The sequence below is a fragment of the Jaculus jaculus genome, chromosome 6 (assembly GCF_020740685.1).
Source record: "Jaculus jaculus isolate mJacJac1 chromosome 6, mJacJac1.mat.Y.cur, whole genome shotgun sequence".
Lineage (NCBI taxonomy): Eukaryota > Metazoa > Chordata > Mammalia > Rodentia > Dipodidae > Jaculus > Jaculus jaculus.
In genome coordinates, this window is record NC_059107.1 from 67,980,443 (window position 1) to 68,052,531 (window position 72,089).

Here is a 72,089-nt window from a genome sequence, read left to right on the forward strand (position 1 = left end):
TGAAGTCTTGTTTCTATTGAGACAGGTTCTTGTTATGTAGTCCAGGCTGAACTCCAACTTGCTATCCTCCTGTCTCAGTCTCCAAGGTACTAGAATCACAAGTGTGCAACCTCTTGTTAAACTTGAAGAATTCTATTTTCAATACACACACACACACAGACACACACACACACACACACACACACACACACACACACACACACATGCAGAGAGAGAGAGAGAGAGAGAGAGAGAGAGAGAGAGAGAGAGAGAGAGAAAGAGAAAGAGAGATCAAAGTAGGAGCACAAGTCTATGACTTCATTTAAAATTGGTTACCTCCTTAAATGGTGGAGATAATCATGTAATGTAAATATGTCTGCCTCAGACAAATATTGTATGCTTTCTTTCATTTGTGCTTCCTAGATTCTATATAGTTATATAAAAATCATGCATACATATATAGAATGAAAGTAGAGTTGAAATTGTGTAGGAGAGCAAAAGGGACAAACAGAAGGAGGAAGAAAGGAAGTGAGGGAGGATAGAAGAATGGAAAGGAGAGGGACTTATGCTCAACATATGCCTGTCTGACAATTTAAAAAGTGAATAAATTAAAATTATAAGATATATTGACTTCCTCTCTAAAATCTTAGTTTCTATAGTAACTTTGGGGTTTTGGACTTTAGCATGAGTTGAGGCCAGGTTGAGTGGATAGTATGGCTGAAATGAGCTCACCCTGTGACTTACAAAGTGTTTGCTCTAGGTCAATGACTGAGGAGGGACAGGTACTGAGAATAGGTAGTCTGAAACTCTACGTGCTATATGGCTAATGGAGCCTAAATTCACTCAAAAACTTTGGAAGTTTCCAGCAGAAGATTTGCATCCCACATTGCTGTGGCTGGGGGTGTGTCACAGAGAACTTCAGGAAGACAAACTGGCAAGAGTAGAAACTGTGGAGGGCAGGTTATGTAAACTGTGCCCCATATAGTACTTTATTTCTAGTGCTAATATCCCTGCATCACAGACTAAACAAGATTTAAGGGAGAATGGCTTATTTTCATTCATGATTCTGGAGGTGCCAGGTCAAAAAAATCACTTTTGGTGATCTTTTGTTGGCATAACCTCGAGGTGGTAAATGGCATCACATGCTAATGGACAGGGACACTGATGTGCATGCTTATTTCTTCTGGTCTCTGTCCCTCCTCTTAAGGTCTCTAAAGACCTTACCTAATCCTAGTCATGGAAAGTATCACATTTAAACATCAAGGTTGGGTTAAAAGTCCTTAAAAACTGGAACATTAAATTTCAATCCAAGGAGCCTTAGAGATGCACTCAGAGCATGTCCAAGCTATGGCACCTTTGGGAGACGGAGCTCTGCTGCTCATTGCTGTAGTTTTTTTTTGGTCATTCTCCCTTGAAAATGCAGTTGAATCTACTTCAACAATAAATAAATTAATAATAATAATAATAATAATAATAATAAAATAATGCAGCACACACATTTAATCCATGCTATCTACTCAACTCTGTGTCTCCTTGGCCTCAAGTTCATGTTAAAATCTAACCCCCAATGTGACTGCTAAGTAAAGCATACAATTTATTACAGTTTCTGGGGGCTCATGATATGAACTTGTTAACATCAATCCTTACAGGGGAGCCATAGTCAAATAGCTGGCATATTGGGTTATGATGCATGGTACTTCTACAGAGTGGTAGGGGGCTGGTGGATGGATGCCGTAGGGAAAGAGAGAGAGAGGGGAGGGAGAGAAACAGACACAGAGAGAGGAGCAATTCATCACTCTTTTGTCCAAAGAGAGCCAGAGTTGATTGTCATGAGGCTGGACATGACTCCCTAGAAACCTTGTGGAGAGTGCCTCATTTTGGTAGACTTGGACTGCTAATCTTTTCTAGAATCTATTCCTTGCTCTCTATTTTAACAGTAATATGTAGAGGAGAGATTGTTTTCTTATCTTAGCTATATCCTGGTGACATTCCAGGAATTACTTTATTTTTTTTAGCAGTGGGTTCTCAAATTTCCTTCTATGACACCCCCTGCTGGAACTCTTCCCTGGAAATGGTTAATTCTAGTGTTTATGAATTCCTGACAAGTTCTTTCGAAGTAAGTGACTTTTCACTGTTGTTTACTCATTCTTACATAACTATTTTTGCAAATCATAACTTTTTTTTTCTGAAACCTGTAGCCTCATTTACAAGTCATGTGGGTATTGTGTACATATGAAAGTGTTTGTGCCTGTGTGAGCACACACTACATCAGGAGCTTGAATAAACCTCATTTGCATTCTTTACAGCATGAAGAGGCTGAGCCAGTGGCCTTGTCTTCAGTGACTTCAGTCTCCCAGCTAAGCATCAGCCTATTTTTCCAGCATCAGGGGATGCTTTATAGGCTTCAACCTGTTTCTCAGACATTGGCCTCATGTTTTATTTTGATTATTTTCTTTTAGTTTAATTTTTTAGTTGATATACAGAGATTTAGGTATCCATTATGTATTTTCAAATATAATTCATTTTAGTTCAATCTTATCCCACTTTCCCTCCCTGAATTACTCTCTCCCACTCAATATCCTCTCCTCTTCTGTTTACATGTCATATGTACCCTACCTCTGGTATCTTTGATATAATACCTTTTTGTGCAGTGGTCATTGGAGTCAACTTAAGGGTTGCAATAGTCTAAATATTTCTGGGATGAGTAAATAATGACAAATAGGCAATTGGGGGGAAAGCTTCCAGTAGATGTGAGCAGGTGTATAGAAGTAAGATGGAAGGGGTCTAAATGACTGCCAGGAGATTAGCTTCCTGCAAATACTGATCTTAGGGACAGGTAAAAGTTAAAAATGAGTGGACTGCTCTTAGATGACTCAGGGAAGCAGATTGTGTGTGGGAAGAGGGCTAGGTTCTACATGAATGCTGGGTAATGTTGTACAGTAGCCAGGGAAGGTGGGAATGTTGAAATGGAGGCAACCAGGACAGATGGCAGTCAGGAAGGAAGAGAGAGAGAGAGAGAGGAGAGAGAGAGAGAGAGAGAGAGAGAGAGAGAGAGAGAGCAGGTAAAGGGAACAGATGGGAAAGAGAGCAGTTTGCCAGACTAGCAGCCTCCCTATGAGGAAGTACTTGTGAATTTCCAGTCAAGAAGCCATAGGACTGAAATTAGAGATACTGTCCTGGTATTGAGGAAACAGGGCTTCTCTACTGAGTCAGGAGTATGTTGCAAAGTCAGTTCAGCATTTGGTGCCTGCTGGCAACCCTCAGGAAGCTAGGTCAGAATGGTGCTTTCCATAGGCTGGAGAGCTTAGATACTGTTATCAGTACAATTCCCTATCCTGGAGCCCAATTCTGTCTGTGAAGTGCTCATTAGTGGAGACCTGTGGCTTGTGACAGAAAGATTCTATCAAAGCCAACTTGGTATAATGGCTGGCAATATGAGGCTGCTCTGCTGCCTGAGCTCTTTCTTCCTTCCTTTGGGTTAGTAGCTTTAGTCATCCTGATGGGGCTCTGGACTTCCTTGTATGGTCACTGAAGTGCACTAGAGAGTGGTGCTGAACCACCTGACCTTTGGAGTTCCTACAGTATCTGTCTGGGCTGTTTTGGGCAGATTCCAAAGAGCAGACAAACAGAGTTGGGAGGGAAGAAAGCTCTTAAAATAGCCTCAGGCAGTTTTCCTTTAAAGCCTCACAAAAGCTTGGAAGCCTGAGAATAAACTTTTTTAAAAATTATTATTTTTTAATTTTTCTTTTTCTTTTTTGGTTTTTTGGGGTAGGGTTTCACTGTAGCCCAGGCTGACCTGGAATTCACTATGGAGTCTCAGGGTGGCCTCAAACTCACAGTGATCCTACCTCCGCCTTCTGAGTGCTGGGATTAAAGGCATGAGCCACCACACCCAGCTTTATTCTTTTATATTTTTTAATGCAATGAAATAGAATGGACTAGAATGGAAGATATGTTGAGTGCATCTTACTTAGTAAAATTAACTATTACTAGGCAGTACTTATTTTAGCCATGTGTCAAATAAAATCTGTTTTTCTGTATGATTTTGTTTTTTCTTTCTTGGTATTGTCTTGCTCCAGCCCAGGCTGACCTGGAATTAGACTCAGGCTGGCCTGGAACTTATAGCAGTCCTCCCACTTCAGCCTCCCAACTGCTGGGTGAGATTAGAGGCATGCACTACCATGTCTGGCTCAGTTTTTAATAGTTTAGTAAATAACATTTTAATAAAAAATGTTTAAGGAAAGGTATTTTGAAAGTTCTCTACTCGGTTAGAGACTGGCATATGTGCCCCCCCACCATCACTTTCTGTCTCATATCTCTCTCAATTTTTCTGTTCTTGTTGTTCATATACCTTCCTCCATTCTTCTGCAATGATGTCTCCTAATTATTTTATTGAGAAGAAGGCAAGATCCCAAAGGGCTCACTTTTTAAAAATTAACATTTAAGAAATTTTTATTGTTGTAAGCAGAGAAGCAGATGTTATATAAAACAGAATAAAGGTATCATCTAATGGTAAGCATGTAAACTTAGCATCTGGATATTATCTTAAGCTTTAGGTATCTCATTATTTTTTATTTTTTAAATGATCATTTCCTATGTTTTTATTTTTATTTATTTAATTGAGAGTGACAGACAGAGAAAGAGGCATATATATAGAGAGAATGGGCATGCCGGGGCCTCCAGCCACTGAAAACAAACTCCAGATGCATGCACCCCCTTGTGCATCTGGCTAACATGGGTCCTAGGGAATTGAACCTTGAACCAGGGTCCTTAGGCTTCACAGGCAAGCACTTAACTGCTAAGCCATCTCTCCAGCCCTCATTTTATTTTTAAATAATTAAAAAAAATTGTTTTGTACTAAGTGAATACAGTCGATACCATTGTTAGCCTCCTCCCTGTCCTCTCCCCTCCCCCTTGTTGGGGTATATGGGTCATGCATTGTGAGGTTAGCTCTCAGTTATGGGTAGGAGGAAATGTCTCTGTTTATTATGACCCGATGTGTGGCTCTGACATTCTTTCCACTCCCTCTTCCACAAATTTCCCTGAGCCATGTTGGGTTCAATTTACGTCTGCTTCAGTAATGAGGTGTTGGGAGCCTCTGTGTCTCTGGATATCTGACTTGGTAGGAGTTGATTGTTTTCTGTGTCCATCTCCTTCACCCATGTGCTGGTATCGGGTTCACCAAGAAAACAACACCTTTGCTTGTTTTGCCAATTATTCTTAGTTTCAGCTGGGGCCCTTTTGAGGTATGATGGGTTGGTTCTATCCTTAGGATCTGTGCCTATCTGAAAAAGAGAAGCAGATTCTCCAACAGAGAGTAAAGTTAGCACCAGATAAATGGGATAACCATTTTTTTAATAGAGAATTTAATAGTTGTAGGCCCTCTTGTAGCCCACAATTGGTAGTAACTTGATAATGGCTCATTTTTGGATCTGGTTTTGACTTGTTTCCCAGCTCCAGCTATGGGTTCTTTTCCACTGAGTGGATCAGTTAGCCAAATCAAGAGCAACTGGTTTCCCACCATGGCTGTGCACCACTATTGCACTTGTGTGAGCATCACGACAGGATATTTGCTGCTAAGTAGGTTAGACCATGAGTTGCTTGGACAGATATTGGTCATTTTCCCCAGTCGCCCATGGAGCATCTTCTGGCACTAGACATGCTGACTGTCTGGGGACCGACTCTCTTCCAGCTTCTAGCCATGTTACATGTCAACCACATATGGTGTCTTCAGCAGTCAGGTCTTACCACTAGCCTTTGGTGGGTCATCAAGTACTTTGAGAGAAATCTGTCATTCTTTTAGGAAACCTTGTAGGTCTCTCTGATTAAAAGCTCATTGTGGATGATAGCCACCTGCTGGTCCTGAGAGTTACAGCTCAGTGCCCATGAAGAGAAGGAAGAAATAGATAAGTAATATAAAAGAGTTAGAGAGAAGAGGGAGAGAAAGAGAGAGAGAGAGAGAGACAGTAGAAGATTAAGGTCAGTCTTCATTGTACCCTCTCCAGGGCCTTGTGACTCAGGTGTTCCTTTTAAGGGCCTGGTGAAGGTTCAACCATTTGGTCTGTCTTTTAGGATGTAGAATTTTATGGTACCATTGCTGTTTGGGTCCAGATTTGTGTCCCCCACCCCTCCCTTTCCCTCTCCTCCCTCCCTACCCACCCTGTTGTCTGGGTCCTCGAGATGCTTGCTGGGTATGTCGGCATCTTGGGTATTCAGGTTAGTTGCTGTAGACGAGTGAGACTATGCAGTGATTATCTTTCTGTGATTGGGTGAGTTCACTGAGAATGATCTGTTCAAGGTTCAACCATTTTTCAAAGGGCTCACTTTTGATGACAGACTGCAGGGTGGACAGGGCACAGTTTCATAAGGGAAAAGTCAGATTCATCTACGAGGCATGTATTTCTCATGGGCTTTACCCCCAAATGACGGCAGGCTTTTTAAGAATGAAGGGCTGATGAACCACTGGCCTCAGACCACTGACCTCAGTGGGCCATAAAACTTTCCTGAACTATAAGGGACATCTGTTACAAAGCAAGCTCTCAAAGATCTGGCCTCAAGAGCTATCAGGCCATCCAGACAGACAGTTAGTACACACAAGACCCCATTCTTCTCTTCAAAAGACTATCCCCCCCATCCCTATCCTATATATCTTTATTCTCCCCCACATTTAGATGCAACAGCAGTGGCAGTTTCATCCCAGGAGAGCTGCTGTCCCTAATAAAGAATAGTCTTGAGCCAGGCGTGGTGGTGTATGCCTTTAATCCCAGCACTCGGGAGGCAGAGGTAGGAGGATTGCCATGAGTTCAAGGCCACCGTGAGACTCCATAGTAAATTCCAGGTCAGCCTGGGCTGGAGTAAGACCCTACCTCGAAAAACCAAAAAAAAAAAAAAAAAAAAAAAAGTCTGTGCTGGCTTTCTCCTGCCCCCCTTTTTCTCATGTTGCTCTAGTCAATCCCGAATTATAATAGAGAATAGGAGACTTTGTTTAAAAAAAAATAATTTATTTATTTGTAAAGAGGGTGAGAGCAAGACAGTGAGAGAGAGAGAGAGAGAGAGAGGGAGAGAATGGGCATGCTAGGGACTCTTATCACTGCAAGTGAACTCCAGATGCGTGTACCACTGTGCATCTGGCTTTATATAGATACTGCGGAATCCAACACAAGCAATAAGAGTTTGAAAGCAAGTCCCTTTAGCCACTGAACAATCTCTCCAGCTCCAAGAATGCTCTTAACAAGGCTTCAGGATTGCATTGCAATCAGAAAAATGGTATATTTATACAACATTTTATATTTAATTATTCTTTAGACCTAACCTAATATATTAAAATTTACCCTAAGTAATTTGTTTCTATCTCACTTTACTGCCTTCTAAGTCAATGTTTCTCAGGGCATGATCTGAGGTTCACATCTGGCAGCCCCCAGCTTGGTGCTAAGCAGAACCTAAGCCCCGCCCCAAACCCTATCTCTCTCTGACTGCCTTTAAGAATCTCTGCCTTTGAGAATCTCTTGACCATTTCTGTCCTGATGATTGTGAATGAGCCAAAGCTTTTCAAAGAAAACTGAATCGTTAGGTAAGGGTAGTCACTGATAACTTTTCATATATTTATCCTCTTTTTCTTGGATACTTAGGAACATCTGACACTTGTATAATATGTGTAACCACATGATGGCACCAGACCTCTACTAAATGGGTTGTAGGCATGTCAGGTTAACATACCCTTGCAAATTACATGCTGACTCTGATTAACAGATTAGAAGAAAAAGCATAATTCCTCTAAAGCACATATGTAGGTGTTTAGGATATTATGACTTTTTACATGTTGTAACACAGTTTGCCTTCTCATATGCTTGCCTATTAAGCGTGAGGTCCTGGGTTCAATTTCCAACACCACAAAACAAAACAAGGAAATGAACAACCTCCCCCCGCCCCCAACACACACCAAACAAAAACTCAACTAATCTAAGAATTATGGAACACTAAGATTTATGGTGCCATCTATGAACTCAGCATTTTATTTATTTTTGAGGTAAGCACAACAGAGTGCCCCTTTTTGTGTGTGCGTGCGTGCATGCATGTGTGTGTGTGTGTGTGTGTGTGTATGAGAGAGAGAGAGAGAGAGAGAGAGAGAGAGAGAGAGAGAGAGAGAGAGAGAGAGAGGGAGAGAGAGAGAGAGAGAAAGGAAGGGGAGAGGAAGGATTGCTGCGCCAGGGCGTCCAGTCACTGCAATCGAACTCCAGATGCATGCACCACTCAATGTGCATGTGTGACCTTGCACATTGTGCATCTGGTTGCACACTTGCATCTGGCTTATGTGGGACCTGGAGAGTTAAAGATGGATCCTCAGGTTTCTTAGGCAAGTGCCTTAACCACTAAGCCATCTCTCCGGCCCTAAACTCAGTGTTTTAGAAAAGAAATCATCCTATTTAAAATTCAGAAAGTTGTAGTGAATGTTTCTGATATCCAAATAAGACAAAAAAGTTTATATTTTTTATTTCTATTTTCACCCACCCCTGTTTATCAATCACAATAAATTGCATATACTTAAAACTTATAAATTCATGTTTTACATTTTCATGTACATGCATATGTGTAAACATACACATGGACGCTTATGTGCATCAGTTCACATGTTCATGTGCATATGGAGGCTGGAGGTTGACATGGGGTGTCTTCCTCAGTAGCTCTCCATCTTATTCTTTGAAACAGGGTCTCTCACTGAGCATACAGCTCACTGATTATGCTAGCCTCACTATCCAGCCAGCAGTAAAGATCCTCCTGCCTTGGCCACTCTAGTGTTGGATTACAGGCATTTGACTCAGATGAGTGGGCTTGTAAGACACGTACTTCACCCACTGAGCCATCTCCTCAGCCATAATTGATGGGATCCTATAGATGTATGCACCAATGAGGTTTACAGTACAAGAAAATAAACCTGTCATCCTGAAAAGGTTTTCTGTGTACTCTCTTCTCTCTCAGCATGAAGACCTGCTTCCTGCCATACAGATTAGTTCACATTTTCTAAAATTGCCTTGGATTCTTAAAAAAAATTTTTTTTAAATTTATTTCAGAGTGGGGAGACAGAGAGAGAGAGAGAGAGAGAGAGAGAGAGAGAGAGAGAGAGAGAGGGAGAATGGGCATACCTGAGCTGCCACTGTGAAGAAACTCCAGATTCATGAGTACATATGACTTTAAGTGGGTACTGGGGAATTGAACCTATCAGTCTTTACAAGCAAGTGCCTTTAAACACAAAGCCATCTCTCCACTGAACATCTCTCCAACCTGATTTTTGTTGTTTTCAGCTTTCTGTACTCAGAGTTAGGATAGTGAGATTCATACATGTAACATTTCAGTAATTCACCCTCTTTATGCCATGCAGTTGTCCATGGAATGGATTTGTGATAATTTGTTTACTCATTGGTTGATAGATGCTCAGGTATTTCTAGGTATTAGTTGCAAATAAAGCTTCAATGAATACTAGTATTCAATGAATACTAGTCTTTATATAAGAATATAATATTATTTCTTTGGTGGAGAATCTGTGAGGGGAATAGGAGGGCTATATTGAAGGGATATGTTGAATTTTTATAGGAATCTTATATTAATTTGGAAAATTATTGTACTTCTTCACATTTCTACTAGAAGTATATGAAAATTCCAGATATGGTATATACTCACAAGCACTTGGAAGGATCAGATATGTTTAGTGGCTTAAGGGTGGTTTTATTTATTTATTTATTTTTAATTTAATTAAATTATTTAACTTTTTGTTGATAACCTCTATACCTATGTACAATGTGCCTTGATTATAATTCACTCCAGTCACTTTCCTTTGTCCCCTCCTCCCCTTCCTACCTCTACTGAGCCCCTTCTTTTTTTCTAACTAGTACCTCTTCTATTTTTATGTCTACACTGGCTTTAAATTTTATCTCCTTAGTGACTTGTTGTAATCAGCATATTTTTGTTATGTGTATGTGTGCTTATTTTCCATCTATGAAGCTGGGTGTGGTGGCACATAGGTGTAATCCTTGAGGGACTGAGGCAGGAGGATCTCAACTCCAAGGAAGGTTATTTAAGAAGACACCTGGGCTATAAAAACAGCAAGATCCTGTCTCTGAGAAAAACAATTATGAAGAGCATACGTGTGTCATCTTTAGTGAAATATCTTTCAAATATTTTGCTTATACTTAAATTGGATTCTTTTAAAAATATTTATACTTATGACAGAGAGAAAGAGAGAGAGATAGAGAGAGAGAGAGAGAGAGAGAGAGAGAGAGAGAGAGAGAGAAGAGAAGAGATGCGCCAGGGCTTCCACTTTGTGCATCTGGCTTTACTTGTGTGCTGGGGAATGGAAAACTTAGGCTGTCAAAGTTCACAAGCAAGTGCCTTTAACCATTGAGCAATCTCTCCAGCCAGAATTGGGAGCCACTTGGGAAAAGGAGACAGGAGGATGAGGAGGTCAAGATCATTCTCAGGTACAAAATGATTTTTTTTTTGTTTGTTACATAGTGATTTTGAGACTAGCCTGGGCTACCCTGTCTCAAAAAGACCAAAAAAAAAAAAAAAAAACAAAAAACAAAAAACCAAAAACAATAGCACAATAAAAAAATACTGAATTTTTATGAAGTCCAATTTATGATTTAAAAATTATAATCATGCTAAGGGTGTCATATCTATGATATTTTTGCCTAGCCCTATTTCACAGTTCATTTTGTATATGGTGTGTGGTAATAGTTTAAATTTCATCTTTAAAAATATATGTAATATATATCCTGACACCATTGTTTCATAAGTATTTACTGGAAACATTATCATTGTTTTCATTGATTGGCCTTATGCCTTTTTTCCAAATCATTTGACCATATAAGCATAAGTCTATTTCTTTCCATTATTGATTGATGTATGTATCTTTTCTCAAATACCACATATGACTGGTCATTTCAGTATTTATAGCAGGTCTAAATTAATGTGGTGAGATGATTTATATTGTCAACTAAGCAGGATCAGAACCATCTGTGAGGGATTATATTTGCCACTGTGCTCATCTGTGAGTGATTATGTTAATTATTATGGTTCCATTCCTTGGGCATGGGTCCTGGACTGTATCAAAACAGAGAAAGCAGGGGCTGGAGAGAGGGCTTAATGGCTAAGGTGCTTGTATTGAAAGCCTGAGGACTCATGTTCTAATCTCCAGGTCCCATGTAAGCCAGATGCACAGTGATGTAACCATGCAAGGAGTTGTACATGTACACAAGGGGGCATATGTGTCTGGAGTTTGATTTCAGTGGCTGGAGGCCCTGGCGTGCCAATTATCTCTCTTTCTCTCTCTCTCTATCTCTCTCTCTCTGGCATAAAAAAGGCCAGTGTGTTGGGCTTGCCTCAAAATAGAGAAAGCAGGCTGAGCACCAGTATTCATTGCTCTGGTCTACTTCCTCACTGTGCTGAATGTGACCAGCTCCTGCCCTCATGCCTTTCCTGCCGTGGTGGACTATAACCTGGAACTGTAAACTGAAATGAAACCTTTCTCCCTTAAACTGAGTTTTGTCCCAGCAATGAAAAGGTAATTAATGGAGGTGATGTGTGTCCTTTTACTTTGTTTTTAAAAATATATGTATATGTGTGTATGAGTATTTGTATGTATGTAAGAGCGTGTGTGTGTTGTGTGTGCATGTCAGTGTGTATATGGAGGCCAGAGGTCAATGTCAGGCAACTTTCTCAATTACTATTCATGTTGATTTTGAGGCAGGGTCTCTTACTGACCCTGGAGTTCACCAGTGCTGCTAGAAGAGCAAGCCAATGAGGCCTAGGATCCCCTGTGTCCACCTTCTAGCACTGGGATTATAGACACAAGTTCCTGTGTCTGTTTTTGTTTTTAAATTTTCATTTTAATTATTTTTTATTGACAACTTCCATAATTGCAAACAATATCCCATGGCAATTCTCTCCCTCCCCCAACTTTCCCCTCTGAAACTCCACTCTCCATCATATTCCCACACCCTCTCAATCAGTCTTTTTTATTTTGATGTCATTATCTTTTCTTGCTATTATGATGGTCTTGTGTAGGTAGTGTCAGGCATTGTGAGGTCATGGATATCCAGGCCATTTTGTGTCCAGAGGAGCATATTGTAAGGATTCCTACCCTTCCTTTGGCTCTTACATTCTTTCTGTCATGTCTTCCACAATGGACCCTGAGCCATGGAAGGTGTGATTGAGATATTTCAGTGCTGAGCACTCCTCTGTCACTTCTCAGCACCATGGGTCCTTCTGAGTCATCCCAAGGTCACTTCCATCTGAAAAGAGAAGCTTCTCTAACCAAAAGTGAAAGTAGCATTAATATATGGGTATGAACAATAAGAGAAGTGCTTACTGGGCAGTTTGGTGAGCATAGCATGTACTTTTAGCCAGACAGCAGCACATATTACACCCCTAGGGCTCATGACTACCTCTGTTGTAGGTTTTCAGTATTAGGGATATATTCTCTCCCATGAAGCTGGCCTCCAGTCAAATTACAGGAAGGTTGGTTTTCCCCATGACAGACAAGCCACTATTGCACCTGTTGGCTCATTTGGCCTGGCTGGCCAAATATAAGGCTTTCATTGTCCACTGTTGATGATTTATCTCTCTCCCATTGAACTGCATGCAGCATGGCTTTTTCTAGCTTTCTGTCAGCTGGTCTACATTGGGGAGGTTTTCAGCTCAGCTCCAGCAGGGTTTCTCAGTGACCTTGCAGCCCAAGAATGTGAAATCTTCAGCAATAGGGTCTTACCATCTCTTTCTGATGGGAAACCAAGGGACTCTTCAGTGGCCTGTAATGTTTTGGGGGACAGGGACCTCCTTGGCCAACAACTCACTGGAAAGTATCCCATCCTTAGCACTGAAAGATTTCTAGTAACAATCTATCACTCCTGTATGTTCCATTGTCCAATAAAGTAGGTTTCCATATGACTTATTTATATCCTCTTAGATTTTGATTAGCCCTCCCTCCACCTTTCCTTTACTCAATCTCTTCCCCTGACCTCACTTAGGCCTTTTCACCCCATTAATCTGTTCTACTTACATATGTACAATACCATCCTATTAAGTTCCCCCTCTTTCTATTCCCTTTCTATCTCCTTTCTAGCCTACTGGCCTCTGCTACTGAATTTTCTTCCTACTCACACAGTAGACCAGTCATTTGTAGCTAGGATCCACATATGAGAAAGAATATGTGATGTTTGGTTTTCTGGGCCTGGGTTACATCACCTAGTAGAATCGTTTCCAGATCCATGCATTTTTTTTCCTGCAAATTTTATAACTTCATTTTTATTTAGTGCCAAGTAGAACTTCATTGTGTAAATGGGCCACTTTTAGGCCCTGAAAGGCCCAGGCGTGAGGCCTAGTGGAACTTCCTGAGCCTAGCTAAAGTTTGGCGACCTATCTCTGGCCAGCTATGACTCAGCAAGACGCCTAGTGGTTTTTGGCCTGCTACTTCTGTGGGGGAGTTGGAATTATCATTTCAATAGGCACAGTTTACTATTGGCCCTTACCTCTTCCCCCATCCTAAAATCCCCGCCTTCATCCCCAACATGATATAGCCAACTGCTTTTAACAATAAAGTGAGTTCCTATGAGTTCCTGCTTCGACAAGACTCCCGACTCAGTGTGGTTTTTCTCCAGTGACTAGGAGAGATTCTGGGTCATATGACACCCACCCTCCTCCTCAACCCCTTGGGAGGAACCAGCAGGCCTGGTCCTTCCTCAGCACTACCGGCTTGCCAGTGAAGCCCAGCAGGCCACATCTTCATTATCCACTCATCAGTTGAGGGACAGCTAGGCTGTTTCTGTTTCCTAGCTATTGTGACTAGAGTGGCAATAAATGTGGTTGAGCAAGTATCTCTAAGGTAGTGAGACGAGTACTTGGGATATATGCCTAGGAGTGGTATAGCTGGGTCATATGGTAAATCTATTTTTAGCTGTCTTAGGAAACTCCACACTGATTTCCACAATGGTTGACCAGATTGCATCCCTACCAACAGTGTAGAAGGGTTCCTCTTTTTCTATATCCTTGCCAGCATTTATGAACATTTGTATTCATGATGGTAGCCAATCTGACAGGAGTGAGATGGAATCTCAATGTAATTTTAATCTGCATTTCCCTAATGACTATGGATGTAGAACATTTTTTTAGATGTTTATATGCCATCTTTGTTTCTTCTTTTGAGAACTCTCTATTTAGTTCCATAGCCCATTTTTAATTGGGTTGTTTGATATCTTATTATTTAATTTTTATAGTTCATTGTATATCCTAGATATTAATTGTCTGTCAGATGTATAGCTGGCAAAGAATTTTTCCCATTCTGTAGGTTGCCTCTTTGCTCTAATCACGGTGTCTTTTGCCATACAAAAGTTTTGGAATTTCATGAGATACCAGTAGTTAATCTGTGGTTTTATTGCCTGAGGAATTGGGGTTATATTCAGAAAGTCTTTGTCAAGACCCTACTTTTTGCTGTAGCAGTTTCAGAGTTTCATGTTTGATAATAAAGTCTTTGATCCATTTGGACTTAATTCTTGTACATGGAGAGAGATAAAGATCTATTTTCATCCTTCTATAGATACATATCCAGTTTTCCCAGCACCATTTGCTGAAGAGGCTGCCTATTCTCCAATGAGTATTTTTGTAGAAGATCAGGTGGTTGTAGCTACCCAGATTTACAGCTGTGTCCTCTATTCTGTTCCATTGATCTACATGTCTGCTTTCATGCCAGTATCATGCTATTTTTGTTACTATGAGTCTAGTATAGGTTAAAATCAGGTATGGTTGGTTTTGTTGCTCAAAATTGTTTTAGACATTTGAGGATTTTTTGTGCTTCCAAATGAATTTTTGAATTGTTTTTTCTATTTCCATGAAGAATGCCATTGGGATTTTGATGTAGGTTGCATTAAATATGTAGATTGCTTTTGGGAAGATTGCCATTTTCACAATATTGCTTCTTTTGATCCAAGAACAAGGAATGTCTTCCCATTTCCTAGTGTCTTCTGCAATTTCTCACTTGAGTGTTTTAAAGTTTTCATTGTAGAGATCCTTCAGTTTCTTGGTTAGGTTTTTTCCAAGGTACATTCTTTTCTTTTCTTTTCTTTTTTATTGATGCAGTTGTAAATGGGAGTGCCTCTCTGATTTCATCCTCTGTGTGTTTGTTGTTAGCATATAGGAAGGCTACTGATTTCTGTGTGTTTATTTTGTATCCTGCTACATGGGTATAGGTGTTGATCAGCTCTTACAGTTTGCTGGTAGAGTCTTTAGGGTCCTTTATGTATAGAAACATGTCATCTGCAAATAACAATAAATTGATCTCTTCATTTCCAATTTGTATCCTTTTTATGTGTCTCTCTTGCCTTATAGCTATGGTGAAGACTTCCAGGACTATATTAAATAAAAGTGAGGACAGTGGACAGACTTGTCTTGTTCTTGATTTTAGTGGAAAAGCTTCAAGTTTTTCTCCATTTACTATTATGTTGGCTATAGGCTTGTCACAAATAGTCTTTATTATGTTGAGATATGTTTCTTCTATTCCCAGTGCCTGTAGGACTTTTATCATGAAGGGATGTTGGACTATGTTGAATGGTTTTTCTTCATCTGATGAAATGGTTATGAGATTTTTGTCCTTTAGCCCATTTATATCATGTATTAAATTTATCAATTTGTGTATGTTGAACCATCACTCTATCAAAGGGAAAAAGCCTACTTGGTTAGGTGAATGATCTTTCTGATATATTCTTGCATTCTGTTTGCCAATATTTTGTTGAGAAGTTTTGCATGTATATTCATGAGGGAGATTGGTCTGTAATTTTCTTTTTTGTTCTATCTTTGCCTGGTTTTGGTATCAGGGTGATGCTGGATTCATAGAAGGAGTTTGGTAGGATTCCTTCTTTTTGTATTTTATGGAAAAGTTTAAGAAACATTGGTGTTAGCTCTTCCTTAAAGGTCTGGTAAAGTTCACCAGTGAATCCATCTGGGCCTGGGCTTTTTAGTTGGGAGATTTTTGATAACTGTTTGGATCTCCATACTTGTTATAGGTCTAATAAATGCTTAATCTCATCTTGATTTAATTTAGGTAGGTCGTATAAATCAAGGAAATCATCCATTTCTTTCAGATTTTCAAATTTAGTGGAGTATATATTCTTATTGTATGTCCCTATGATCTTTTGAATTTTTCTGGTATCTGTTGGATGTTGCCTTTTTAATATCTAATTTTATTAATTTGTGTCTCTTCTCTCTCTCTTTTGGTCAGATTTGCTAAGGGTTTATAAGTCTTGTTTATCCTTTCAAAGAACCAACTCTTTGTTTCATTGATTCTTTGGATTTTTTTTTTTTGTTTCTATTTCATTAATTTCTGTCCTAATCTTTATTATTTCTTTCCATGTACTGATTTTTGGTTTGCTTTGTTCTTCTTCTAAGGCTTTAAGATGAAGTTGTTTACTTGCAACCTTTCTAATTTCTTAATATAGGCACTTAATCCTGTAAATTTCCTTCTTAGTATTTCCTTCATTGCGTCCCAAAGGGTTTGGTATGTTATGTTTTCATTATCATTTGACTCTATGAATTTTTTGATTTCCTTCTTGATTTCTTCATTGTCCCATTCGTCATTTCGTAATGTATTGTTTAGTTTCCATGATTTATGTGTGCTCTGTAGCTTTTCTTGCTATTGATTTGTAGTTTGATCCCATTGTGATCAGATAGAGTGCAAGGAATTATTTACATTTTCCTGTATTTGTTAAGATTTGTTTTGTATCCTAATATATGGTCTATTTTAGAGAATGTCCTATGTGCTACTGAAAAGAATGTGTATTCTGTAGCATTTGGATGAAATATCCTATATGTATGTATATGTATATGTATGTATGTACATATATATATATATTTGGTCCATTTGTTCTATGACTGATCATTGAATCCAGATGCATCTCTGTTTATTTTTTTATTTTTTGCCAGGATGACCTGTCAATTGATGAGAGTTGGGTGTTGAAGTCACCTACTACAACTGTGCTTGGTGTTATCTGTGACCTTAGTTCTATTAGCATTTGTTTGAGGAAGTTATGAGCTCCCATGTTAGGTGCATGTTTAAGATTGTAAGGTCCTCATGTTGTACTGTGCTTTTAATCAATATAAAGTGAACTTCCTTAACTTTCCTAACTAATGTTGGACTGAAGACTACCTTGTCAGATATTAGGATAGCAACCCCTGCTTGTTTTCTAGGCCCATTTGTTTGAAACACCGGTTTCCCACCTTTCACCCTAAGATAGTGTCCATTGTTTGTAGAAAGGTGAGTTTCTTGGAGGCAACAAATTGAAGGATCCTGATTTTTAATCCAGTCTGCAAACCTATGTCTACTGGTTAGGGCATTGAGACTATTGATATGAAGAGTCATTATTGAAAGGTGTGTATTTATTTTTGCCATTTTTTGATTTTTAAATTTTTGTAGTCAGTGAATACAGTCAAGTTGGTTGGTACCATTGTTAGACTCCTCCCTGTCCTCTTCCCTCCACAGGGAAACTCCTTTTTGGGGTATATGGACCATGCATTGTGGGGTTAGCCTTTAGTTTTGGGTAGGAGGAAATGTGTCTGCATGTCATGACCCAAAGTGTGGCTCTGACATCCTTTCTACTACCTCTTCTACAAATTTCCTTGAGCCTTGTTGGGTTCCTATTAGTTATGTATCAGTGTTGAGATCTTGGGAGCCTCTGTGTCTCTGGATATCTTGTTTGATAGGGGTTGATTGTTCTCTGTGTCTATCTCCTTCACTGTTGTGCTGGTTCTCAGTTCTCCAAGAAAACAGCATATTTGCATGTTTCCCCAATTATTCCTAATTTCAGCTGTGGCCCTTCTGAGGTATGATGGAGTGGTTCTTTCCTTAGGACCTGCATCTATCTGAAAAAGAGAAACAGATTCTCCAATGGAGAGTAAAGTTAGTACCATGTAAATGTGATAACCATGATTTTTTTTAGAGACAGTTTAATAGAGAATGGGCTCATTTTTCGATATGGTTCTGACTTGTTTACCAGCTCCAGCTATGGGTGCTGTTCCAGTGAGTAGATCAGTTAACCAAATCTAGAGCAGTTGGTTTCCCGCCATGGCTATGTGCCACTATAGCACTTGAATGAACATTATGTCAGGTTGTTTTCTGCTAAGTAGGGTAGACCATTTATTGCTTGGACAGATATTGGTCATTTTACCCCAGTCACTCATGTAGCACCTTCTGGCACTAGATGTGCTTTTTGGGGACTGACTCTCTTCCAGCTTCCAGCCATGTCGTTCCATATGTGACAACATTGTATGGTGTCTTCAGCAGTAGGGTCTCACTACTAACCTATGGTGGGTCATCAAGTGTTTTGACATAAATATTTCTTCTTTTGGGAGACCTTGTAGGTCTCTGTGATCAAAAGCTGCTGGTACCAGGAGTTACAGGTCAGCACCCAAGAAGAGATGGAAGAAAAGTATAAGTGATGTAAAAGAGATAGACAAGAGAGAAGAGGGAGAGAGAGAACAAGAAACAATTTTTGTCATACCCTCTCCATGGCTTTGTGAATCAGGTTTTCCCCCTAAGGGTCTGGTGAAGGTTCAACCATTTGGTCTGTTTATTATGTTGTAGAGTTTTATGGTATTATTGTCATTTGAGTCCAGTTTTATGTCCCCAACCCCCTCTCTTACCCTCTCCTCCCTCTCCACCCTCCCTATTGTCTGGTCCTCAAGATGCTTGCTATGTATGTTGGCAACTTGGGTTGATTCTGGTTAGGAGCTGTAGATGAGTGTGACTATGTAGTGACTATTTTTATGTGTTTGGATGGGTCTTTCTGTGATTATGTGAGTTCACTGAGAATGGCCTGTTCCAGTTTCAACCATTTTTCTTCAAATTTCATTGTGTCATTTTTTTCCTTACCTCTCCATATAATTCTGTCATGTAGATATACCACATCTTAGTTATCCATTTGTCTAGTGATGGACATCTGGGTTGATTCAAGTTCTTGGCTATTACAAATTGAGAAGCTAAAAAGATTGTTGAGCAAATCTCTCTGAGCTGAGGTGTGGATCTTTTAGGGTACAAGACCAGTAAGGGAATAACTGGGTCTCTGGGTAAATCTATAGTCAGCTTTTTAAGGAGTATCCACATTGCTTCCCAAAGTGGATGTACCATCTTACATTCTGACCAACAGTGGATGAGGGTCTCTATTTCTTCACATCCTTGCCAGCATTTATTTGCATTTGATTTTGGATGTTTTCTACCCTTACTGGAGTAAGGTGGAATCTCATAATTGTTTTAATTTACATTTACCTGATGATTAGAGATGATGAACTTTTTCTTAAGTGTGTGTTTGCCATTTGTATTTCTTCCTCTGTGAACTGCCTGTTCATTTCTTTGCCCCATTTTGTGAGTGGGGTATTTGTCTTCCTATTGTTTATATTTTTGAGTTCTTTGTAGATTCTAGAGATTAGGCCTCTATTAGTTGGATAACCCACAAATATTTTCTCCCATTCTGTGGGTAATCTATTGGCTTTGCTTATTATATGCTTGTCAGTAAAGAAACTCTTCAGCTTCATATGATCCCATTGGTTGAGTGACTATTTAAGATTGTGTGTTACTGGGGTTTTGTTCAGGAAGTCTTTTTCCACTCCTATATCATGGAAAGTACTTCCTAAATTTTCTTCCAGTAGTATTTGAGTTTCTGGTCTTATGTTGAGGTCTTGGATCCATTTGGATTTGAGTGTAGTGTATGGTGAAATGTGTAGATCAAGTTTCAGTTTCCTGCATGTGGTTATCCAGTTTGTCCAGCACCTTTCGTTGAAGATGCTATCTTTTTCCAGCCTATATTGTTCGGGCCTTTGTCGAATATCAAGTAGCTATAGTTGCTTGACCCAAAATCCGGGTCCTCAAGTCTATTCCATTGGTCTATACTCCTGTTTTTATGCCAGTACCGTGCTGTTTTTATTACTATGGCTTTGTAGTATAGCTTTAGATCAGGTATGGTGATGCCACCAGAGGTATTTCTTTTGCTGAGGATATGTTTGGATATGTGAGGCCTTCTGCTTTTCTGTATGAAATTTGAGATCATTTTTTCTATCTCTGTGAAGAACACTGTAGGGATTTTTTTTTTTATAGTGAAAAAAAAAAAAAGGTGTATTTAGAATTAACCAGCTGGATCCAGTTTAGATGATCCCAATTTTATTTTATTTTATTATTTTTTTTAAATTTTTTTTAAATTTATGTATTTGAGAGCGACAGACACAGAGAGAAAGACAGATAGAGGGAGAGAGAGAGAATGGGCACACCAGGGCTTCCAGCCTCTGCAAACGAACTCCAGACGCGTGCACCCCCTTGTGCATCTGGCTAACGTGGGGCCTGGGGAACTGAGCCTCGAACCGGGGTCCTTAGGCTTCACAGGCAAGCGCTTAACCGCTAAGCCATCTCTCCAGCCCATGATCCCAATTTTATTGGCAACATCCAAAGCATCATAATCGGGAGCCAGCCGAACATAGGCTTTCTTTTCTCCATCAGGCCTGATCAGGGTGTTGACTTTGGCCACATCAATGTCATAGAGTTTCTTCACAGCCTGTTTGATCTGATGCTTGTTAGCCTTGATGTCTACAATGAACACTAGGGTGGTGTTGTCTTCTATCTTCTTCATGGCCGACTCAGTGGTCAGGGGGAACTTGATGATGGCATAGTGGTCAAGCTTGTTTCTCCTGGGGGCGCTCTACCGAGGGTATTTAGGCTGCCTCCGGAGGCGCAGTGTCTTGGGTCGCCGAAAGGTGGGTGACGTGCGGATCTTTTTCTTTTTGTGGCTGTGGACGCCTTTCAGCACGGCCTTCTTGGCTTTCAGGGCCTTTGCTTTGGCTTCAGCTTTGGGAGGGGCAGGAGCTTCCTTCTTCGCTTTCGGCCATCTTGGCAAAAAGCCACTGTAGGGATTTTAATTGGAATTGCATTAAGTTTATATATTGCCTTTGGTAGGATTGTCATCTTCACAATGTTAATTCTGCCTATCTAGGAGGGAGGTCTTTCCATCTTCTCAAGTCCTCCTCAATTTCTTTTTGAGTGTTTTTATAATTTCTTTGTATAGATCTTTTACTTTCTTGGTTAACGTTATTCCAAGGTATTTTTGTTGTTGTTGTTGCTATTGAAAATGGGACTATGTCCATTATTTCTTTTTTGTATCTTTGTCATTTACATACAGAAATGCTACCCATTTTTATGCATTGATTTTGTATCCTGCTACTTTGCTATAGGAGTTAATCACCTTCAGGAGTTTTGGGATGGAGTCTCTCGGCTCTCTTACATATACAAACATGTCATCAGCAAATAGAGCTAACTTAAATTCTTCCTTTCCAAATTGTATCCCTTTTATTTCCTTCTCCTCTCTTATTGCTTGAGCTAGGACTTCTAGAACTATATTGAAAAGCAGAGGTGAGAAAGGACCTCCCTGTCTTGTTCCTGATCTTAATGGGAATTCCTCCAGTCTCTCACTGGAGATTAAGTATTATTTGGGCCTTTGGAGCTTTGTATATTGCCTTTATTATGTTAAGATGTGAACCGGCTATGCCGATTCTCTCCAATGTTGTGATCATGAAGTGATGTTGTATCTTGTTAAAGGCCTTTTCTGCATCTATTGAAATGATCATGTGGTTTTTATGTTTAAGCTTGTTTATGTGGTGTATTACATTGGCAGATTTTCGTACGTTGAACCACCCTTGTGTTCCTGGGATAATTCCCACTTGGTCAAGGTGGATAATGCTTTTGATGTGTTGTTGGATTCGGTTTGTGAGGATTTGGTTGAGGATCTTTGCATCTATGTTCATTAGGGAAATAGGCCGGTAGTTTTCTTTTCTTGTGGCATCTCTGCCTGGTTTTGGGATTAGGGTGATGCTAGCTTCACAGAAGGAGTTGGGTAGCTTTCCCTGTTCTTCAATTGTGTGGCACAGTTTTAGGAAGATTGTTTTGAGTTCTTCCATGAAGGTTTGATAAAATTCGGCTGAGAACCCGTCTGGTCCTGGACTCTTCTTTTTGGAGAGGTTTTAATTACTTTTTCAATCTCCATGAGTGTGATGGGTTCATTGAGGTGATTAATCTGCTCTGAGTTTAGCTTTGGTAGATGATATGCGTCCAGGAATTTATCCATCTCCTCCACATTTTCCAGTTTTGTGGAGTAGAGGTTTTTGAAATAAGTCCTCATGATTCTCCCAATTTCACTTATGTCTGTTGTGATCTCTCCTTTTTCATTTTGAAATTTGTTAATTTGGAGCTTCTCCTTTTTTTGCTTGATCAAATTGGCCAGAGATTTGTCAATCTTGTTTATGTTTTCAAAGAACCAACTCTTTGTTTTGTCAATTGCCTTAATTTTTTCCTTGGTTTCCAATTCATTAATTTCTGCTCTGATTTTAATTCTTTCCTTCTGGAGCACGTTGGGTTGGATTTTTCTTGTTTTTCCAGTGCCTTTAGGTGGATGGTTAGGCTATTGATTTGGGATCTGTCTGTCTTTTTTATGAAGGCATTGAATGCTATGAATTTTCCCCTGTGGACTGCCTTCATTGTGTCCCATAAGTTTTGGTATGATGTGTTCTCATTGTCATTCAATTCCAGGAATTTTGCAATTTCATTTTTTATTTCATCCACTATCCACTTATTGTTTAAGAGTGTGCTGTTCAGTTTCCAGGTGCTGTTGGGATTCTTGGTGGATCTTTTGTTGTTGATTTCTAGCAATATAGCATTGTGATCTGATATCATGCAGGAAGATATGTGGAGGCAGTCTTTGTGACCCAGTATATGGTCTATTTTAGAGAATGTTCCAAGGGCTGCTGAGAAGAATGTGTAGTCTGTGGATCTGGGATGGAAAGCTCTGTAGATGTCTGTTAGGTCTAAGTCTTCTATGGTATTGTTGAGCTCTCTTACTTCCCTGTTGAGTTTCTGTTTGGATGATCTGACCATTGCTGATAATGGTGTGTTGAAGTCCCCAGCTATGATGGTATTGGTGGTTTTTTCTGTTTTATTGTCCAGTAGATTTTGTTTTATGAACCGTGGTGTCCCTGTGTTTGGTGCATACAGATTTATGATTTTAATATCCTCTTGATGGATTGTTCCCTTGATAAATAAGAAGTAGCCTTCTTTGTCTTTTTTGATTGTTTTTGGTTTGAAGTCTATTTTATCCGATATTAATATAGCTACACCTGCTTGTTTCTTATTTCAATTTGCTTGGAATATTGTTTTCCACCCTTTCACCCTGAGGAGGTTTCTGTCTTTAGTGGGTTTCTTGAATGCAGCAGATTGAGGGGGGTCTCAATTTTTGATCCACCCTGTTAGCTTGTGTTTCTTGATGGGTGAGTTAAGGCCATTAATATTTAGGGTAATGACTGTGAGATTTGATTTGATCCCTGCCATGTTGTGGTGGTAGATGTGTGTTGGTGTTTTCATGGAATTTGAAAGTTTTTGTGTCTACTCTGGGTTTTGTTGTTGTGATGTGCTTCTTGTAGGCATTTGTGTTTGGTTCTTTGTTTCCTCTCTGTGGAGAATTTCCTGGAATACTTTCTGTAGGTTTGGTTTTGTGTAAATATAATTGTAAAGCTGAGTTTTGTCATGGAACATTTTTATTTCACCTTCTATTATGAGGGAGACTTTTGCTGGGTTGAGCAGTTTGGGTTGGAAACCATAGTTTCTCAGAGTTTGGAGAGTTTCATTCCAGGCCCTTCTAGCTTTCAGGGTTTCCATTGAGAAATCTGAAGTAATTCTGATGGGGTTTCCTTTAAAAGTGGTGCGCTGTTTTTCCCTAGCTGCTTTTAATTTTTTTTTGTTCATTTTTTATTTTTTTATTTATTTGAGAGCGACAGACATAGAAAGAAAGACAGATAGAGGGAGAGAGAGAGAATGGGCGCGCCAGGGCTTCCAGCCACTGCCAATGAACTCCAGACATGTGTGCCCCCTTGTGAATCTGGCTAACGTGGGGCCTGGGGAACCGAGCCTCGAACCGTGGTCCTTAGGCCTCACAGGCAAGCGCTTAATCGCTAAGCCATCTCTCCATCCCTCCTATCTGCTTTTAGGATTTTCTCTTTAGTGTCAATATTTAGAGTCTTAATGATAATATGTCTTGGGGAGTTTCTCCTTTGGTCCAGTATGTTTGGTGTTCTGTTTGCTTCTTGTGTCTTGATGGGCCTTTCTTTTAAGAGACTGGGGAAGTTTTATTCAATTATTTTGTTAAATAATTTCTCCACGCTTTTGGTCTGAAATTCTTCTCCTTCTGGTATTCCAATGATTCTGATATTAGGACGTTTAAGTGTATGCCACAATTTCTTCATGTTCTGTTCACAGGAACTTTTGAACTTACTGAAATTTTTGAACTCTCGAACTATTTCTTCCATCCTTTCTTCCAGATCAGAGTTTCTATCCTCCACCTCGCTGACTCTATACTTGAGAGCCTCTAGAGAGTTTTGGACTTGTTCAATTAAGTTTACATTTTCTACTAGTATCATATGTATCACTTTCATCGCTCTGTCCAGCTCCCTTTTCACCTCATTTTCTTGATGATTCTTGGAATTCATCCTTGCATTTCTTTATGTTTTCATTAAGTGTGGGCAGCTGATTTTTAATGTCCTCTTTTTTTTTTCACTCTCCCTCAACTCTCTTAGCTCTCTTTGAATTCCTTCTAATATCTTATCATATTGCTGTAGCTTAGTGATGGTAGCACCACATGATTATTGGTCCTTTGTTGCTTTCCTGCAAGTTCTAGCAGTAGGTTGGTCAGGGTTGCATTGCTCATAGCTTCCACTTGATGTTCTGAGCCTAAAAACTCTTCTATGCTTTGGTTAGATGTAATCCTTTTTGGACTGGGTGATCTATCTGGATTTTCTTGCATTTTATTTTTCATGTTATTTCTTTTGTGCTGTGGTGTACCCATGACAGTGTATGGGCAGGCAGGTGTGTGGACCAGCCTGGGCTCCAGCTCAATGGGAATCCAAGGCAGCCTGGGGCAGTTGCCAAGGAGCCTGGGTTTTTGCTCTGTCTTGCCAAAGCCACCTATCTACTGCCTGACAGGGGTGCCAAAGTTGCCCGAATTCTCACCCAGTAATGCACCAAAGCTGCCTGCCTTCGAGCTTGGAGGGGGACTAGGTAGTAAGCCTTGAAGCTGCCCAAACTCTGCCTAGCAACACTGGGACCTGCAAACAGTCTGTGCTCCCCCACCACAGGGGAGTGGGGGATGGGCAGCAATGGACAGGTAGGGGATGGCACCTGAGTTGGCGCTACTGACTCAGCGTGGGCTTGTGCAGCCCTTGCTGTGGGACTGGGTCCACTGCACATGCAATTGTAGTGCAGAGGCAGCTGTGGCAGGCATGGGATCAAGGCACAGTGGAGGGTGGACAGCGGGCATGTGATCAGAGCACAGCAGTGTGTGGGGGGGGTCTGGCGGCTGCTCTTTTGGATCACAGCGGCAGTCCCCATGGGTGTGCGAACCAAGCACAGTGCGGCTGGCCAGCATGCCTGAATGGAGCACAGTGGCGGAGGTCCCCACGGGTGTGGAGATCCCCACGGGTGTGTGCGAATGGAGCACAATGGTGAGGTCCCCGCAGGGTGTGCGATTGGAGCACAGCCACTTGGGGCGTGGGGTGCGGCAGCTGTATGGGGGGGGTAGACTACCCACCTGAGAGGGGATCCACGATTCCCTGTTTTTCCCCACTCTGTGTCCTCCCACTGGCAAGAAGACTCTGATAACCCTTAATTTCTTGCCTTTCTTTCCCTGGTGTTTGCAGTGCAGCTAGGCAGTCGCCTTATTGGCTAGAAGTCCAGGCTACTGATTTTTGTTCATTGATTTTGTATCCTGCTACTTTGCTGAAGGAGTTTATCACCTCCAAGAGTTTTTGAATGGAGTATCTTGGGTCTCTTACATATAGAATCATGTTATCTGTGAATAGTGCTAACTTAACTTCTTCCTTTCCAAATTGTATCCCCTTTATTTCTTTCTTCTGTCTTACTGCTTTAACTAGAACTTCCAGTACTATACTGTCTTGTTCCTGATCTCAATGGGAATTCTATCATTTTCTCTCCATTAAGTATTATTTGGGCTTTAGGAGCTTTGTATATAGTCTTTATTGTGTTAAGATATGAACCTACCATGCCAATTCTGTTTAATATTTTGATCATAAAGTGGTGTTGTATTTTGTCAAAGGCCTTTTCTGCATCTATCAAAATGATCATGTAGTTTTTGTGTTTAAACTTATTTATGTGGTGCATTACATTGACAGATTTCTGTATGTTGAATCAACCCTGTGTTTCTGGGATGAAGCCTACTTGACCAAGGTGGATAATGCTTTTTTTGTATTGTTGAATTCAATTTGTGAGGATTTTATTCAGGATCTTTGTGTCAAAGTTTACTGGGGAAATAGGCCTATAGTTTTCTTTTCTTGTGGTATCTCTGCCTGGTTTTGGTATTACAGTGATACTAGCTTCACAGAAGGAGTTGAGGAGCTTTCCCTGTTCTCTGATTGTGTGGAATTGAGAAAAATTGGTTTCACTTCTTCCATGAAGGTTTGGTAGAATTCAGTTCAGTAGCCATCTGGTCCTGACTGTTCTTTTGGGGTAGGTTTTTGATTAGCTTTTCAATCTTGATGGTTGTTATAGGTTTATTTAGGAGATTAATCTGCTCTGAGTTTAGCTTTGGTAGGTGTCCTGGAATTCATCCATTTCTTCCATATTATACAGTTTTGTGGAGTAGAAGTTTTTGAAATAAGTCCTGATGATTCTCTCAATTTCACTTATGCCTGATGTGATCTCTCCTTTCTCATTTCTAATTTTGTTAATTTGAAGCATCCCTTCTTTAGCTTGATCAAATTTGCCAGGGGTTTGTCAATCTTGTTTATTTTATCAAGAACCAACTTTTTGTTTCACCAATTTTCTTAATTGTTTTCTTAGTTTCCAATTCATTACTTTGTGCTCTGATCTTAATTATGTCTTTCTGTGTGGAGAATTTTGGGTTGGAATCTTTTTGCTTTTCCAGTGCCTTTAGGTGGATGGTTAGGTTATTGATTTGTGATCTCTCTGTCTTTGTTGTGAAGGGTATGGATTTCCCCCTGAAGACTGCCTTCACTGTGTCCCATAAGTTTTGGCATGATGTGTTCTCATTGTCATTCATTTCTAGAAATTTCTCAATTTCATTTTTTATTTTGTCCAATACCTATTTATTGTTTATAAGTGTGCTGTTTAGTTCCAGGAAGTTATGGGATTTTGGGTGGATATTTTGTTGTTAATTTCTAGCAATATAGCATTGTGATCCGATATCATGCAGGGGATTATGTCAACCTTCCTAAATATATGGAGGCAGGGTTTGTGGCCAGTATATGATCTATTTTAGAGAAGGTTACATGGGCTGCTGAGAAGAATGGGTAGTCTTTGGATTTGGGGTGGAATGTTCTATATATGTCCTTTAGGTCTAAATGTTCTATCGTTTTGTTGAGCTCTTTTGTTTCCCTGTTAAGTTTCAGTTTGTATGATCTATCTATTGCTGATAATGGTGTATTGAAGTCCCCAACTATGATGATGTTGGTGGTTATTTCTGTTTTATTTTTGAGTAGGTTTTGTTTTATGAATTGTGGTGCACCTGTATTTGGTGCATAAAGATTGATGATTGTGATATCCTCTTTTTGGATTGTTCCCTTGATCAGTAGGAAGTAGCATTCTTTGCCTTTTTTGATTATTTTTGGTTTGAAGTCTATTTTATCCAATATAGTATGGCTATGACTGGTTGTTTCTTATTCCCATTTCCTTGGATTATCATTTTCCACCCATTCACTCTGAGGAGGTGTCTGTCTTTAGTGGTGAGGTGGGTTTCTTGAAGACAACTGACTGAGGGGTTTAATTTTCTAATCCACACTGTTAGCTTGTGTCTCTTGATGATGAATTAAGGCCATTCACATTTAGGGTAATGACTTTGAGATTTGGCTTGATCCCTGCCATATTGTGATCATATATGTGGTTGGTGTTTTCATGGACTTTGAAGTTTTTGTACATTTTCTGAGTTTGGTTATTGTGATATTCTTCTTGTAGGCACTTGAGGTTGATTATTTGATTCTTCTGTGTGGAGAATTTCCTGAAATACTCTCTGTTGGTTTGGTTTTGTGTTCATATAGTTGTAAAGCTGAGATTTTTCATGGAAGGTTTTTCTTTCACCATCTATTATGAGGGATACATTTGCTAGGTAGAGTAGTTTGGGTTTGAAGCCATACGTTCTTAGAGTTTGCAGTGTTTCATTCCAGGCCCTTCTGGCTTTCAGGGTTTCCATTGAGAAGTCTGAAGTGATTGTGGTGGGGTTACCTTTAAATGTGATGTGTTGTTTTTCCCTTGCTGCTTTTAGGACTTTCTCTTTGATGTCAATGTTGAAAGTCTTTTTTAAAATTTTTTTTTGTTTATTTCTATTTATTTATTTATTTTTAATAGTGACAGAGAGAGAAAGAGGCAGATAGGGAGAGAAGAGAGAGAATGGGCGTGCCAGGGCCTCCAGCCACTGCAAACGAACTCCAGATGCCTGCGCCCCCTTATGCATCTGGCTAACATGGGTCCTGGGGAACTGAGCCTTGAACCAGGGTCCTTAGGGTTCACAGGCAAGTGCTTAACCACTAAGCCATCTTTCCAGCCCAATGTTTAGAGTCTTAATGACAATATGTCTTGGAGAGTTTCTCTTTTGGTCCAATCTGTTTAGAGTTCTGTTAGCTTCTTGTATCTTGATGGGCCTTTCTTTTGAAAGAGTGAGAAAGTTTTCTTTGATTATTTTGTTAAATAAGTTTTCCATGCCTTTGGTCTGAATTTCTTTCCTTTCTAGTGTTCCCATGATCTTGATGTTAGGATGTTTGTGGGTATCCCACATTTCCCTCAAGTTATGTTCACAGAATTTTTTGAACGTATTGAAATTTTTTCAGTATTGAACTGTTTCTTCCATTTTGTCTTCCAGATATGAGTTTCTATCCTCTACATATCTGACTCTATTCTTGCGAGCTTTTAAGTTGTTTTGGGCTTGTTCTGCTAGGTTTGTATTTTCTACTACTTTTCTATATTTGCTTTCTATCCCTCTGTCAAGTTCACTTTTCATATCATTTTCTTATTTTCTTCATGCTTCTTGTAATTCCTCCTTGCAGCTTTTTATGTCTTCATTTAACATAGCATCTGGTTTTATAGGTCCTTCCCCCCACCCTTTCCTTTATATCCTTTAACTGTTTTTGGACCCCTTCCATCTTCTTATCAATTAGGTCTAGTCTAGTGATGGCAGTATCCACATAATTATGAGTCCTTTGTTGCTTTTCTGCAAGTTCTAGCAGTAGCTTTGTCAGGGTTGTATTGCTGATAACTTCATTTTAGGGTTCTGATCCTATTGTCTCTTTTATGTTTTGATTAGAGACATCCATTTTATGACTGGGGGAACTTACTGGATTTACTTGCATTTGATTTTTTGTTTTTCCTTATGTATTGTGGTCTGCACATCACAGTGTTGGAGCAGGGAGAATGGCACTGTGGTCACAATGGGTGGGGTAGGTGGTACTTTTTCATGGATGTGGAGGTGGGTGTGATGATGGGGGTGGAGTGGATGTGAAGAGGCACAGGGTCAGGTTGCAAGGGGTTGGGGCAGAGTGGTCAGGGTCAGCAGTTGCATGGGGATTGGGGGGGTGGAGTAGAGCAGGTCTAAAGTTGCATGGGTCAGGGGTGGGGGCTGTGTAAAGTGGGTTGAAGTTATTGGGGGGCATGGCAGAGCTTTTAAAGTTTGTTTTGAGTGATCTGCTGTGATCCTGATGGGCTTGACTTTGTATGTGACTTGATTTTTGTCTCTAACTGCTTTCAATATATTTTCTTTGGTTTGTTTGTTTGGTAGTTTTATTATAATATGGCTAAGATTTCTGGTCTTTTGAGGGTTCCAAGTCAGCTTGTGACCAAGTGAGACCCTTCCCTAATGAATGACAGAAGAGGAAACAAAGGAACTATAAATTAGGAAGCAACAAATGACAAGCCCAAAATATAGTTTATTTAAGAATTTCAAATCTGACCATCCTTTAGATTTAACATATAAGTTTTCCTGACATGGAAGGTGGAATTAGCATTTCCTATTCAAGCCTATATACCAGGTTTATTTGGTGGGTGCTGACCTGGTGTAATCCCAGTTACCTTTTGGGATGGTTTTGGTCTCAATTATACTGTGCTCCTGCTTGGGTCCCTCTTTGTTGTGCTGTGGACTCAGGTAGGCTGGCTGGGTCACTGGATCACTGTTCTGATCACCTGTGCTGGGTGCTGTGTAGGTGAGCTCCTTTCCCCAGGTCTCTGGTGCTTTCTGGCACTTGTGCTGGCAGTGGGAGTGGGGAGGCTGTGGATGGTGGCTGAAGTTCTCTGGATGGTTCTCTTCCTCAGGAGTCACTCCTCTGTTGTTCCCTGCCATCCTCCCTTCATGTTTCTTGAGTTTGTTAGGAGGCTGTAGCTCAGTCCTAACCTGGTGGCTGTGGCCACACATACCTGGTTCTGCCACTGCTGGAGCTGCTTCTCCCTGTTTCTGTGGGCTTTAGATGCTCTGGATCTCTCCTACTTCTCTGCTGCAGTTGATATTTTCTTATACTCCTCACTTTTTAGTAGAAGAATGTATTTTGTTGGGTTAATTTTTGGATTTTTCTCCCGTAGTCTGCTTTGGCATGGTCTCTATGCTGCCATCTTTCTGTGCCTGTTTTTTTATATGGATGCTAAGGATCTGAATCCAGGTCTTCATGCTTGGTCATCATGAAGCCATCTACCCATACCCTTCCTGTCTTTTAAGAAGTTATTGAAATATCATTCACATGCCATATAGGCCACCCATGTAAAGTACAATACAATGGCTTCTGATTTATTCACCAAGCTATGCAACCTTCACCATGATTAGGTTTAGGTTATTATCCCCAAGGAAATCCTGTCACCACTAACAGTCACTCTGCAATTATCAACTTCCTAGCTATAGGCAGTTAATTGGCTTTCTGTCACTATAGAATAGTCTCATGGATATTTCATTCAAATGGAATCATAGTATATATGGGATTTTAAAACAGATTTTCATTCACTTAACATTTTCAGTTTTTAAATTGTAGACTATTATAATATTCCATTACATGTTTATACCACATTTGATTTATCTGTCCATTTAATGAAGAGAATTTGGATTTCTTCACTAGTTACTAGTTACTATATATGTGAACATGCATATATGTATGTTCCTGTATAGATAAAGTTTTATTTTATTATATTCTATTTATTATAAACACAGTAGTCAAATTGCTGGATCATCTATGTATTCTATGTTTAACACTTTTAAGAACCACAACTCTCTTCCAAAGCAGGTGGACCATTTCACACTTCCCCAGTAATATATGAGGGTCCCAGTGTTTCAATACTCTCTCACACCCATATAATTAGTATCATTGTTTTATGGCAATAGCCATTCTTGTGAGTATGGACTGGTACCTTATTGTGGATATTTATCACTTACAATCCACACAAACATTGCTGAGTAGCTATTATGTTATGGAAATTCTATACTCAATGACTTAGAAAATTGACAAACCTCCAGGAAAGGCAAACACAAAATATTTGTGTTTCCTAGAGTTTCCCAATTGTTCTCTTCCTTGCAGGCTCGTATTCTATGGCCTCTCTGCTTTTGATGCTGGGCTGCTCAGCTCATGTTCTTTTCTTAATTCCACTGCAAACCACATGAAAGAGTGATGAGCTATGTGATTAAGACATGGGCAATCTTATAAGGAGTTCAGAGTTATGCTAGCATCAGCTAAACAGAACTGAAGCTAACTGAGTGTATCCTGCATGTGACCCCTACCCCTCCATGAACATACCCATCCCCTGGGTATATGTGAATTCCCACACACATACAGTAAAGAAAGACATTGGCCTGAACCATTTATGTGTGTGATTTTATTTAGCCTTATACCAGACTCTCTGTACTCATTTTTAATTGCTGAAGCTTGTAGATACTAGTAACTTTCAAGTAGGCACACCATAGTCATGTAAGAATCCAGACCAGAACCTGCCTGCATTACCCAGGAATGGGCCCTCACCTACTGGGAGCCCTTATCCAATGCTCTATCCATATACCAGACAGGTTCATCTTGCACTCTGGATGCAAGGTCTCCTAAAGCTAAGCTGGAGGTCCTAGAAGAGTCATTCCTTAGCATTTAAATTCTGGTAGACAAACTGTTAAAATAAACCATAGTTTCAGACATCTGTATTTAAACAGGAGTATTAGTTGCCAATAATTCATAATATACCTTCCTCCTTTTATTATTATAGAAGTTATATAAAATATTATTTCTAAATTCAATATTTTAAATTTCTGCCTTCTGACTATGTCACCCTTAGTTCAGAATCTAAGTGAAAATCCCAGGGCCTAAAAAGATTGTAAATTATCATATTATAAAGAATTCTTTTATTATCCTTAATCCCTCTCTGACTTGCTTTCATCATCTCTTGTCTGTGTATCTCTCTCCACCCCCTCTCCAATCATATACATCTCCCCAGCTTTGGGTTGTATGCCATTCATTTTATTCCACACTCACGGAAAGTCCATTTTTAAAATTTCCTTGTTGTAGACATCTCCTATGTTTCTGAAATTGTATATATTTTAGACATCTCTTTGTGAACTCCTCCTTAGTATATCTAAGATAGTTATTTCTTGTGATTTTTGACATTATTGGGTCTCACTAACTCCTGGAAGGATCCCCTCTCTTAGGGTCAGAGAAGGAATGTGGAAAACTAGATAGTAGCTTTTACTGTGTTTTCCCCAGGAAGTGCCAAATGAGGTAGGGTAAACATGTTTATGATTGGCCTAATGAGAGTAACACTGTGGATTCTGGGGCATAGGAGCTGTCACTGGTACCTGGCCTGCTGGTTTGAGTAGGCAAGTGGAGATTAGCTTTAGGAGTAGAAAAGCAACAAAGAGGTGCCTCTTGATTGTGTGGATTGTATTGTGTGAAAATGTGGGTATCCTATAAAGTATAAAATTCCAACAGAAATGGTCAAGATTAAGATTTATGCAACTCCATCTTATGTTTCAAGATACTACTTACTTGAAAACAAAAATTTTGCTCATCATTAATTAAATGTTTAGAAGATAATGACATTTCAGTCATAAAATAACCACATATACAATAATGGTCCCATAACACTATCATGGAGCTGAAATATTCAATCACTAATAATATCAAGGCTTAGTTTTCTGGTATGGCACATTACTCACAAAATTTTACTATAAAACAGTATGCTGGGTGTGGGAGGTACATCTATAATCTCAATATTCAGGAGGTCAAGGTGGGAGAATTGTAAGTATGAGACCAGCTTGGGAAATGGTGACACTATGTAGATTATGTACCAGAATAACAAAATAACACACACACACACACACACAATATTATTCTGTGATGTGCTAGCAACAGCCTAATCTATCTTTTCATTGAGCCTTTTGATGATATTTTCTTCTATATTTAATTGGATTTTGTGATATTATGTTATCATAGTCCTAGGAACAAAGATTATTTCATAAGTATGTGGATATTTATATATACACATGTATACACCATCTAGCCTAAGCTATATTAGCTGGGTGTGCATAACTACACACCATGATGGCTGTGCAATGAAGAAATTGACTAAGAATACATTTCTCAGAAGGTATCCTGATCTTTAAATGATAACTGGCTGTTTATCCTTTCAAAACATTTTCTGAAAAATAAATGTTGGCGAAGGAAGATGGGTTGTGGGGCCATGGATTGCTGTCTTCTGGATACGACAAAGCTGTTACAGTCATGGACTCACAGACAAGATCAGATGAGGCTCCTACATAAGATTGAGCCTGTCAATATTTCATCATGGATGAGGGAAGGATCCAAGAGACCTCACACCTGCCAGAATGAATAGTGGCAATGAAAGATTGCTGGGAGAGGGGAGTGACTAATGTTAGCCTGCATATTCTTCAGCAAATAGCCTCCAGTTAATGATTATGCAAGCAAACTGAATTTAACTCAGTGGGTCAAGAAACAAACAAACAAAAACCAATGCATTAAAGCAGAATGTGGATCTGATGAAAGCAAGAAGGATGTTAGTGGGAGAGGGAGGTTAATATGGAGAGTGAGATCAAAATATATTATATAATATGTGAAAATGCCAAATGTAAAAAAATTAAAAATCCTTTCATTTCACCAGAAAGTTACTGGAAGTAACATATAAGCTAACTATATAGTCTCACTCAGTTATAAATATAACAATACTTTTCTTCAAAATCTTAAATTTCCAAGTTGCTGAACAGTATCTGCACTTCTAAACATAGTGCTCTAGTGTTGAAACAGAGTGGTTGTCTTTCATGGTACCATTGAAGAGCTCTCCATAATGCTGGAAAAAATGTTATGAAATGAGTCAATTATACATCAGGTTGGCCAAAATATAGAAATAATCATAAATCTTGGGTGTTTTATAATCCAGATTAATCTACATGACATTGGGCTTCAAATAATTTAAACAGTAATGTTCTTTAGTGGTACTGATTTTAATGTATGCACACACACACATGTGTGTGTGTGTGTGTGTGTGCATGTGTGTGGTAGGGGAGAGTCTAATGTGACAGATGACATGTCACAGTGCTCCTCAAATGCATGATTCATTTTCACCTGCTCTTCTAAGTCTGAAGTGACATCTTAATAAGAGTGAGCCTTACACCCTACTTTGCTTGTTATGGTAGAGATGAAACCAATCCTTTAAAGAGAACACAGAACCAAGATGCTCACTATATAGAAGCAGAATTTGTATAATACAGATCCAAAAATTTCTTAGAGCATAGAAGATAGGATCACAATTCATCCTAAATGAGTACACATACAGAATATATGTGAAACAAATTTGTAAGACTGAACTTCAATACAAACCTCAAAAAGACAAGTAGGTATCTCCGAGAATATCTGATTTAAGTGCACCCAGAAAAAAAAAAATGTTTGCCTCATCAGAAAGTGTTCTTGTAGTTTTACTAGGTTGAGACCATCACTAGTATTTTACTAAGGAGTGTCTGAGTAGAACTCTAGTCTTTATAAAATCTTTGTAACTTCATAGATTTTATTCTCCCAAATGTTTAATTATTGGCCAATTGAATTTTTTTAACAATATAACACTTTTTATGTATTAGAGAGAGAAGAAGAAAAAGGGAAGAGAGAGAACAAATGAGGGCCTTTTGCCATTGCAAGCGAACACCTGTGCTACTTTTTTAAGTGGGTACTGGAATTGAACCTAGGCTTTGCAAGCCAATCTCTTTAATCACTGAGCCAACTCCCCAGGCCATCTACTGAATTTTTTGTTTCTTTGTCTTCATGAAGCTACATGTAAATGAATTGCTTTATATATTGAAAAGAATCAGGTGCCAAAGATGTAGTATCAAGTTAAAACCACTCTCTCAAGCATCTAGCTTTTAAGATGATAATTTCTGATTAAAGGTGTTGTGTTTTTCATAATCATTATTACATAATCCTAAGCATTTCTCCTAATTTAATGAAAACAATGTTTGCTTATGAGTTAGTTATTACTCTGAGACATTTAAACAAACTCTTTTAGATGATGTTAAATCATGATGATAACTGTTGATGCTGAGAGTTCTTTCTTGCTATAAAATTTCTATGTTTATAAACAACTTGTTCCATTAATTACTAGATAGAGGCATGAAAAGGATACTTATAGATTAAAAAGAATGACCTGATTCAAATTTATGAAAATATAGTCCAAAGTTTTACAGTTAATAAAATTAGTAAAGGGGTGATTACCCCTTAATGTTATCATTAAAAACAGTGGGGATTTTGGTGTTTATTAGTTGGCATTATTTTCTTTTCTTTTCTTTTTTAGAAAAGATGATAATATATTTCAGGAGATATTTCATAAAAAGAAATACAGAAGATAGACAAACAGCTGAAAGATGCTAAATAGCAATCATTATGGAAATGTAGATAAAGTCACAATAAAATACTACCAAACAATAGAAAATCTAAACTTTAAAAGCTGGATTGCATGGGGAGGTAGAGAATCTTATACTCTTGTACACTGCTAATGGAGTGTGCATGGAACATCCACTGTGATGGGAAGTCTTTTTAAAAAAATTTTTTTTCAAAAAGGAAGTTAGAAGCATCTACATTTAAGACACATTGGTAGCTGTACCTATTAGCTCCTTTTTTCCATCTGATACCATTTTTAACCTTTTCTTTTGATAATTTTACTCCATGTATATTATGTATTTTGATCATAATTCCCCCCATTACCTTCTTTCAAAATTTCTTTTTTTAGGGGCTGGAGAGATGGCTTACCGGTTAAGCGCTTGCCTGTGAAGCCTAAGGACCCCGGTTCGAGGCTCGGTTCCCCAGATCCCACGTTAGCCAGATGCACAAGGGGGCACACGCGTCTGGAGTTCGTTTGCAGTGGCTGGAAGCCCTGGCGCGCCCATTCTCTCTCTCTCTCCCTCTATCTGTCTTTCTCTCTGTGTCTGTCGCTCTCAAATAAATAAATTTAAAAAAAAAATTATTTTTTTAAAGTTTATTTATTTATTTATTTACTTACTTATTTATTTTTTATGCAACAGCAAAGAGCTTTAATTGGGATAACGCTAGGGCTCCAGACTTCACCAATGCAGTGGTCTGTCCAAGAGCCCCAAATGGAATCTGGGAAGAGCTTTTTCTTTTTTTCTTTTCACAATTTTTATTAACATTTTCCATGATTATAAAAAATATCCCATGGTAATACCCGCCCCCCCCCACTTTCCCCTTTGAAATTCCATTCTTCATCATATTACCTCCCCATCTCAATCATTCTACTTACATATATATAGTACCAACCTATTAAGTACCCTCCTCCCTTCCTTTCTCTTCCCCTTATATCTCCTTTTAAACTTACTGGCCTCTGCTACTAAGTATTTTCCTTTTCACACAGAAGCCCAATCATCTGTAGCTAGGATCCACATATGAGGGAGACCATGTGGCACTTGGCGTTCTGGCCTGGGTTACCTCACATAGTATAATCCTTTCCAGATCCATCCATTTTCCTGCAAATTTCATAACTTCATTTTTCTTTACTGCTGAGTAGAACTCCATTGTATAAATGTGCCATTTCTTCATTATCCACTCATCAGTTGAGGGACATCTAGGCTGGTTGCATTTCCCAGCTATTATAAATTGAGCAGCAATAAACATGGTTGAGCATGTACTTCTAAGGAAATGAGATGAGTCCTTAGGATATATGCCTAGGAGTGCTATAGCTGGGTCATATGGTAGATCAATCTCTAGCTGTTTTAGGAACCTCCACATCTGATTTTTACAGTGGCTGGACCAGATTGCATTCCCACCAGCAGTGTAGAAGGGTTCCTCTTTTTCCACATCCTGGCCAACATTTATGATCATTTGTTTTCATGATGGCAGCTAATCTGACAGGAGTGAGATGGAATCTTAATGTAGTTTTAATTTGCATTTCCCTGATGACTAGTGACGTAGAACATTTTTTTAGATGCTTATATGCCATTCGTATTTCTTCCTTTGAGAATGCTCTATTTAGCTCCATAGCCCATTTTTTGATTGGCTTGTTTGATTCCTTATTATTTAACTTTTTGAGTTCTTTGTATATCCTAGATATTAATCCTCTATCAGATATATAGCTGGTGAAGATTTTTCCCATTCTGTAGGTTGCCTCTTTGCTTTTATCACTGTGTCCTTGGCAGTGCAAAATCTCTGTAATTTCATGAAGTCCCAGTGATTAAACTGTGGTTTTATTGCCTGAGCAATTGGGGTTGTATTCAGAAAGTCTTTGCCAAGACCAATATGTTGAAGGGTTTCCCCTAATTTTTCCTCTAGCAGTTTCAGAGATTCAGGTCTGATGTTAAGGTCTTTAATCCATTTGGACTTAATTCTTGTGCATGGAGAGAGAGAAGAATCTATTTTCATCCTTCTACAGATACATATCCAGTTTACCCAACACCATTTGCTAAAGAGGCTATCTTTTCTCCAATGAGTATTTTTGGTAGTTATATCTAATATCCGGTGGCTATAACTACCTGGACTTACATCTGGGTCCTCTATTCTTTTCCATTGATCTACATGTTTGTTTTTGTGCCAGTACCACAATGTTTTTGTTACTATGGCTCTGTAGTATAAGTTAAAATCAGGTATGATGATACCACTAGCCTTATTTTGTTGCTCAGTATTATTTTAGATATTCGAGGTTTTGTTGTGATTCCAAATGAATTTTTGGATTGTTTTTTCTATTTCCATGAATAATGTCTTTGGAATTTTGGTAGGGATTGCATTAAATGTGTAGATTGCTTTTGGTAAGATTGCAATTTGCATAATATTGATTCTTCCAATCCAGGAACAAGGGATGTTTTTCCAGTTTCTAGTGTCTTCTGCAATTTCTCGCTTGAGAGTTTTTTTTTTTTGTAAAATATTTATTTATTTTTTTTAAATTTAATTTATTAGTTTTCTTTTCAGTAAATACAGGCAGTTTGGTACCATTATTTAGGTTCATCTGTGATCTACCCCTTCCCATTAGACCCTCCTTGTTAATGAAAATGGGTCGTGCATTGTGGCGTTAGCCCCCAGTTATTGGTATGATAAATGTCTCTGCAAATCATGACCTAACATGTGACTCTGACATTCTTTCCGCCCCCTCTTTCGCAAAATTTCCCTGAGCCATGTTGGGTTCATTTTTGGTCTGCTTCAGTGCTGAGGTGTTGGGGGCCTCTGAGGCTCTGGCTCTCTGATTTGGTAGGAGTTGATTTTTCTCTGCATTGATCTCCTTCCCCTTTGTGCTGGTATCCAGTTCACAGGAAAACATCACCCTTGCTAATTTCGCCAGTTGTCCTTAGTTTCAGTTGGGCCCCTTTTGAGGTATGTTGGAGCAGCTCTCTTCTTAGGATCTGCATCTATCTGGAAAAGAGAAGCAGATTCTCCAATGGAGAGTAAGTTAGCATCCGGGAAATTGAGATAAGACTTACTTTTTTGATAGACAGTATGGTAGGTTTAGGCCCTCTTATACCCCGTGATTGATGGTAGCTTAATATTGTAGAGTGGGCTTGTGTTTGGGTATGGTTCTGACTTGTTGCCCAGCTCCAGCTATGGGTCTAGTACCACTGAGTGGATCAGTTAGCCAAATCAAGAGCAATTGATTCCTCACCATGGCTGTGTACCACTATTGCACTTGTGTGGGCATCACATCCGGTTATTTGTTGCTAATTAGGTTAAACAATGTGTTGCTTGGACAGATCTTGGTCATTTCCCCCAGTCGCCTATGTAGCGCCTTCTGGCACTAGACACGCTGACTGTCTGGGGACTGACTCTCTCCTCGCTTCCAGCCATGTCATTCCATTTTACGCGTCAGCTGTGTATGGAGTCTTCAGCAATAGGGTCTTATCACTGGCCTTTGGTGGGTCATCAAGTACTCTGACAGAAGTCTGTCATTGTTTTGGGAAACCTTGTAGGTTTCTCTGATCAAAAGCTCATTGTGGATGGTAGGCCCAAGCTGGAAGTGGGGGTTACAGGTCAGTGTCCACTAAGAAATTGAGGAAAAAGATAACTAATATACAAGAGTTAGAGAGGATAGAGATAGAGGAGAGAAGGGGAAAGGGAGGGAGGGAAGATGTAGGAGATTTAGGTCAGTTTTGATCCTACCCTCTCCAGTGTCTTGTAGTTCAGGTGTTTCCTATAAGGGTCTAGTGAAGGTTCAGCCATTTGGTCTGTCTTTTAGAAGTAGAATTTTATGGTACCATTGCCGTTTGGGTCCGGATTATTGTTTTCCACCCTTTGATTCCCTCCCTGCCCTCCCATCCATCTTATTGTCTAGTCCATGAGGTGCTTGCTGGGTATGTAAGGCATCTTGGGCAGATTCAGGTTAGGTGTTGCAGATGAGTGAGACTATGTGTCGATTTTTTTTCTGTGATTGGGTAAGTTCGCTGAGAATGATCTGTTCCAGGTTCAACCATTTTTCCTCAAATTTCTTTATGTCGTTTTTTCTTACTGCTGTATAGAATTCCATTGTGTAGATATACCACATCTTTGTTATCCATTATTCTAATGATGGACATCTGGGTTGATTCCAGCTTTTAGCTATTACGAATTGAGCTGCTACAAACATGGTTGAGCAAATCCCTCTGGCTTTTGGTTTGAAGGTTTTAGGGTAGATGCCCAGTAATGGTATAACTGGGTCTGTTGGTATTTCTATAGCCAGCTTTTTCAGGATTCTCCATATTGCTTTCCAGAGTGGTTTTACCATCCTGCATTCCCAGCAACAGTGAATGAGTGTCCCTGCTTCTCCACATCCTCGCCAGCATTTATTTTCATTTGACCTTATTGGGGTAAGGTGGAATCTCATAGTTGTTTTAATTTGCATTTCTCTGATGATTAGGGATGATGAACATTTTCTTAGGTGTGTGTTTGCCATTTGTATCTCTTCCTCTGTGAATTGCCTGTTTAATTCTGCGCCCCATTTTGTGAGTGGGGTATTTGTCTTCTTATTGTTTAGACTTTTGAGTTCTTTGTAAATTCGAGAGATAAGGCCTCTATCAGTTGGATAACCTGCAAATAATTTCTCCTGTTCTGTGGGTTTTCTATTGGCTTTGCTTATTATATGCTTGTCTGTAAAGAAACTCTTCAGCTTCATATGATCCCAATGGTTGAGTTTAAGAACTTGTCACTTGAGAGTTTTAAAGTTCTCATTGTAGAGATTCTTTACTTCCTTGGTTAGGTTTATTCCAAGGTACTTTAATTTTACTTTGATGCAATTGTAAATGGGAGTGATTCTCTGATTTCATCCTCTGTGTGTTTGTTGTTAGCATATACAAAGGCTACTGATTTCTGTGTATTTATTTTGTATCCTGCTACGTTGCTGTAGGTTTTGATCAGCTCTAACAGTTTTCTAGTAGAGTCTTTAGGGTCCTTTATGTATAGAATCATGTCATCTGCAAATAATGATAACTTGATCTCTTCCGTTCCAATTTGTATCCCTTTTATGTGTGTCTCTTGCCTTATTGCTATGGCTAAGACTTCCAAAACTATATTAAATAAAAGTGGGGACAGTGGACACCCTTGTCTTTTTCCTGATTTTAGTGGGAAAGCTTCCAGTTTTTCCCCATTTAGTAATATGTTGGCTGTAGGCTTGTCATAAATAGCCTTTGTTATATTGAGATATGTTCCTTCTATTCCCAGTCTCTGTAGGACTTTTTCCTTTGATTCATCCTTTATTTCCTCTTTGACTCCTTTATTTGTTCTCTTACTTCTTTGAACATATTTACAATCATTCTTTTGAAATATTTCTCAGGCATTTCCTCTAACTCGTTCTCACTGGAGTTCATTTCTGATGCATTAATACTTTTAGGTGGATTTATATTGTCTTGCTTTTTAGTGTTTCTTGTGTTATAATGCATGTATTTTTGCATCTTGGATTAAGTTAATGCTTGGATTTTCTAGCTAGCTGGGTATTCTTAGCTGCATCAATTGATCTTATGTTATATATCTTCAGGGTAGGAGCCTAAGGTGTTAGCTGTGGTGGTTAAGACTCTAAGAGTATCCACACTGTTGTTTTTAGGGGTTGAGTTTCCTGCTATGGGAGTATTCAATTAGACTGAGTGGAATAAAATACAGGTAGATTCTAAAATTTAACTGAACACTGTACACATTTAATCAAAAACAGCACTGAGTATGTATGGAAGAGTGGGTATTATAACAACCAGATCCTCTATCATCATAGAGGTTAAGAATTCTGGTCTGTTGAGGGATCCAAGTCAGCTTGTGACCAATGAGACCCTTCCCTGGTTCAATCCCAAGTACCTTTTTGGATGATTTTGGTCTCAGTCAAGTTGCTGGCTGGGTTATTGGGCCATGTTTCTGATTTCTGGAGCAGGGCACTGGCTTTTCCTGTGGGGAAATCTGAGCTTGGCAACTGTGGCCCTGCAGATCAGCACCCTCAGTGTTGGCACCGCAACTGCTGCTGCTGAAGCTGCCGCTGCTCAATCTGCTGCTTCTGCTGCTTCTGCTGCTGCTGTTGAAGCTGCTGCTGCTGGATCCACTGCTGCTGCTGCTGCTGTTGGTGCTGCTGTAGCTGCTACTTCTGGATCTGCCACTGCTGCCTCTGAAGCTGTCGCTGCTGGATCCACTGGGGCTGCTTGTTGGTTCTGGAGCTGCTGATGTTGCTGCCGGACTCTGCTCCTGCTTGGGTCCCGCTCTTGGCTCAAGTTGGATTGGCTGGGTCCTGGGACCTCTGCTGTGTTTTCTGTAGCTGGGCACAGATGGTGGGGAGGGGAGGGAGCTGATACTGCTCTAATTCTCTTGCTGTTCCACATGTTCTTCTACCTTGTGATCTGCTCCTCTGTTCTTATTGCTGCTCTCCTTTCACGTTCCTAGAGTTTGCGGAGAGCTCTGGTGTGAGTGGAACCTCCCTCACCTGGATTTTCCTGCAGCTCAAGCCAAGCCTGGTGGTTTTCTGGTTCACCTCAGCCGCTGTGGTTGGTGGACCTGCTGGGGCTGCTTTTGCTGGTCTGTGTGGGCTCTGGATGCTCTGGATCTCTCTTACTTCTCCGCTGCCATTTCAATTTCCTATACACCTTGCTTTTTAGTGAAAGTGTGTGTTTTGTTGAGATTTTTTGGTCTCCCCCCCCACCCACCCTAGGCTGCTTTGGCATGGTACCTACCCTGCCATCCTAACTGGAAGTCCAGAATTGCCATTTTCACAATATTAATTCTACCTATACAGGAGCACAGGATGTCTTTTCACCTATTCAAGTCCTCCTCAGTTTCTTTCTTGAGTGATTTTATGTTTTCATTATATACATCTTTCACATCCTTGTATAGTGTTATTCCTATATATTTAAGTTTTTGTTGCTATTGACAATGGGAAAGCCTCACTGATTTCTTTTTCTGTATATTTGACCTTTTCATATAGAAAAGCTAATGATTTTTGTGTGTTTATTATGTATCCTGCCACTTTACTGAAGGAAATTTTTAGATGGAGACTTTTGGGTCACTTATGTATAGGATTGTACCATTTGCAAAAGGGCTTATTTGACTTCTTCCTTTAAATTTTTTTCAACTTATTTCTTTCTAATTTGTATCCCCTTTATTTATTTCTCCTGACTTATTGGTTGGGCTATTACTTCTAGTACTATGTTGAAGAGCAATGGTGAGAGTGCCCTCCCCCCCCCCATCTTGTTCTAATCTAAGCGGGAACTCCTTGAGTCTTTCCCATTAAGTATTATTTTGGCTTTAGTTGCTTTATAGATATCCTTTATTGTGTTGAGATATAAACTCTCCATGCAGATTGTCTCCAGGGTTTTGATCATGAAATGATGTTGTATTTTGTCAAAGGCCTTCTCCACATCAATTGAGATGATCATGTGGTTCTTGTGATTAAGTTTATTTATGTGGTATATTACATTGACCAATTTCCAAATGTTGAACCATTCCTAAATCCCTGGGATGGAGCATACTTGATTAAGGTGGATAGTGCTTTTGATTTGTTGTTGAACTTGGTTTTCAAGTATTTTGTTCAGGATTTTTGCATCTAAGCCTATTAGGGATATAGGCATATAGTTTTCTTTTCTTGTTATATCTCTGTCTGGTGTTGATATTAGTGTGATGCTAGCTTCATAAAGAGAATTGGAGTATTCCCTGCTCTCCATGTATGTGAAACAGTTTGGGAAAAATTGGTTTCATTTCTTCAGTGAAGGTTTGATAGAATTCAGTCACCACGGATGCAGTGTTTGGAGGGGGGGAGCTCCAGGAGACAGGGAAGTGCACATTGGACACCAACAAATGCAGTGTGTGGGGCAAGTCTGTGATACTGCTGGGTATCTCAGTGGGATACCAGGGAGCTTGTGGGTTGTGCAGGAAAGCAGCAGTTGGGGAGAAGACCAGGAGGTGTGTGGGCTGTGGGAGCCAGAGCTTGCAAGTACAGCATCAGAGAACTTTGTCAGGGAGTCACGGGTGCTGCTGCTGGGGGAACCTGAGATTTTCATGGGCTACCTGAGAGCATGGGAATCCACAAATATTCTCCATGCCCACCAAGTGGAGGTCTGTTAAGACTTAATCAAACTGGAGATCCACAGCTCTTGCCTGATGTTACCCTGGGAGCTGAAGCCTGGTTAGGAGGCCATCATCTTGACTGGAAGTCCAAATTATACTCTTTTATCCCCTTATTCTGGCACCCGTTACCTTGGGGGCTCTTCTCAGTGGTGTTATGGTATTCACTGTGTGGTTATGAAGGCTTCAGTCAGTCCCTCTGCGGTAGTAAGGGGATCATGCTTTAGGGTATTCCTACCCCCTCTGTGTCTTTTTCCATCTTTCAGTCACCTCTTCCACATTTTCCGGAGTCATAGCAAGCCTGTTGGCAATATGATTTAGTGCTGAGTTCCTTGTAGCCTCTGGATTTCTCCTTAGATAGGTTTTGATTGATTGATTGACTTTCTAGTTGGTTGTAAGGCTAACAGTATGAACAATATTCATGTAGCCACTTCCTCTGCAATTTATCCTAGGCTCTGGTAGATGTGGTAGAGGTGGCAAGTCTCATGGTGGACAGTCAGGTATTTTTTCATCTCATTGATAGACTTGGCTCTCCTCAATTTTCTCTTCCATAATGTACCTTGTCCCTGCCTGCAGCTGACCTTCCTCTGTTTTTTTCCCCTTCTAGGTATCTTCCCTCAAATGGTATCTATCCTTGATGCATAACCCCTGCACTCAGCCCCAACTCACAATGGATGGGTTATACTCATTTCTCCACCTCCATTCTACTGAAGCCCCTTTTATGTAGGGTTGTTGGAATTCACTATGGGGTCATTAATGCATCTCAATGTGGGGGACAATGTCTCTGGATACTCCTGCCCACACACTGTAGCTCTTACAATATTTCTGTCCCCTTTTTTGTAATGCTCTCTGAGCTTTGGCATGTGTTGCAGTAAGCTTGATGTTGTTGGCAGAGAACACCTGACCAAGAGCAGCTTGTGGAGGAAAGAGGTTATTTTGGCTTACAGACTTGATGGTATGAACAGAGAGTGGACATCACCTCCTGGCCAACATCAGGTAGACAACAGCAGCAGGACAGTATGCCAAACACTGGCAGGGAGAAGTTGGCTATAACACACATAAGCCCATCCCCTAAAATACATCACCTCCAGCAGGCTCAATTTCCAAATTTCCGCCATTTGGGGACCTAGCATTCAGAACATCTAAGTTTATGGAGGACACCTGAATCAAACCAACACAGCAGGTGTACTATAAAATTCCTTTAGTTTTGATCTCTTTGCGTCCTCTGAATTTCTGCTTTGATGAGTTTTTAGTCTTCTTGGTGTATATCACCATCACCCAGAGGAGGTGAGGAGGTTGTCAGGATAGCAGTGAGTAGAGAACTTGAATTCAAATTACCATTCTCTCTCTGTAATATCAACTGGGCCTTGATATATGTGATAGAGACTACTTGTCCCATAATGGCCAGTCCACTATCTTTTCTTGTCATTTTTATGGATATTGGTTCTTCCTGGTATTCACTGCCACCTGTAAAGAACAACAACAACAAACAGATTATCCAACCAAAAAAATGAGAGTAACATTGATTAAAGAAGGTAAAAACAGTGCTTCCAGAGTTTTTGATGGGCATGCCCTCTTTTCTAAGCCAAAGCATAGTGGAAGCTTCTTTCTAGGTCTGTGACCTTCCTATTCATAGGATTCTGACTTGATTCTCATTTTCAGGTATAAATTCCCTGTCACTAAGAAGTGCTCATATCCAATCAGGCAAGAGTTGATTACCTCCATGGCTGTGTGCCACAAGGTTATTTGTATTATATTTATTTATTTATTTAAGAGACAGAGAGAGAGAGACAGATACAGAGAAAAAGAATGGGCATGCCAGGGCTTCCATCCACTGCAAATGAACTCTAGATCCATGTGCCACCTTGTGTATCTGGCTTACATGGGTCCTGGGGAATTAAATTGATGTCCTTTGGCTTTGCAGGCAAATGCCTTAACCACTAATCTCTTCAGCCCAACAAAGTTTTGAGACAAGAGCTTATGTAGCACAAGATAACCTTGAACTCTCTATGAAGCTGAGGTTAGCTTTGAACTCCCAATTCTCCTTCCTCTTTCTGAGTTCTGGAATTTCAGTTGTGTACCACTATACTTGACTCACTGCTATTTTAATCACAATAATAGAATGGAGTTCAGCATTAAGTTTTACAACATTCCCTGCAAAACTGATTTCCTAATCATCATAGTAATGGGGTCAATTTTGAACCATTTGGCTCTTTCAAATTCTATTAAACACGTTTTTGAAAATTATATAGTAATAAAGAGGAACTTTGAACTATTGCTCTTATTGTATAGCTCAGCTTCCCATTTTCAAACATGGATGCTTTGACTATTTGACCCACAGATAACAGTGAGACTCTTCTAAAATCTGCCATAGTTACTTGATCCAGGAGATAATTATTTTAAATATTTATTTGTGAGATAGAAAAAGAGAGAGACTGGGTTTTCCAGGGCTTCTAGCCATGCAAATGAACTCCAGATGAATGTACCATCTTGTGCATCTGGCTGATATGACTACTGGGGAATTGAACCTGGGTCCTTAGGCTTCGCAGGCAAGTGCCTTTACTGGCAAGCCATCCAGGAGAGAATTTATAACCATAAAATCATTTTCACAGGAGATCCATTGATTCACTGAGCAGCATGGGGCTTTATGGCTTGAGAAAGTACAGATAAGTACATGAATAACCTTCTTGTCTCCCAGGTCAGTTATGCTTACAAGTTATGCCCAACACCATGAAAATATATTCTATGGTACCTATTTTATTTCAGAATAATAGTTAGTTTTGAGGCCTTATATTAAGGAAGCTTATCACTAGTAAGTACTGGACTTTGATAATATGATAATTTAAGTATAGTGTTTTGTACTTAGTATTCAATCATACGTATATTAGTTACTTCTTTTGTTACTGTGATAAAATAGTCAGCATGAACCAACTTAAAGAAGGAAAGAGTTTATTTAGTCTTACAATTTTCAGTTTCATGGGATACATTCCATCATAAGGGAAAGTCTGGCAGTGTGAGTGGAAAGTCAGCTGGTCACATTGTATGTAGTCAGGAAGTAGAGAATGAACCAGAAATAAGTCCAGGCCATAAAACTGCTAGGTCCACCTTAAGGGACTCACTTCTTCCAGCAAGGCTCCACCTCATAGGGCTTATACAACTTTTTAAAAACAGCACCACAAGCTGGGAAGCAAATGTTCAAACAAGTGAGTCAAAGGGGACATTTTGCTTTAAAACCACAACAGTACACTATTACTTTCCATTGCTGTGACCAGTAGGTTGTACAGCTTTATTTTGGCACGTTTCAGAGGGTTTGGTGTATGGTTACTTGGTTCCATGTGCTTGGGAAGAGCCTCCTGGGCAATAGCTCTATCACTGAGCTTCAGCCCCAGTCCTGTTTTTACTTTTTATTTTGAGACAGTTTCTTACTGAGTTTCCTAAGATGGCCTTGAATGCATTTTATAGCAGCCCACTTAGGTCTTGAACTTGAGATTTTCCTGCCTCAGCCTCCTAATGAGCTGGGATTACAGTCAGTCCTGTATTAATACACCTGGATTTAGTGAATCGTTTTTTAATTTTTTTGTTTATTTTTATTTATTTATTTGACAGTGACAGACAGAGAGAGAAAGAGACACAGAGAGAGAGAGCCCAGGGCCTCCAGCCACTGCAAACAAACTCCAGATGCATGCACCCCCTTGTGCATCTGGCTAACGTGGGTCCTGGGGAATCGAGCCTCAAACCGGGGTCCATAGGCTTCACAGGCAAGTGCTTAACTGCTAAGCCATCCCTCCAGCCCCTTTAGTGAATCTTATTGTTGAGGTCTTTTTCATTTCCAGATGTATAATCATTCTCTGGCTTTCTGGCCTTGATCATATTTAGGCATTCCAAGGTATTCATGGAAAAACAAGCTATTATTAATAGAATGATTGCATTTTCACTCTTTAATAAGTTCAAGGAAAGACTGTTGCTTCCTAAGTACTTCTGTTCATCATTACTCAAAATCAAAATGAGGGCTGGAGACATGGCCTAGCTGAAGGATCCAAGTTCGATTTCCCAGGACCCATGTAAGCTAGATGCACAAGGTGGCACATGCATCTGGAGGTTTTTTTTTTTTTTTTTTTTTTTTTGGTAGCAGCTGGAGTCCCCAGTGCACTCATTCTCTCTCTCCAAAATAAATAAATAAAGTATTTAAAAAACTGTAGGTTTTTAAAAAATGAAATCCCTTTAGTTCTTTGGTGCTAGGAGATGAATCTAGGTCCTCCAGCATGCTCTATCATTGAACTATAACCCACCTCCAATATCTCTACACCCCCATCCTGGTGTTAGAAATTGAACCAGGGCTTTGAATATGTTAAGCCGGTGATCTTGCTACTAAGATAACACCTCAGAAAAATTTTACTTTTTTCTGATAGACTCGTTAACTTGTTAATACTTTAATTCTTTAAAAATATTATTGTTACCAAAGCAGATATGTAGATCAATGGAACAGAATAGAGGACCCAGATATAAGTCCAGGTAGTTATAGCCACCTGATATTTGATAAAGATGCCAAAACTACTCATTGGAGCAAAGACAGCCTTTTCAGCAAATGGTGCTGGGAAAACTGGATATGTATCTGTAGAAGGATGAAAATCGATTCTTCTCTCTTTCCATGTATAAGAATTAAATCCAAATGGACTGAAGACCTTAACATCAGACCTGGAACTCTGAAATTGATAGAGGAAAAAGTAGGGGAAACCCTTCAACATATTGGTCTTGGCAAAGACTTTCTGAATATAACCCCAGTTGCTCAGGCAATAAAACCACATTTAACCATTGGGACCTAATGAAATTACAAAGATTTTGTACTGCAAAGAACACTGTGAGGGCTGGAGAGATGGCTTAGCGGTTAAGCGCTTGCCTGTGAAGCCTAAGGACCCCGGTTCGAGGCTCGATTCCCCAGGACCCATGTTAGCCAGATGCACAAGGGGGCGCATGCGTCTGGAGTTCGTTTGCAGTGGCTGGAAGCCCTGGCGTGCTTATTCTTTCTCTCTCCCTCTATCTGTCTTTCTCCCTGTGTCTGTCACTCTCAAATAAATAAATAAAAAATGAACAAAAAAATATTTTTTTTTTTAAAAAGAACACTGTGAATAAAGTAAAGAGGCAACCTACAGAATGGGAAAATATCTTTGCCAGCTATATATCTGATAGAGGATTAATATCTAGGATATACAAAGAACTCAAAAAGTTAAATAATAAGAAATCAAATAAACCAATTAAAAATGAGCTATGGAACTAAATAGAGAGTTCTCAAAAGAAGAAATATGGATGGCATATAAGCATTTGAAAAATATTCTACATCCTTAGTCATCAGGGAAATTCAGATTAAAACTACATTAAGATTCCATCTCACTTCTGTCAGATTGGCTACCATCATGAAAACAAATGATCATAAATGCTGGCAGGGATGTGGAAAAAGAGGAACCCTTCCACATTGTTGGTGGGAATGCATTGTGGAAATCAGTGTGGAGGTTCTTAAGACAGCTAAGACTTGACCTACCATATGACCCAGCTATAGCACTCCTAGGCATATATCTAAGGACTCATCCCATTTCCTTAGAAGTACATGCTCAACCATGTTTATTGCTGCTCAATTCATAATAGTTGGGAAATGGAACCAGCCTAGATGTCCCTCAACTGATGAGTGGATAATGAAGATGTGGCACATTTATACAATGGAGTTCTACTCAGCAGTAAAGAAAAATGAAGTTATGAAATTTGCAGGAAAATGGATGGATCTGGAAAGGATTATACTAAGTTAGGTAACCCAGGCCCAGAAAGCCAAGTGCCACATGTTCTCCCTCATATATGGATCCTAGCTACAGATGATTGAGCTTCTGTGTGAGATGGAAAAAAACTCAGTAGCACAGGCCAGTAAGTTAAAAAGGACATACAAAGGGAAGAGAAAGGAAGGGAGAAGGGTACTTAATAGGTTGGTATTGTATATATGTAAGCAGAAGAATGGATTAACGGGGGTGAAAAGACCCAAAGTGTGGTCAGGGGAAGAGACTGAGTAAAGGAAAGGTGGAGGGAGGGCTAATAAAAATCTAAGAGGATGCAAATAAACCATATGGAAGCCTCTGGTTTTGGACAATGAAACACTCAGGAGCCATAGATCGTAGTTAGAAAATTTTCAGTGCCAGGGATGGGATACCTCCAGTGAGTTGTTGGCCAGGGAGGTCCCTGATGCCCCCAAAACATTATAGGCCATTGCCAAGGCCCTTGGTTTCCCACCAGGAATCGATGGTAAGACCCTATTGCTGAAGACTCCACATACTTAGGCTGCAAGGCCACTGAAAAATCCTACTGGAACTGAGCTGATAACCTCCTCCATGTAGACCAGCTGAGAGAAAGCTGGAAGAAGCCATGGTACATGTAGTTCAATGGGAGAAAGAGATACTATTGCAGTCCGGTTCACATTGCTGTTAGAAATCACCCAACAAAGAGCAGGTTCTGGAAAAAAGAGATTTATTTTGGCTTACAGGCTTGAGGGGAAGCTCCACGATGGCAGGGGAAAAGGATGGCATGAGCAGAGGGTGGACATCACCCCCTGGCCAACATAAGGTGGACCACAGCAACAGGAGGTGTGCCAAACACTGGCATGGGGAAACTGGTTATAAAGCCCATAAGCCTGCCCCCAACAATACACTCCCTCCAGGAGGCATTAATTCCCAAATATCCATCAGCTGGGGAGCTAGCATTCAGAGCACCTAAGTTTATGGGGGACACCTGAATCAAACCACCACATTCCGCCCCTGGCCCCCATAAACTGATATCCATACATGATGTAAAATACAATACATTCAGTTTGACTTTAAAAGTCCCCATAGTTTTTATCAATCCCAATGATGTTCATACATCCCATAGTCCAAGATCTTTTAACTGAGCCATAATACCAAAAAATAACCTCAAAAAACCCATTATGGGGGCTGGAGACATGGCTTAGCAGTTAAGCGCTTGCCTCTGAAGCCTAAGGACCCCGGTTCGAGGCTTGGTTCCCCAGGTCCCACGTTAGCCAGATGCACAAGGGGGCGCACGCGTCTGGAGTTCGTTTGCAGAGGCTGGAAGCCCTGGCGCGCCCATTCTCTCTCTCCCTCTTATCTGTCTTTCTCTCTGTGTCTGTCACTCTCAAATAAATAAATAAAATTATATAAAAAAAAAAAAACAACCCATAATGGCACAGAATAAATATTCACACTGCAAAAGATGGCATTGGGCATAGCAAAGAAACATTCAACCAATACAAGATTTAAAACAACCAGGGCAAATATCAAACTCTATAGCTTCAAGTTCAGTAACTCTAGCCAGTCACAAATCTCCAAGTCCGATAATTCTAAGCAGCAACAAGTCTCTGGCATTCCAATTCCGCCCCTCCAGCTAGGCTACTCACAGTCCTGGGAACTTCATCAGGGCCGGCAGCTCCTCGGCAGCCATCTCATGGTCCCAGCATCTCCACTGGGTCTCTACTGCAAGCCACGGTTCATCCTCATGGCCCCATGTGGTCTCTATGCAGGCAACCAGGAAACCCGCTTCACACTGCCCATGGCCATTTCCAAAACACAAGACCGTGTTGCAAACTCAATGACCCTCTTTCCAGCATTTTATACTCTACGATACCAGGTAGGTGCCAATTTGTTAATCCAGGGGGGAATAAAGCAGACTTTGAAGAACAGGACACTCCTTGAGCACTCAGGTCCCTTCTAAAGAATCTACATTCTTCTTGTTGCCCCAGTGAAGGTCAGCTAGCCCAGTCTCAAAGGTTGTAATCTCTCAGTTGTAGCTGAATGTGCAATAGTTCACCCAAAGATTTTTCTTTCTGTGCCATATCCCTCTGCACATACCAGTTCATTTCTATGCAAAGCAACCCTGCACAACTTCTCAGGACACGGGCATAAGAGCAAGCTTCTCACACAAACTGCTAGCCCAGTCCAGGCAAAGCTCTTTCTCACCCTCATAAGCCAAACCTCACAGACCATAGTTCTTACTGCATTCAGGTCTTGCAGCTCAGACCAGAATAGTCCTTCGAGCTGTACTTACAGCACCACAAGGCATCTCTTAGGCCAAGGTTTCAACTCCTTCCACTTTCCTCTTGAAAATCAGCTCCAAAAGGCCAAAGCCACACAGTCAGGTGTCTAGCAGCAATCCCACTCCCGGGTACCACTTTACTGTTGTAGTCTGGTTCGCATTGCTGTTAGAAATCACCCAACAAAGAGCAGTTTCTGGGAAAAAGAGATTTATTTTGGCTTACAGGCTTGAGGGAAAGCTCCACGATGGCAGGGGAAAAGGATGGCATGAGCAGAGGGTGGACATCACCTCCTGGCCAACATAAGGTGGACCACAGCAACAGGAGGTGTGCCAAACGCTGGCATGGGGAAACTGGTTATAAAGCCCATAAGCCCGCCCCCAACAATACACTCCCTCCAGAAGGCATTAATTCCCAAATATCCATCAGCTGGGGAGCTAGCATTCAGAGCACCTAAGTTTATGGGGGACACCTGAATCAAACCACCACAGATACCAACAGTGAAGATAACTCAACAATGGACACTATAAGCCTTATAATTGGCCAGCCAGGCCAATGGGCACAATAGTGGCACGCCTGTCATGGTGGAAACCAACTGCCCTCCAATTAGATTGGAGGCCCGCTCCATTGGAGAAGGGGAATACATCCCTGTTACTGAAAACTTGAAACAGAGGTAGTCATGGGCCCTGGGGGTGTAATATCTGCTGATGTCTGGAAAAAATCTATATACTATGCTTATCAAACTGCCCAGTAAGCACTTCTCTTAATATTCATACCCTTATATTAATGCTACTCTCACTTGAGTAGAGAATCTTCTCTTTTCAGATGGCTGTGACCTTGGGATGACTCAGAACTGGAAAGAAGTGACTGGAGTACTGAGTAACATCTCTATCACATCTTCCAAGACTCAGGGTCTAATGTGGAATAGGTGGCGGAAAGAATGTAAGAGCCAAAGGAAGGGTAGGACTCCTTACAACATGCTCCTCCAGACATATAATGGCCTGGATATCCATGACCTCACAGTGCCTGACAGTACCAACACAAGACCATCATAAGAGGAGCATCATGACATCAAAATAAGAGAGAGACTGATTGAGATGGGGAGGGGATATGATGGAGAATGGAATTTCAAAGGGAAAAGTGTGGGGGAGTATTACCATGGGATATTTTTATAATCATGGAAAATGTTAATAAAAATTGAGAAAAAAAATCAAAAAATATTATTATTTATATGCAAGAGGAGAAAGGGAGAGAGAGAGAGAGAGAGAGAGAGAGAGAGAGAGAGAGGGAGGGAGGGAGAGAGAGAGGAGAGAGAATGAATGAGTGTGCCAAGGTCTCTTGCCACTGCAAATGGACTCCAGATACATATGTTACTTTTTGCATCTGGCTTTACATGTTTTTAGAGGAATTAAACCTGGGTCATCAGGCTTTGCAAACAAGTACCTTTACCACTGAGCTATCTCTCCAGCTCCTTACTACTTCTTTACTCATGAACAATGCTTTATTGAGCAAACTTACACATATCTCCACTTATATGTTTTCCTTTTTTCTAACACAAATACTGGAATGGGAATTGCTGAATCAATGGGAATACTATATAGATATATTACATATATACATAATATATTATGATATATATTTATAATATATAATATTTAAATATTTTATGACATGTTATACTATATATTATAAGTATTTATCATAATATATATGACATGAACTTGAGATTTTCCTGCCTCAGCCTCCTATATAATACTAATATATATAGTGTTCTCATTGGCTCAGCAATTCCCATTCTTAACATATTATATATTAACATATATAATATATATTATTTCAAAACTGTTAAAGAAACATTTTGACTCAGATATCACCATTTCAAAATCCTTATTTAAGTCTAAGTTTATAAATTTGTATAAATTTGCAAAAGAAGCACCCCAAGTGTATATTTACAGGTAATGTTCATTCTAGTAAAGTACTGTGTGTGTATGAAACATTTTCTGCCCAGAGAAGAGGAAAATGTAGATGATAAGATGAAACTATTTGGGCAAAGTAATTGTAAGAAAAATACAAGCTCTCATTATGAAAATGAACATAATATAGATGGTAAAGAAAAGTAAATTCATTAAAAAGAGAGCATTTCATTTTCATAGAACCAAAGGAACTGGAAATGGGCTTTAAGAACCCAAGAGCAAAAGAGACATTACAACATTGCTAGTTATAACTTGCCCAAGCATAATGTTCTGCCGAGAGTACAATATTGTGAGTGAAGTACGAGGAGCTGGCAGATACAATTTCACTTTATTTTAATGTCTTCTGCACCTATGAGTGAATGTTCTATTAGTAAGGCAAAGTCATATGTGACCTTTGGGAAGTCACCTAATCCCTTCTGTCCCTCAATTTCTCCACTTGTCATATTTGGAAAATTGCCTCTTCCTCCTCAATGGCTTGTAGGCAAAGTTCACTCTGTTTCTCTATGTGCTTTTCATAGTACCTTTCCTTCTTGAGCAGATGACTGTGTGCTTGATGCCATAAACAAGGCATCTCCAATTGCAATCATACTGGGCAATGAGTTAGTCTGACTTTACTGCTAGGCATAATTATGACTGGACCTACTAGAGAGACATAAATTGCAGTAAGGAGTTCACACAATGCACCACTTGAGCCATGAATACTACCTGTTAGTTTGTCACTTTTCAGTTTTTAGTTTACTACATGTTTTGGATGATAGTATGTGCTATTGAACTAGCATCCAACATTATGCTTACATTATTTGATATGATTTCATTAAGAAGATCTATATCACATATGAGTGATATAAAATGTAGTTTCCTTTCTTTAATCTCATCCCTTCATGATTTGGGGCTGAGTGAGGGAACTAAGGTTGATTGTGTATGAGTGTGATTGTGGTGCCAGTGTGGGGGCAGGGGTAGGTACAAGCACCAGCCAAGGGCAATCATTGGTATTCTAATATTTATTTATTCATTCATTTATTTTGCATGTGTGTATGGTGTGCTTGCATGTGTGTATGTGTTCATATGTGTGTGTGCAAATTTCAGGTGCATGTTCATGTGTGTGTGTTCACCAGAGGATAACCTCAAGCATTATCCCTAAGGACACTATCCACTTCCTTTCAGACAAGGTCCCACCTTGGCCTACTGCTTACCAATTAGGCTAGACTTATTTTCCAGTTAGCTCCTGAGATCCTCTGGTCTCTGTTTCCCCAGCATTGGGATTACAGTTGTATGCCACCTTGCTTTGCATGAGAACTGAGGGTTGAACTTGGTGTTCCATGCTTACAAGGCCAATACTTTACCCTACTGTATAACCAGCATTCAGAGTTTATGTCTTCATGGGAATGAACTGCGGAAAATTAGGAGAAAGGAGGAGTCTAGTTCAGAACCAGGGGAGTTGGTCACCTACTACAGCAGTTATGAGCACTGCAGCTACAAGTCTCAGGAAAGTCAACAATGAACATCTGCTTGTCATTGGCCCAAAGAAGTAAACATAAAATGGTTTTGTTCTCTGGAAAAATGTGAAAGGTTTAAGGCAAAGAGAGAGAAAATTAAACATGTTGACTCCTAACACAATGGAGAAAACATCTATGTTTAAGAGCAAGTGTTGCGGTGCTACATTTAAGAGGACACAGGAGGACAGCAAGTGTTGCGGTACTACATTTAAGAGGAAACAAGAGGACAGCAAGTGTTGCGGTGCTACATTTAAGAGGACACAGGAGGACAGCAAGTGTTGCGGTGCTACATTTAAGAGGACACAAGAGGACAGCAAGTGTTGCGGTGCTACATTTAAGAGGACACAGGAGGACATCAAGTGTTGCGGTGCTACATTTAAGAGGAAACAAGAGGACAGCAAGTGTTGCGGTGCTACATTTAAGAGGACACAGGAGGACACCAAGTGTTGCGGTGCTACATTTAAGAGGACACAGGAGGACAGCAAGTGTTGCGGTGCTACATTTAAGAGGAAACAAGAGGACATCAAGGTGTGGGGAGAAGGAAATACTATCACAGAACAACTGTGAAAAAAAGTCTTGGTTCGGGCGTGGTGGTGCACGCCTTTAATCCCAGCACTCAGGAGGCAGAGGTAGGAGGATTGCTGTGAGTTTGAGGACACCCTGAGACTCCATAGTAAATTCCAGGTCAGCCTGTGCTAGAGTGAGACCCTACCTCGAAAAACCAAACCAAAACAAAACAAAACAAAAAAAGCTGGGCTGAAATGGCAAAAGGACATTTAGCTTGCAGGGTTTGGGGAAGGGGGATGTACAATAAATTTTAAATAGGTTACCATGACTAAAAATAATTTTTTTATTAAACAAAACACAAGCACAGAAAAACACAACAATGAGTGAGTGGGTTAAGTTATCCTCAGGCAGGCAGCATATATCATGAACAAAAGTTTGGCCATTTTGCCCAAGAAAGACCCATGATCCCTATTCTCACAACATATCCCTTCCTCTTGTAAGTGGTTGTTATTCTGACTCACTGTCTGTGCTTGTTAAAACTAGTTATTATGGGCTGGAGAGATGGCTTAGCAGTTAAGGTACTTGCCTGCAAAGCCTAAGGACCAAGGTTAGATTCCCCATTAACCTCGTAAGCCAGATGCACAAGGTGGCACATGCCTTTGGAGTTAGTTTGCAATGGCTGGATGTCCTGGTACTTCCATTCTCTCTCTTTCTATCACCCTTTCTCTGTCAATTAAATAAATAAAAATAGCTATTACATCCAAATGTGCATCTTGACACACAGCTGTCATTAATTAAGCCTGCCTTCCTGTCATCTTTTCTGTGTGTCAGAGGGTTGAAACACAGGTTAGACAAGTACTTCCCTACTGAGCCACATTCCCAGAGTCCCTCTAGTTTTTATTTTATTTTCTTGAGAAGAGGTCTCACTCTAGCCAAGGATGACTTGGAACTCACTTTGTAGCTCAGGATGACTCAGAACTCTTGGCAAATCTCCTACCTCTTCATCCATTGATAGTGCTGAGATTAAAGATGCATGCCATCACACCTGGTTCAGTGTTCTTTCTTTCTTTTGTTTTAACTGTACATGCATGCACATGTTGTGTGTGTGTGTATGTGTGTGTGTGTGTGTGTGTGTGTGTGTGTCACAAAGAGAGAGGTGCATATGCTATGGTGAACATGTGCACGTAAAAGGACAACTTGGGGTGTTGGTTCTCACCTTTCACCTTATTTGAGACAGGGGCTATTATTTTCTCCACTATGTATGTCAAGAAAGCTGGGTCTCAAAATTTGAAGATTCTCCTGTCTCTGCCTCTCATTTTACCTTAGATGCTCTGGGATAAAAGACACTGGCAATAGGGCTTCAGCTTTGCCTGGGGTTTGAAGATATGAACTCTAGTCCTTGTGCTTATGGAGTAAGCACTTTTATCCATTGAGCTATCTTCCCAACATCTTATTTTACAGTTTTGATACATCTTTAAGTATTTTCTAATCTATGATTCTCCCTCCATTTCTTTCTCTTTCCATTTTTTTTTAAAACAATTGTTTTACCTCCTTTCCTTTTTGAGACAAGGTCTAACTCTGTAGACCATGATGGGCTCAAACTCATGTCAATCCACCTGCTCCTGAGGGCTGTAATTACAAAAATGATGTCATGCTCAGCTACGAATGAAACAATTTTTTGTTATTTAATTTTTTTGTTTTTATTCATTTTTAGAGAGAGAGAGAGAGAGAGAGAGAGAGAGAGAGAGAGAGAGACAGACAGAGAGAATTGGTGCTGCCAGGGCCTCAGCCACTGTAATCAAACTCCAGACACTTGTGCTACCTAGTGGGCATTTGCAGCCTTGCGCTTGCTTCACCTTTTTGCTTCTGGCTTACACTGGAATCTGGGGGCAAACATGGGTCCTTAGGCTCTCCAGCAAGTGCATTAACTGCTAAGCCATCTCTCCAGCCTTCATTTTTCTTTAAAAAATAACAACAAAATAGTTTATTTTATTTTGGGGGGGGGAGAGAGAGAGAGAGAGAGAGAGAGAGAGAGAGAGAGAGAGAGAGAGAGAGAGAGAAAGAATAGGGATGACAGGGTCTCCAGCCACTACAAATGAACTCCAGATGCATGCACCACTTTTTGCATATGACTTACATGGGTCCTGGGGAATTGAATCTGGGTCCATCAGCTTTGCAGGCAAGTACTTTAATCAGTAAGCCATCACTCCAGCACCCCCCCTTTTTTTGAGGCAGCCCAACAGACTGGTCTTTGTGTGTGTGTGTGTGTGTGTGTTAGAGAGAGAGAGAGAGAGAAAGAGAGAGAGAGAGAGAGAGAGAGAGAGAGAGAGAGAGAGGAAGAGAAAGAATTGGTGTACTAGGGTCTCTAGTCATTGTAATTGAACTCCAGACTTATGCCTCACCTAGTGCAAGTGTGCTACCTTACGCACTTACATCACCTTGCATCTAGCTTATGTGGGACCTGGAAAGTTGAACATGGGTCTTTAAGATTTGCAGGCAAGGATCTTAACTGCTAAGCCATCTCTCCAGCCCAGTTTCCTTTTTTAAAAAATTAAGAACACATTTTGTGTGGATACATCATGTGTTGGTACCATCTTTTCCCTCCTCCCTGCCCCCATTTCACAGGGGGATGTCCTCAGCAGGGTTGCTGGTATTCACCAAGGGGTTGTGGGTTATGCATTGTGGGAGCAGCAGTCAATTATTGGGGGAGGCAATACTATACTACTGTGCATGACACCCAACCCGTGGCTCTTACAATCTTCCCACCCCCTTTTCTGCTAAATTGGTGAGAATTGGTGGGTGTGTTTTAAGTCTACTTTAGTGATGGGCTCATTAGAGCCTCTGAATTTTAGCTTTGGTACATGTTGAGTATCTTAAGTATCTGTTTCCTTCACCCTGGCACTGATTGTCAGGCTCACCATGGAAGTATCACTCTTGCTCATCTCCCCACTTCCTCTGTGGTTTTGCCTGGGTCTTGACAGATACAAGGGGTGATTTATCTCCTCAAGTCTAGATACTTTCTGTAAAAGAAAAACAATTTCTCCAATGGAGAGTGAAGTCATAAGAGGTTAAATTGGAAAAACATTATTAATTTAGGGAGTTTCATGGATGTAGCCCCACTTTATCCAAAGACTAGTGGGAGCTTGACATCGGAAAGCATAATCTTTGTCCCCATGGGATTCAGATCTGGTTCCCAGTTCTTTCTACTGGATGGATCTCTTAACCAATCAGAAAACAATTGGTTTCCCACCAAGGCCATGATCCACCATTTCTCTGGTGTATACTTGTCAGGCTGGTTGCTTCTGAGTAGCTTAGACCTCTGTTTTCTCACACTTTTGTTGGCCACTTTATCCCAGAAGCTAGAAGTATCCCAGAAGTAGTACTTTCCAGCACTAGATGGGTAACTGTCTGGGGACTTGGTCTCTTTTGGATTACAGCCAGATATCTTGTAGTTATGTGTCTCTAGCATATGGTGTCTTTATCAATAGGGTCTTACCTTTTACCTCAGGTTGGCAATCAAGTGTTTTCACAGAAGCCTGCATTGTTTTAGGGACCTCATAGGCCTCTCTGATCAAAAGCTCACTGTGTGTAGCAACCAATTTCTGGAATTGGAAATTATAGGCCAAGGCCAAAATTTTTTAAGATTAGGTTTCATCCCACCCTCTCCAGGACTCTTCTTTGCAGATGCTCCCCTTATACTCCTGTTGAGGGTTATAGGTTTTAGTCTACCTTCAATGCTGCCAGTTCATTTTGGGTTTAGTTTTGTGTTTATTTCCCCCATTCTCCCCTTCCCCTCCCCACAAACCATTACATCCCTATTGTCTGGGCCTCAAGTTGACTATCCAGTACATCAGCAACTCAAACTGATCCAAGTTAGGAACTTCAGATAAATAAGATGTGTTTTTCTTTCTGGGCTTGTGTGTATTTGCTGAGTATAATCTGTCCTAAGTCCATCCATTTTCTTACAAATTTCATTGTTTCATTTTTTTTGTTACTTCTGAATAGAATTCCATATATATATCTCCATTTGTCCAATGATAGGCACCTGGGTTGATTCCAGTTCTTAGCTATTATGAGTTGGGCAGCTTTAGACATGGTTGAGCAAATATCTGTAGTGAAGCATGAAGCGTTTTGGATAAATGCCCAGTAAGGGAATAACTGAGTCTGTTGGTAGTTCTACATTCAGGAATCTCCATATTAATTTCCATAGTGTTTGTACAAGTTGGCATTCCCACCAGTAGTGAATAAGGGTTCATCTTTGCCCACATCCTCACCAACAGTTGTTGTCATTTGATTTTTCAGTGATTGCCATCCTTACTGGAGTAAGGTGGAATCTCATAGTTGTTTTAATATTTTTAATATGCATTTTACTGACTACTAAAGACGTTGAACATTTTAAGTATGTGTTAACCATTTGTATTTCTTTCTCTGAGTACTCTCTATTCAGTTATCTACACATTTTTTGAGTGGGCTATTTGATTTTTTTATTGTTTAGATTTTTGTGCTCTTTGTAGATTCTAGATATTATGCCTCGTCAGTAGTATAACTGGAGAAAATTTTCTTGCATTCAGTGGGAAATCTATTGGCTCTGGTTATGGTATGTTTGTCTGTGCAAAACTCTTAAGCTTCATGTGATCCCATTGGTTGAGAGATTGTTTAATTTTCTGGGGTATTAGGATATTGTCCAAGAAGTCATTTCCTACTCCTATATCATCTAGATTTCCTCCTATCTTTTTCTTCCAGTATTTAAAGAGTTTCAGGCCTTCTATTGAGTTCTTTATAATCAATTTGGTCTTGATACTGTGTGCGGTGAGATGTGTGTGTCTGTTTACATTTCTCTACATGTGATTATCTAATTTTTCCAGCACCATTTGTTGAAGATGCTGTCTTTTCTCCAGTATACCTTATTGGCATCTTTGTCAAATATCAAGTAGCTGTAAGGTCTGGTTCTTTGGTTCTGTTCCATGGGTCCATATTTCTACTTTTATTCCAGTATCATGCTGTTTTCATTACTATGGCTTTGTAATATAGCTTTAGATCAGGTATGGTGATACCTCCAAAGGTGTTTCTTTTGCTGAGGATATGTTTGGATATCACAGACCTATTTCCATTCCATATAAATTTTGAGATCATTTTAAATATCTCTGTGAAGAATAATGCTGGAATTTTTATTGGCATTGCATTAAATCTGTATATTGCTTTTGGTAGAACTGCCATTTTCACAATATTAATTCTACCTACCCAGGAGCTTGGCTTGTCTTTCCATCTGTTCAAGTCCTCCTCAATTTCTTCCTTGAGTGTTTTTATTTTTTCATCATATAGGTCTTTCACGTCCTTGGTTAGTGTTATTCAAAGGTATTTAGTTATTATTATTGCTATTAAAAATGGGACAGCCTCACTGATTTCCTTCTCTGAATATTGGTCTTTTGTATATAGAAAGGCTACTGATTATTGTGCATTGATTTTCTATCCTACCACTTTATTGAAGGAATTAATAACCTTTAGAAGTTTTGAGATGGAGCCGTTTGGGTCACTTATGTATGGGAACTTATGTATGCCATTTGCAAATAGGGCTAACATGACTCCTTCCTTTCCAATTTGTATCCCTTTTATTTGTTTCTCCTGTCTTAGTGTTTGGGCTAGTACTTCTACTACTATGTTGAAGAGCAATGGTTAGAGTGGGCAGTCCTGTCTTGTTCCTGATCTAAATGGGAATACCTTCAGTCTTTCCCCATTAAGTATTATTTGTCATTGGCTGCTCTTTATATAGCCTTTATTGTGTTTCAATATAAACCCTCCATGCCTATTATTCCAGCATTTTGATCATGAAGTGGTGTTGTATTTTGTCAAAGGCCTTCTCTGCAGCAATTGAGGTGATACCATGTGGTTCTTATGGCTAAGTTTATTTATGTGATGTAGTACATTGAACAATTTCCATAACTTGATCCATCCCTAGACCCCTGTGATGAATCCTGCAATCAAGCAGGACATAACTGGATAATGCTTTTTATGTCTTGTTGAGTTTGGTTTTTGCAGATTTTGTTCAGGATCTTTCCATCTAAGTTCATTGGGGATATAGGCCTATAGTTTTCTTGCTGTAGCTCTGTCTGATTTTGGTATTATGGAGATGTTAGCTTCATAAAGAGTTGGGGAATATTCCCTGTTCTCTGAGTATATAAAACAGTGTAAAAAAATTGGTTTTTGATTCTTAAATGAAGGTTGATAGCATTCAGCCAAAAGGCCATGCAGTCCTGAACTTTTCTTTTTTGGGGAGGCTTTTGATTACTTTTTCAATCTTGATGAATGTGATAGGTTTGTTTAGGAGATTAATCTGCTCTGAGTTTAGTTTTTGCAGGTGGTACATGTGTAGGAGTTCATCCATTTCTTCCAGATTATCCAATTTTGTGAAGTACAGGTATTTCAAGTATGTCCTGATGATTCTTCCAATTTCATTTGATGTCTGTTATGGCACCTCTTTATAAATTTCTGTTTTTATTACTTGAGATTACATGTTTTTTGATTAAATTTTCCAAGGGTTTCTCAATCTTGTTTATTTTTTCAAAGAACCAACTCTTTATTTTATTTATTTTCTTAGTTTTCAATTTATTTTACTTCATTTATTTTATTTTATTTTTATTTATTTATTTGACAGAGAAAGAGGGAGAGAGAGGGAGAGAATGGGTGCACCAAGACCTCCAGCCATGGCAGACAAACTTCAGATGTATGTGCCCCCTTGTGCATCTGGCTAACATGGGTCCTAGGGGATTAAACCTGGGTCTTTGGCCTTGCAGGAAAATGCCTTAACCACTAAGCCTTCCCTCCAGCCCAGTTTTTCATTTATTAATTTCTGCTCTGATCTTGATTATTTCTTTCCACCTGTAGCTCTTAGGATTGGATACTTCTTGTCTTGTGAATGCTTTTAGGTTGATGGTTAGGTTATTGGTATAGGATCTCAATGTCTTTGTTATGAAGGCATTTAGCATCATGAATTTTCCCCATAGGACTACCTTCATTGTGTCCCATAAGTTTTGGTAAGTTGTGTTTTCATTATCATTGAATTCTAGAAATTTTACAATTCCTTTTCTGAATTACTCCATAATCCCTTCATTATTTCTTGGGTTTTGTACTTTTTTGAGCCTACTCTAGTTTTGTTATTGTGGTCTTCTTGTAGACTCTTGACATAGATGTTTGACTCTTCTGTATGGAGTATTCCCTGATGTCTTATCTGTAGGTTTGGCTTTATGTTCACATAATCATATAGTTGACTTTTTTCATGAAAAGTTTCTCTTTCACCATCTATTATGAGGGCTACTTTCACTGGGTAGAGTAGTTTGACTTGAAAGCCATAGGTTTTTAGACTTTGAAGTGTTCCATCCCAGGTCCTTTTGGCTTTCAGGGTTTCCACTGAGAAATCTGGGGTAATTCTAATGGGATTGGCTTTTTATGTAGTGAGTTGTTTCTCTTGTTGCTTTTAGAATTCTCTTTGGTTACATTGTTAAGAATTTTAACTATGATGTGGCTTGGATTGTTTCTTCTTTGGTCCTGTCTGGTGTTGGGTGAACTTCTTGTATCTTGGATGGCCTCTTTTTTGGAGATTGGGAAAATTTTCTTCAATAATTTTGTGGCATATGGTTTTTATGCCTCTGTTCTGGTTGTCTTCCCCTTCTGGTATACCTGTGATCTTGATATTTGGTTGGTTTAGGGTATTTCAAGTTCCCTCATATGCTGCTCACATGATGTTTTGAACTTAGCAAACTTTTTGCACTCACAATCAGTTTCTTCTGACTTGTATTCTAGGTCAAAGGTCCTGTCTTCCACATGAGTTACTCTGATAGTGAGGGGCTCCAGAGAGTTTTTTAGAAGCTCTATTTGGTTTTTGTTTTCCTTCTTTCTTCTCCTTCCTTCCTTCCTTCCTTCCTTCCTTCCTTCCTTCCTTCCTTCCTTCCTTCCTTCCTTCCTTCCTTTCTCTCTCTCTCTCTCTCTCTCTCTTTCTTTCTTTCTTTCTTTCTTTCTTTCTTTCTTTCTTTCTTTCTTTCTTTTCTTTCTTTCCATTGTTTCCATCTTTTTGGAAGTACAATTTCAGTTTGAGGTCTGATTTTGTTCATGCTTCCTAGAATTCATTCAGCTGGTTATTGATCACCTCTGTTTGTTGAATCACCTTCAATTCATTTATCTCTCTTTTCAGGCTTTTCTGGTTTTCTTCAATTATGTTAAGCCTAGTGACAAAAGCTGAGTGCTCTAAGAGATGATTCTGCTCAATTTCATTTATGTGATTTTTTTTTCATTGTTTACTTCTAGTTTAGCAATTGTCTTGATCAGGGTCACATAGCTTGTCATGTTGCATTTTGGGATTCAATTTCTGTTTCCTCTGATTTCATTGGTGGCTTCTATTGTGGGGCTATGTATCCTCAGGGGAGATCTCTGTTTTCTTTCTTATGTTGTGGTTTTTGCATTGTGGTATACGCATCTTGGAGTAAAAGTATTATTTTATTGAGGAGGAAGAAAATATTTGTCCTTGTGGGATCTTCATTGAGTGTTCTGTTTTAAATGTGAACCAGATTGGAGTAGGATGGAGTTATAACCACAGATGTGCAGATTACAGAGATTGTAAGCCCATCAAAGGTACCTGGGAGGACTGGGAGGTGTGCAATTTGGAGCTCAGGCCTGCTCACTCCACTTGCATGCACTGTTCATCACAAGTGAACCAGAAGTTGAGGAACCAGGAACTGGGAAGCTGTGGAGCAAGGGTCAAGAGCTCAGCTCTCACAGTGCCTGTATATTATCTGGCCCAGGGGAACAGCATTTTGGGGAACCAGGGGCCAGTCAGTCAGGTAGATGGAACAAAAGTACTGCCTCTTCAGCACACATGCAGGGTCCAGTCTGTCCCAAGGCAGCAGCAGGGGTACCAGGACACAGGGAACTGGAAGGTGGAGAACAAACTGGAAGCTCTGGACTGCTCAATATGTGCATGTACTCACAGAGCAGCGAATCCAGGAACTGGGGACTCAGGGGCAGGTCAATTAGGAAGGTTGGAGTGAAAGGCATGCAGGGTCCAGGCAGACCCAAGCAAGCCACAAGGGTACTGGGACCAGAAAACTAGGATATGTGGAATGAACAGGAGCTCTGGCCTACTCACTCTGAGTATGCACCCTCTGGGGCAGAGGATCTGGGATGCAGGGGCATGCAATCAGGATGGCTGGTCAAGGGGCCTGCTTCTGCACAAGGCACAGCAGGGTCTTGGTAGCCCACAGCCAGCAGCAGGGGTACCTGGACCAGGGAATTGGGAGGTGGGGAAGGAACTGGGAGCTCTGGCCTCTATGAATGAGATTTTGAGGTACTAGGCTAGTGAGTTAAAGAGTTTCTCATAGTCTGGATTTTGATGATTTTGTATCAGTGCAGACTGATGTTGTTTGTTGTCAGCTGTATTTCTGAAAATTGGCAGACAGATCCATAAAGTGGGGCACAGTCAGTCTCAAGCACTTGAAAAAGGCTGTAGGCAGTGTTTTCCTTCACCAGAAATCTATAAGGCCTGGTTGTCTCCTTTTGGCTATGAGCAGGTGTTGTTGCTCACTTCTTCTTCCTGAATCAGTTAATTCACAGGGGTATATAAAAGAGTGCGTTTCTATCCTGACTATTGCTTTTATTCACACATTGGAGTAATTTAGTAAAGTGATGGCTCCCTGTTCCATTATCTGTTTGAATGAATTGGATACTTCAAATAAGAGTAAATTGTTAATCCACTATGTGTATGTGTTATTTTTTTTTCAATTAATTTATTTTTTATTAATTAGTTTTGTACTCAGTGAATACAGTCAACTTGGTACCATTATTAGGCTCATCCATTACCTACCCCCGCCCCCTGGCCCCTCCTTGTTGAGCTATATGGGTCATGCATTCTGGAGTTAGCCCACAGTTATGGGTAGGATAAATGTCTGCATATCATGACCCAACATGTGGCTCTGACGTTCTTTCTGGCCCCTCCTCTGCAAAATTTCCCTGAGCCAAGTTGGGTTCATTTTTGGTCTGCTTCAGTGATGAGGTGTTGGGGGTCTCTGGGTCTCTGGATCTCTGATTTGGTAGGAGTTGATTTTTCTCTGTGTTGATCTCCTTCACCCTTGTGCTGGTACCTGGTTCACTAAGAAAGTAGCACCCTTGATTGTTTTGCCAATTGTTCTTAGTTTCAGCTAGGGCCCTTTTGAGGTGTGATGGGGTGGCTCTCTCCTTAGGATCTACATGTATCTGAAAAAGAAAAGCAGATTCTCCAATGGAGAGTAAGTTAGCACCAGACAAGTGACATAACCCTTACTTCTTTATAGAGAATTTAATAGGTGTAGGTCCTCTTGTAGCCCATGATTGGTGGTAGCATGATAATGGAGAGTGGGCTTATGTTTGGATCTGGTTCTGACTTGTTTCCCAGCTCCAACTCTGGGTCCCATACCACTGAGGGGATCAGTTAGCTAAATCAAGAGCAGTTGGTTTCCCACCATGGCTATGTGCCACTATTGCACTTGTGTGAGCATCACGACAGGTTATTGGCTGATAAGTAGGTTAGACCATGAGTTGCTTAGATAGATATGGGTCATTTTCTCCTAGTCACCCCTGTAGCACCTTCTGGCACTAGACATGCTGACTGGGGACTGACTCTCTTCCAGTTTCCAGTCATGCCATTTCATTATATGTGTCAACCACAAAAGGTGTCTTCAGCAGTAGGGTCTTGCCACTAAACTTTGGTGGCTCATCAAATACTCTGACAGAAATCTGTCTTTCTTTTAGGAAACCTTCTAGGTCTCTGTGACCAAAAACTCACTGTGGATGATAGGCACATGCTGGTACTGGGAGTTACAGGTCAGTGCCCACTAAGAAAAGGAAGAAAAAGATAACTAATACAAGAGAGTTAGCGAGATGAGAGAGAGAGAGAGAGAGAGAAAGAGAGAGAGAGAGAGAGAGAGAGAGAAGCTGTAGAAGATTAAGGTTAGTGTTCATCATACTCTCTCCATTGTCTTGGGGCTCATATGTTCCCTCTAAGGGCCTGGTGAAGGTTCTGCCAATTGGTCTGCCATTTAGGATGTAGACTTTTATGGTACCATTGCCGTTTGGGTCTAGATTAGTGTTTCCCACAACTTCAATGCCCTCCCCTCCCTCCCCATCCATCCTAGTGTCTAGTCCATGAGATGCTTGCTGAGTATGTAAGGTATCTTGGGTAGATTCAGGTTAGGTGCTGCAAATGAGTGAGACTATGTGGCGATTTTTTTTTTTTTTTTTCCTGTGCTTGGGTAAGTTCACTGAGGATGATCTCTTCCAGGTTCACCCATTTTTCCACAAATTTCTTTGTGTCATTTTTTCTTACTGCTGTGTAGAATTCCATACCACATCTTAGTTATCCATTCTTCTAGTGATGGACATCTGGGACTATTCCAGCTCTTAGTTATTACGAATTCAGCCACAAACAAGGTTGAGCAGATCTCTCTGGCCTGTGATTTGAAGGTTTTAGGGTAGATGCCCAGTAAGGGAATAACTGGATCTGTTGGTATCTCTATAGTCAGCTTTTTCAGGAGTCTCCATATTGCTTTCCAAAGTGGTTGTACCATCCTACATTCACACCAACAGTGGATGAGGATTCCTACTCCTCCACATCCTTGCCAGCATTTATTTTTGTTTGATTTTTTGATGTTTGCTATCCTTATTGGGGTAAGGTGGAATCTCATAGTTGTTTTAAGTTGCACATTTCCCTGATGATTAGGGATGATGAACATTTTCTTAAGTGTGTGTTTGCCATTTGTGTTTCTTCCTCTGTGAACTGCCTGTTCAGCTCTTTGCCCCATTTTGTGAGTGGGATGTTTAATTTCTTACTGCTTAGATTTTTGAGTTCTTTGTAGATTCTAGAGATTAGGCCTCTATCAGTTGAATAACCTGCAAATATTTTCTCCCATTCTATGGGCAATCTATTAGCTTTGCTTATTGTATGCTTGTCTGTAAAGAAATTATTCAGCTTCATGTGATCCCATTGGTTGAGTGACTGTTTAAGATCATGAGCTACTGGGGTTTTGTTCAGGAAGTCTTTTTCCACTCCTATATCATGGATAGTACTTCCTAAATTTTCTTCCAGTAGTATTCTAGTTTCTGGTCTTATATTGAGGTCCTTGATCCATTTGCATTTGAGTGTAGTGCATGGTGAAATGTGTGGATCAAGTTTCAGTTTCCTGCATGTGGTTTTCCAGTTTGTCCAGCACCATTTGTTGAAGATGCGGTCTTTTTTCCAGCCTATATTGTTCAGGCCTTTGTTGAATATCAAGTAGCTATAGTTGCTTGACCCAAAATCCGGGTCCTTAAGTCTATTCCATTGGTCTATACTCCTGTTTTTATGCCAGTACCATGCTGTTTTTATAACTATGGCTTGGTAATACAGCTTTAGATCAGGTATGGTGATGCCACCAGAGGCATTTCTTTTGCTGAGGATATGTTTGGATATGCGAGGCCTTCTGCCTTTCCATATGAAATTTGAGATTGTTTTTTCTATCTTTGTGAAGAACACTGTAGGGATTTTAATTGGAATTGCCTTTGGTAGGATTGTCACCTTCACAATGTTAATTCTGCCTATCCAGGAGCATGGGAGGTCTTTCCATTTTCTCCAGTCTTCCTCAATTTCTTTTTTGAGTGTTTTTATGTTTTCATTGTATAGATCTTTCACTTCCTTGGTTAATGTTATTCCAAGGTATTATATTTATTTTTTTGCTATTGAAAATGGGACTATGTCCCTTATTTCTTTTCTGTATCTTTGTCATTTGCATATAGTAATGTTACTGATTTTCATGCATTGATTTTGTATCCTGCTACTTTGCTGTAGGAGTTAATCACCTCAAGGAGTTTTGGGGTGGAGTCTCTCGGGTCTCTTACATATACAATCATGTCATCAGCGAATAGAGCTAACTTCTTCCTTTCAAAATTGTATCCCTTTTATTTCCTTCTTATGTCTTATTGCTGGAGCTAGGACTTCCAGTACTTTATTGAAGAGCAGAGGTGAGAGTGGACAACCCCATTTTGTTCCTGATTTTAATGGGAAGTCCTGTTGTCTCTCTCCACTAAGAATTATTTGGGTTGTAGGAGCATTTTATATTGCCTTTATTATGTTAAGATATGAACCAACCATGCAGTGCTCTCCAATGTTTTGATTATGAAGTGATGTTGTATCTTGTTAAAGACCTTTCCTGTATCTATTGAAGTGATCAAGTGGTTTTTGTGTTTAACCTTGTTTATGTGGTGTATTACATTGACAGATTTCCATATGTTGAACCACCCTTTGTTCCTGGGATGAATCCCACTTGGTCAAGTTGGATAATGCTTTTGATGTGTTGTTGGATTCAGTTTGTGAGTATTTTGTTCAGGATCTTTGCATCTATGTTCAGCAGGGAAACAGGCCAGTAGTTTTCTTTTCTTGTGGCATCTTTGCCTGGTTTTGGAATTAGGGTGATACTAGCTTCATAAAAGGAGTTGGGTAGCTTTCCCTGTTCTTCAATTGTGTGGTACAGTTTTAGGAAGATTAGTTTGAGTTCTTCCACATAGATTTGATAGAATTCAGCCAAGACGCCATTTGGTCCTGGACTCTTCTTTTTGTGGAGGACTATTATTACTTTTTCAATCTCATTGAAGGTGATAGGTTCATTGAGGAGTTTAATCTGCTCCGAGTTTAGCATTGATAGATGGTATGTGCCCAGGAATTTATCCATCTCCTCCATATTATCTAGTTTTGTGGAGTAGAGGTTTTTGAAATAAGTCCTAATGATTCTCCCAAATTCACTTATGTCTGTTGTGATCTCTCCTTTTTCATTTATATTTTGCTAATTTGAAGCATCTCTCTCTCTCTCTCTCTTTTTTTTTTTTTTTTTTTGCTTGATCAGATTGGCCAGGGGTTTGTCCAACTTGTTCATTTTTTCAAAGAACCAGCTCTTTGTTTTGTCAATTGTCTTAATTGTTTTCTTAGTTTCCAATTCATTAATTTCTGGTCTGATTTTAATTCTTTCTTTCCTTCTGGAACTCTTTGGGTTGGATTTTTCTTGCTTCTCCAGTGCCTTTAGGAGCATGGTTAGGTTATTGATTTGGGATCTCTCTGTCTTTTTATGAAGGCACTGAGTGCAATGAATTTTCCTCTGAGGACTGCCTTCATTGTGTCCCATAAGTTTTGGTACAATGTATGCTGATTGTCATTCAATTCTAGAAATTTTTCAATTTAGTTTTTTTATTTTATTCACTATACATTCATTATTTAAGTGTTTGCTGTTGATTTTCCAGGTGCCGCTGGGATTCTTTCTGGGTGTTTTGTTGTTAATTTCTAGCAATATAGCATTGTGATCTCATATTATGCAATTATGTGAATCTTCCTAAATATGTGGAGGCTGGCTCCCAGTATGTGTTCTATTTTAGAGACTGTTAAATGGGCTACTGAGAAGATTGTGTAGTCTGTAGATTTGGGATAGAAAGTTCTGTAGATGTCCATTAGGTCTAAGTGATCTATGGTTTTGTTGAGCTCTCTTACTTTCCTGTTTAGTTTCTGCTTGGATGATCTGTCTATTACTGATAATGGTTTATTGAAGTCCCGAACTATGATGGTGTTGGTGGTTATTTCTGTTTTATTATCAAGTAGGTTTTTGTTTATAAATTGTGGTGCCCCTGTTTTTGGTGCATACCGATTTATGAGTGTAATACCCTCTTGATGGATCATTCCCTTGATAAGTAGGAAGTGGCCTTCTTTGTCTTTTTTTGATTATTTTTGGTTTGAAGTCTATTTTATCTGATATTTATATAGCTATGCCTGCTTGTTTCTTATTCCCATTTGCTTGGAATATTGTTTTCCACCCTTTCACCCTGAGGAGGTGTCTGTCTCTAGTGGTGAGGTGGGTTTCTTAAAGACAACAGGTTGAGGGCTCTAATTTTTTGATCCATCCTGTTTGCTTGTGTCTCTTGATGGGTGAATTAAGCCATTAGTATTTAGGGTAATGACTGTGAGATTTGATTTGATTCCTGCCACATTGTGATGGTAGATGTGTGTTGTTGTTTTCATGGACTTTGAAGTTTTTTATACCTGCTCTGAGTTTGGTTATTGTGATCTGCTTCTTGTAGGTATTTGTGGTTGATTATTTCTTTCTTCTCTCTGAAGAATTTCCTGAAATACACTCTGTTGGTTTGGTTTTGTGTTCATGTAATTGTAAAGCTGAGTTTTGTCATGGAAAGTTTTTCTTTCACCATCTATTATGAGGGATACTTTTGCTGGGTAGTGTAGTTTGGGTTGGAAACCATAGGTTTTTAGACTTTGCAGTGTTTCATTCCAGGCCCTTCTAGCTTTCAGTGTTTCCATTGAGAAGTATGGAGTAATTCCGATGGGGTTACCTTTAAAAGTGGTGTGCTGTTTTTTTCCTAGCTGCTTTTAGGGTTTTCTCTTTGGTGTCAGTGTTTAGAGTCTTAATGACAATATGTCTTGGAAGGTTTCTCCTTTGGAGTTCTGTTAGCTTCTTGTATCTTGATGGGCTTTTCTTTTAAGAGACTGGGGAAGGTTTTTTCAATTATTTTTTAAATAAGTTCTCCATGCCTTTGGTCTGAATTTCTTCTCCCTCTGGTATTCCAAAGATCCTAATATTGGGACATTTTTGTGTATCCCACAATTCCCTCATGTTCTGTTCACAGAAACTTTTGAACTTACTGAAATTTTTGAACTCTCGGACTGTTTCCTCCATCTTGTCTCCCAGATCTGAGTTTCTGTCCTCCACATGGCTGACTCTATTCTTGAGAGCCTCTATAAAGTTTTGGACTTGTTCAATTAGGTTTGTGTTTTCTATTGCTTTTCTATGTATAATTCCCATCCCTCTGTGAAACTCCCTTTTCACATCATTTTCTGATTTTCTTGATGCTTCTTGGAATTCATCCTTGCATTTCTTTATGTCTTCATTTAGCATTGCCAGGTGATTTTTGAGGTCCTCTTTTTTTTCACTCTAC

The 72,089-nt window shown here is 39.8% G+C and overlaps 1 pseudogene; it reads right to left on the reverse strand.

The window, feature by feature from the left end:
• Positions 1-2,763: 2,763 nt before the first annotated feature.
• LOC123461513 lies at positions 2,764-32,169 on the reverse strand (annotated as a pseudogene).
• Positions 32,170-72,089: the final 39,920 nt, after the last annotated feature.